Source organism: Podarcis muralis, chromosome 8, assembly GCF_964188315.1.
Source record: "Podarcis muralis chromosome 8, rPodMur119.hap1.1, whole genome shotgun sequence".
NCBI lineage: Eukaryota > Metazoa > Chordata > Lepidosauria > Squamata > Lacertidae > Podarcis > Podarcis muralis.
In genome coordinates this window covers 37,874,531-37,946,196 of record NC_135662.1, presented here as the reverse complement: position 1 = coordinate 37,946,196, position 71,666 = coordinate 37,874,531, and the positions used below count along the sequence as shown (strand labels likewise).

At 42.1% G+C, this 71,666-nt stretch overlaps 3 protein-coding genes across 3 annotated transcripts; all 3 read left to right on the top strand.

Annotated features, from left to right (window-relative positions):
- The first annotated feature begins 23,536 nt into the window (after positions 1–23,536).
- LOC114600600 (DGAT1/2-independent enzyme synthesizing storage lipids-like) lies at positions 23,537–29,704 on the top strand. The gene is made up of 6 exons (XM_077933641.1): positions 23,537–23,808; positions 24,844–25,008; positions 25,908–26,101; positions 26,635–26,695; positions 27,952–28,091; positions 29,581–29,704. The coding sequence occupies exons 1-6, from the start codon at positions 23,598–23,600 to the stop codon at positions 29,683–29,685; spliced, it is 876 nt and encodes a 291-aa protein (XP_077789767.1). The 5' UTR covers positions 23,537–23,597; the 3' UTR covers positions 29,686–29,704.
- Positions 29,705–42,331: 12,627 nt separating this feature from the next.
- LOC144328704 (DGAT1/2-independent enzyme synthesizing storage lipids-like) lies at positions 42,332–51,396 on the top strand. The gene is made up of 6 exons (XM_077933009.1): positions 42,332–42,817; positions 45,712–45,876; positions 46,776–46,969; positions 47,523–47,583; positions 48,904–49,043; positions 50,507–51,396. Exons 1-6 carry the CDS (start codon positions 42,607–42,609, stop codon positions 50,609–50,611), a joined length of 876 nt encoding a protein of 291 aa, XP_077789135.1. The 5' UTR covers positions 42,332–42,606; the 3' UTR covers positions 50,612–51,396.
- Positions 51,397–61,876: 10,480 nt separating this feature from the next.
- LOC114600598 (DGAT1/2-independent enzyme synthesizing storage lipids-like) lies at positions 61,877–70,759 on the top strand. Its single transcript, XM_028736939.2, has 7 exons — positions 61,877–62,395; positions 63,436–63,762; positions 64,798–64,962; positions 65,862–66,055; positions 66,609–66,669; positions 68,388–68,527; positions 69,989–70,759. Exons 1-7 carry the CDS (start codon positions 62,344–62,346, stop codon positions 70,091–70,093), a joined length of 1,044 nt encoding a protein of 347 aa, XP_028592772.2. The 5' UTR covers positions 61,877–62,343; the 3' UTR covers positions 70,094–70,759.
- Positions 70,760–71,666: the final 907 nt, after the last annotated feature.

The window sequence follows — 71,666 nt, the reverse complement described above, 5'->3', positions numbered from 1 at the left end:
GTGCCCAAATTATGCTGTGTTTGAGCAACTCTGTTATTGCATGTAGCAAATGCCAGCACAGTGTTTGAGTGCTAGAATTAAGGACAATGCATGTCAGAGAAACTGCTGGAACTATGATTTCTCTGACCAGAAGGCAGTTCAGGACTGTTATGAAAGAAAGTGAGAGTTTAGCAACTCATCTTCAAACGCTGAAATCTCTGTTTCTTCAACTACAGCAGAGAGGTAAGCGTTATGATGAGACTGACCAAACATACATTATCCTTTCAAGTTTGCCTGAAACTGATTGCCCGTTGTGATGGGATGATGAGCTGCTTGTGCGTAAAATCGTAGTCCCTCAGAGTTTGTTCAAGCCCACAAACTTCTGTCTGTGACAGAGCCCCTCAGACATGACTGCTCTAGTCACTTGCAGATTCCGACAGTGGTTGCTTTCGGAATCGTTTCCAGCATAAAAGCTCCTTAACGGAAACACGTCTTCTGGACTCACGGCGTGACAGTTTCCGGCGAGGAGTGGGTCTCCCTATGGGAGCTTCAGATACCTCCCCACTATTCTCGCTGGACGTGTCCCTGAGCCCTCCCTCCTGCTCGCTTTCCCTCAGAGATCCACCTCTCCCTCTGCTGGTTCCTGCTTCAGCTGCTGAGTCTCTCCCAGCCTGCATGAGCCCCTCCACCAGAGATCCACCTCTCCCTCTGCTGGTTCCTGCTTCAGCTGCTGAGTCTCTCCCAGCCTGCGTGAGCCCTTCCACCACCGGTTCCTCCGATGGCAGTTCCCTGACATCCACCTCCCCTCCAGGGCCCCCTTCACCCCCTCCCGTTCCCTCTCCTCTGGGTGGTGAGGAGGTAAAACCCTGAAAAGAATCCTCTTCATCTTCAGACGTCTCGAACATTTCCCTCCATCGGTCTCCGTTCCGGCTCGCTGACTCCTCCTCCTCCTCGGAATCTGTGAACCCCTCCAACTCCTCTTCTTCGTCGGTGGTGGCAAAGTATTCCCTCCGGAACCTCGCTACAGGCTGAGGTTCACGTGGGAACCTCTGATGAAAAGTTTCTATTAAAACCTCGTCATTGACATCCTCTGCCATGACCCAGGTGTTTTCCGACTCCGGTTCCCCTTCCCACATTACCAAATACTCTACTTGATCTCCCTTCCACCTGGAATCGAGGATCTCCGCTACATGGTAGCTTTGTTCCCTTTCCTCCATTGCTGGTCCCCGAGTGACCCTCCCTTCTCTGTCCCCTTTATACGGTGACAGCAACGACCTGTGGAAAACTGGGTGCACCTTCATGTGGTTCGGTAACCGGAGTCTGAAAGCCACTGGGTTGACCTGTTGCGTGACTTCAAATGGGCCCAGTCTTTTGGGTCTTAACTTCTTACAACCCCCTTTGAAAGGTAACCCTTTGGTTGACAGCCACACCTGGTCCCCCACCCTAATGGTTTCACCTTCTCTTCTGTTTTTGTCTGCCTGCCTCTTATATTCCTCCTTGGCCCTGTCTAAATGTAGTTGGAGCTGGCGATGGATCGCTTCCATTTCTTCTACTAACTGTTCGGCAGCTGGAACGCTCCATCTCTCCCCCTCCCCTCCTGGGAAAGCCCTGGGATGGCACCCGTAATTAGCCAAAAAGGGGCTCATCCCCGTGGACACGTTCTCCGCATTGTTGTAGGCAAATTCCGCCAACGCTAGCTTCTCCACCCAATCATTCTCTCTGTCATTGACATGTCTTTCTTCGGGTGCTCCCTCCCCCTCCAAATATTCAGGTTTGCGTGAGAGAGCGTCCGCCCTAACGTTCTCTGGGCCTGGCACGTAACAAATCTCAAAGTTAAATTTGGAGAACTCCTGGGCCCATCTCAACTGCCGTTGGTTGAGCACTCATGCCGTTCTCCAATACTCTAGGTTCTTGTGGTCAGTGCACACTTGCACCTTATGTTGTGCGCCAATTAGCAGGTGCCTCCATCTCCGGAAAGCCTCATGAATAGCAAGAAGTTCTCGGTCATACACCGTGTAATTCCTCTCGGATTTGTTCAGTTTTCGCGAAAAAAAGGCACACGGTCTCCACTCTGACTCCTCCTTCCCCGGCTGCAGAAGAAGCACCGCCCCTATGGCTCTGTCTGATGCGTCTGTTTCGACCCTCATCTTTTTTTGTAAGTCCACATGCAGAAGTTGTTCTTCCGAGGCGAAGGCCCTTTTCAGTTCCTCAAAAGCTCGCTCCGCCTCCTCAGTCCAAACGAATTTCTTCTTACTGCTGAGACAGTCCGTAATGGGCGCCGTCAGGTGGGCAAAGTTTCGGATGAACTTACGATAAAAGTTCCCAAACCCTAGGAACCTCTGCACATCCTTCTTTGTTTTGGGTGTTTTCCATTCCAGCACTGCCTGTACCTTGCCGGGATCCATGGCCAATCCCTTGTCTGACAGGCGGTACCCCAGGAACTCCACCTCCTTGGCATGAAACTGACACTTCTCCAGTTTCACCCACAGCCGGTTGGCCTGCAGCCTGCTCAACACTTCTCTGACGTCTCTCACATGCTGCTCCTCATTCTCAGAATACACCAACACGTCATCTAGGAAGGCCACACAATTCTTGTAAAGCAAAGGCCCCAGTACGTGGTTCATAAAAGCTTGGAAGCACGCCGACCCTGCTTGTAATCCAAATGGCATAACTAAATATTCAAATGCCCCCAAAGGGGTGAACATGGTGGTCTTCCATTCATCCCCCTTCCTTATGCGTATCAGGTTGTACGCCCCCCGCAGGTCCAGTTTTGTAAAAATCTTTCCCTTCCTCACCCTGGTCAAAATGTCATCAATTTGGGGCATAGGGAAAGCCAGGGGTTCCGACACTGCATTCAGGGCCCTAAAGTCCACTACAAGTCTCGGCTTGTCCGTGTTTTTTTTATCCACAAAAAACACTGGGCTACCTCCCACCGCTCTGGACTCTCTGATGAAACCTCTCTTCAGGTTCTTGTCAATGAACTCCCTTAGCTCCTGCATTTCTCTGTCTGACATGGCGTACAACTTGCCTACAGGAAGCTGTGCCCCAGGGAGTAAATTGATTTGACAGTCAAAGGGTCTATGCGGGGGTAGTTGGTCAGCTTCCTTCTCGCTGAACACGTCGCTGAGATCTGCGTATTGTCGTGGTACCTTCACTTTCTCCATTACTTCCGTCCCTGCTAGGGTGGCTTGGGCCCCTGCTGAACCCTTCCCCCCTTTGCAGTGTTCTAAGCAATGTGCTGAACTAAAGGAAACCACTCTCTGATGCCAGCCCACCAGCGGATCATGTAACGCTAGCCAGCTCATCCCCAAAATAATAGGGGCTCCTCCCAAGGTGGCCACATTAAAAGCTATCAGTTCGGTGTGCCTTGCCACCTTCATTATCATTGGGACTGTCTGCAAGCTGACTTCTCCTCCCAACAACTCCCTGCCATCGATCGTGGTCACCTGCAGGGGGTTGCTTAAAGGGATAGTCTGTATCTGGTGTTCAGCTGCAAACTCCTTGCTTATGAAATTGCAGGAGCTGCCTGAGTCCAACAGCGCCTTTATCTTTAGGGGGTATCCGTTTTGCAGCTCTAGCGACACTTCAATCACTAGGGCAGGTTTAGGAGGTTCCGGTGTGGGCACTTTTACTGCTCTTTGGCCTGGCTGCTGTGCCCCGACGGTGGCAACCAGGCGTTGGCTTTTACTTGCTCCGGTTTTTCCTCCTCTCTACCCTCAACAGCTCCCACCATCCCTTGCCATTCCTTCCTCTGGGGGCAGACTCTGGCAAAGTGACCTGGCTGTTGGCAGAGATAGCATTTCCGGGCGCCTTTTCCCTCCTTCTTTCCCCCTTCACTGAGCTTTGAAACTGCGCGCGCGCGCGCTGTTCCGATTTCCATCGGCTCTGCCGGCGGGAAAGTTGTCTCTGGAATGTCTGGAATGCGGAACTCCTTCCAATGTTCCCCCTTCCCTTCCCGCCTCTCCAAAGCTCTCGCCTCCTGGCGCGCTCCTATGGTCAGCGCAGATTTGCTCAGCTGATCCATAGAATCCGCCCTGGGACCCCTGGCCAGTTCATCTTTCACACCCGAAGCCAGACCTTCTTCAAATAGCATCTGAATGGGTTCCGCCGATAAGTCCCACCCCAATCTGTGAACCAGCATGGTGAACTCAGTCCAGTACTCACGGACAGATCGGCTCCCCTGTTTGCAAGCCATTAGCTGCCTGCGCACCACTCCCTGCTCAATATCGCTGGAAAACATCAGATCCATGGCACGAAAGAACTTCATTGTGTCCTTTAGGACGGCACTATTCGTTGCCATCATGGGTCTCACCCAATCCCACGCTCCCTTTTCAAGATGCCCAATCACGAAAGCCACTCGCGATTCCTCGTCAGGGAATTCATCAAACTGCACATTGAGGGCATATTGCATCTCTGTCCTAAAGGCATGGTAGTCCTTGGGGTCCCCCCCAAACCTCTGCACCAATCCTGGTACCTTTCTGGGGAACTGGGTGGCTTTTCCCCTTTTGTCTGCATCCTGAGCCCTTCTCTCCTCAAGCCTTGCCGTCTGCAGCGCCAGCTGGATCTCCAACGCCCTGTAGCTTTCCTCCAGGCTTGGCCCTGCTCCAACTCCTGCTTGCCCGGTTCCGGCTGGTTCGCTCATGATGCCTTCTCCTGCACAAACAGCTTACAAAGACTGTCGGAATGCTGTGATGGGATGATGAGCTGCTTGTGCGTAAAATCGTAGTCCCTCAGAGTTTGTTCAAGCCCACAAACTTCTGTCTGTGACAGAGCCCCTCAGACATGACTGCTCTAGTCACTTGCAGATTCCGACAGTGGTTGCTTTCGGAATCGTTTCCAGCATAAAAGCTCCTTAACGGAAACACGTCTTCTGGACTCACGGTGTGACAGTTTCCGGCGAGGAGTGGGTCTCCCTATGGGAGCTTCAGATACCTCCCCACTATTCTTGCTGGACGTGTCCCTGAGCCCTCCCTCCTGCTCGCTTTCCCTCAGAGATCCACCTCTCCCTCTGCTGGTTCCTGCTTCAGCTGCTGAGTCTCTCCCAGCCTGCGTGAGCCCCTCCACCAGAGATCCACCTCTCCCTCTGCTGGTTCCTGCTTCAGCTGCTGAGTCTCTCCCAGCCTGCGTGAGCCCTTCCACCACCGGTTCCTCCGATGGCAGTTCCCTGACATCCGTGATTAACAGCATGGAGAGTATGCGTCCCTGAGGTCTGACCCTTGAGTATGTTGTCGGAAGATTGACCGAAGAAGCTGAAAGAAGGTCAGATAGACAGGCTGAACTCCAAGGGTGGAGAAGTTGCAGCTGAGGGGGCCAACAGCAGAATCTGCCAATGGAGCAACGCCAAGGTTTGGACTTGGCCATGGCGGTGAGGAGATGCTATAGATGCAACCAACCCGGGCATCTCCAACGTCAATGCAGGGCTAGACTTCCAGGAGACGATGTGGAGCAGAGACAGCAATCGACGCAGAAACGTAAGCAGAAGGGGTTCTCTTCAGGGAAGAAGAACATGCATTCTGCTCAACTTGTGTCTGCATTTTCTTGAGAGGAGAGGAAGATACTGTTGAATGGTTTCTTTAAATGTAAAGGTTAATCATTGTTCCACTCGATGTGTATATCTTAAAGGGGCCAGAGCAAGGGCCAGAGCAAGATAACGAGACCCAACTTTAAAGCTGTGAAACATAGCAGGTGCTGCTGAGTTGTATTTGATTAAGGTGTGTCAGCATTTGGGTTTAGTATATAAGGAGCAGCACCTAGCTCTCCCATTACCCTGGGGTTTGGGTTGGTGGTTGGGTCTGGTTTGGTTGTTAATGTATTTAGTGTAAATGGAGTTTTTGTTTTTCTTATTAAAACCTTGTTTAAGTTATTTTTGAGTCCTTTTCATTTTTAATGCATGATCTCCCCAGCAAGCTATCTGCAGCGCTACCATACTGCAAATAGTCAACATCTTTGGTTCTGGGCCCAGCTGCTGAGTGGATGACTGCATATTTTTGGACTCTGAGAAAGGTTTGAAAACTCCTTCTCCTGTTAGTGTAATTTTTTGTGGGTCTGGAAGAGTTCCAGAATGGTTGACCGGGTTCCTGAAGCTGAGAAGGCTCTGGTCTTCCCACAGCTAACAGATGAGAACTATAGTTTATGGTCTTTTCGGGTGGAGGCGCTTTTGACCTCTAGAGAAGTATGGACCTATGTAACTGATGACCCTCCTAACCCTGTGACTAATGCTTGGTCGAAAGGAGATGCAAAATCCAGGGCGATAATTAATTTGGCAGTCAGCGACCAGCAAGTAGTCTATATAAGAAATAAGAAAACTGCCAAAGAAATGTGGGACAGTCTTGCAGCAGTGCATGTTAGAAAAGAGTCAGCATCTGCATTGACGTTTTTCAAGCAGTTGTACCAGACGAAGTTGCAGCCTGGTGGTGATTTGGCAGCACACTTGAGACGTCTGGAGGCAATACGCGGCGAATTAATTCGAAGGGACATGGTGATACCTGATATTCAGTATGTTTTTATCATCCTTTGTTCCCTTAATGAGGACTTTGATGGTATAGCTAGCCAGATATCTGCTGTTCCACCAGCACAATTAACTGTGGAAGGGGTAACGGCAAGATTAATGGGCGAGTTGGATAGAAGGGAGGCTTGTGCCATAAGCACTCCTATTTCCAGAAAGAATGAGGAACGCCATATGCAAACCTGTGGTGATACAACTGCATTTAAAGCTGCAAAGCGTTGTTGGTTCTGCAATAAGCAAGGACATTTTGCAAAGGACTGCAGAGCCAAAAGAAAGTAAAGTACTCCCAAGTCTGTTTCTGTTCGTCAGTCACGGTTGTCAGCCCAACAGCAGACATCGTATAGTAAAGACAGAAACGAGCCACGAGCTTTTCATGCTTGGACTACAAATCGTAAAAGAATTAAAGATGCCAAGTGGAAGTCTTTTATTATAGCCTCTGGAGCATCTCAGCACATCTGCAATGATCGAAGCTTGTTTATTTCTTTCGAAGAGGAAATTGGTAATGTACATTTAGCCAATTCACAAGTCTTGCAGTCGCTTGGCAGAGGTACTGTTAAACTTGACTCTTTAAACATTACAATAGCAAACTGCATTTACTGCCCGTCAGTGGACAATTTATTGTCAGTAAGGTGCTTTGCTCGTCAAGGCATAACTGTGCGTTTCTTAAAATCAATGTGTGAGTTTTTTGATGGGAACAAACGTTTATTGTATGCCCGGGACTCTGATGGTTTATATAGACTGTATTTTCGCACCTACTCCCAATCGCCTATAAATTGCAGAGCAGCACAGTCAAGCCAGGGGTTGAGGAATGTAAGGCCTCATTCCGGGTGTGTCCATGAGGCGCACAGAATTCTGGGACACCTGAATTTTGCTGATGTAATTAAGACAAAGAATATCGTTAATGGCCTCAACTTAAAACCATGTAAATTCTTTATGCAATGTCTATCCTGTTGCAAGAATAAGATTAAGGTTGCACGCAAGGGTAGGTGCTCAGATAGGAAAGTAACTGAACCATTTGAGCGTGTACATTGTGATTTAGTTGGGCCACTCCCACCATCATTAGGAGGTTCTAAGTACTGGCTTACTCTGATAGACCAGTATAGTAGATACTGTTGGACTTATGCAATAGCTGAGAAGTCCCAAGCATTTGAAAAGTATAAAGTTTTTTGCAACTGGGTAAAAACGCACTTTAACAAACCAATTAAGAACCTGTTTTCTGACCGGGGCGGGGAATTTGTTTCTGAGGATTTTGAGAAATTCCTGGAAGCGCAGGGGACTACTCATGAGTTATCTTGCCCCCGAAGTCCCTGGCAAAATGGGCTTGTTGAAGTTGTGCAGCGTGACCTACAGGCAGGGGTTAAAACGTATCTGCATGATGCTAATCTGCCCAAAGACTTTTGGGCTGAAGCACTTAATGCATTTTGTTACGTTAGAAATCGCAGTTATCATACTGGTTTAGATGTCACCCCCTATGAGAAACTGTTTAAAAAACGCCCTAATCTGAAATACCTCCGCATTTGGGGTTCAGATGTAATTATGCATTATCCTGCTAAGCAAAAATTGGGTGAACGTAGTGTCCAGGGAAAATTAATGGGCTACCAGCAGGGGGCGTACAGAATTTACATACCAGCAACTGGCAAATTTCATATTACCAGAAGCATGATACAAACTGTAAATTGGAATGGAGTTGCTGTCTTCCAAGATACTGATGGTATAGATAATACTGAGGAAGAAGAGGAAGAAACAGCAGAAGAAGCAGCAGGAAATAGTGCTTCTGAATTAATGGGAAAAGACAAAAAGCCTGTTGAGTCTGATAAATTGTTTGATGATTTAAAGTCACAGGCACCCGAGGGGAGGTCAGATTCTCTTGAGTTTTCTGACCGTGAGCTTAGCCTACAGGCACCTCTTCAATCTGACAATGATTTACAACCTGAAACTAGTGGTTTACTTAGTCCCATTAAGTCTGAGAAGTCTGACTCTCCTTCTGGACTGAGACGTTCAGATAGAAAGAGACAGAAGCCACAACGATTTGCAGATGAACATTTTAATACTGTGTATGCCAATAAGGTAGTTTTTGAGCCAAAAAGCTACAGTGATGTTCAGAAATTACCTAAGCAACAAGCTGCAAATTGGTATAAAGCTATGAACTCCGAGGTAGCTTCTTTAAAAGAGCATAACACTTGGTCTCTTGTACCACAAACCCCAGATATGAGACTTATTGATTCGAAATGGGTTTATAGAGTTAAAACGAATGACAAAAATGAAGTTGTAAGGTACAAAGCAAGATTAGTTGCTAGGGGTTTTCAACAAATTCCAGGCGAAGATTATGATTTGTGTTATTCACCAAGCGTAAAATATGAAACAGTTAAGCTTTTGTTAAAAGATGCATCACAGCGTGGACATTCCGTTTATCACCTAGATATAAAAACTGCATATTTGTTTGCAGATTTAAAAGAACAAATTTTTATGCGTGTTCCTGAAGGCATAGACGCCGCTGAAGGTTTGGTATGCAAATTAAACAAATCCCTTTATGGTCTGCACCAAAGTGGAAGGAATTGGCACCAAACTTTAGCAAAAGAATTGCTGGATATTGGTTTTTCACAAGGAAAGGCAGACAATTGTGTGTTCATAAAGGAAAGGGCAAACTCTGTAACAAAAATATGTGTGTATGTAGATGACGTATTAATTTCTACAAAAACTAAACAGGAATATGAACATGTGGTATCACAGTTACAGAAGAAATTTGATGTAGTGGAATTAGGCATAGCTAAAAATTACTTATCCATGCAAATTGAGAAAGGCAAAAATGGATCTTTTCTGGTTCATCAAACTGCAAAAATTGATGATCTTGTTGAAATGCTATGTTTAGAAAATGCAAATGGGAAGGAAACACCTATGGTGTGTGGTTTCACCTTTACAGGTGAAGACAAGCCATTTCCTAACAAAACTTTGTATCGTTCTGCTATAGGCAAGCTAAATTTCATTCAAAGAATCTCAGGACCAGATATAACTTATGCTTTTCACTTTCTGGCAAAATTTGTGGAAAAGCCTACTACACAATGTTTCTCTGCTCTTAAGAGAGTGGTAATGTACCTTAAACATACCAAACATTATAGGTTGCAGTTTACAACATGTATTGACAAAGGTTTTGAAATTTTCTGCGATGCATCTCATGCAATGGAACAAAATAATTGCAGGGGTGTGTCTGGTATGGTGTTTTGTTATAACGGTTGTCCATTTGAATGGAAGTCCCAAACACAAACCATTATTTGTCTCTCCACAACAGAAAGTGAATTGTGTGCATGCGTTCAGGCCACTCGTGATGTAGAATGGTATCTGCAAGTGTTTGCAGACCTACAGATGCAAGTAACACTACCAGTAAAAGTTTACCTTGATTCCCAGAGTGGACTTGCTATCCTGTGCTCAGAGACCAATACGCAGCGCACTAGAGTCTTAAGGTTACGTTTAGAATTTGTAAAGCAACTAATTGCTGATGAAATGGTTGTATTTGAATATGTTCCTGGTGACAGTCAAATTGCGGACATTTTTACAAAAGCACTTCCAAAGGTTACACATGAAAAACATGTACAAAGTATGCTTTCTGTTTTTGTTCCACAATGATGAACCGCAGGGGAAATGTTGAATGGTTTCTTTAAATGTAAAGGTTAATCATTGTTCCACTCGATGTGTATATCTTAAAGGGGCCAGAGCAAGGGCCAGAGCAAGATAACGAGACCCAACTTTAAAGCTGTGAAACATAGCAGGTGCTGCTGAGTTGTATTTGATTAAGATGTGTCAGCATTTGGGTTTAGTATATAAGGAGCAGCACCTAGCTCTCCCATTACCCTGGGGTTTGGGTTGGTGGTTGGGTCTGGTTTGGTTGTTAATGTATTTAGTGTAAATGGAGTTTTTGTTTTTCTTATTAAAACCTTGTTTAAGTTATTTTTGAGTCCTTTTCATTTTTAATGCATGATCTCCCCAGCAAGCTATCTGCAGCGCTACCATACTGCAAATAGCCAACAGATACCTCAAGGAACATGGTTGCTGGACTCTGGCAGCAGCAGGATTATCTGCAACAGTCGGGATGACTTTAAGACCCTGGGGAAGCCAGCCAACAGAAAAGATTCAATTTATCTTGCTGATGGTCGTAGAAGCAAGATTGATGGCCAGGGAATATGTTTCCTGCAGTGTTTGAACACTACTCTACCAGAGACTCTGTTTGTCAGCAGTTTGGACTATTGTTTACTGTCTGTAAGCTGTTTGATTAATGCAGGGTATAGTGTTAAGTTCATGTCTGATAAAGAATGGAACTCAGGTATGTGGCCATGCAAAGATGGAAATGGGCTGTATGTAATGCAGGACAAGTCTCTTAAAGCAGCTCAGATGGTTCAGGAGAATTTGTCAGTTCATAAGGGGTGTGTACATGAACTGCATAGAAAACTGGGTCATGCAAATTTTTGTGTGCTTTCTGAGATGCAAAAGGTGTGCAGGAATCTGAAGGCAAGAAACCCGACACAAACACATTGAGTTTCTTTTGCCATCTCTAGAGCTGAAGAGGATAGATGGGAATAGGCAAAACTTGAAAACAAAATAGGAATTTAGGTAACACTGAAATTTTAACCACGGGTATTCGCCCAAGCCAGCTAAGGCTGAGATGTATCCATTTCCTAAGTTCTTGTTGAATGCCTTTATTCAGTCCCCTATAGTTTCTACATCCCAATTGTCTTGTATCTGCAGTAAGGCTAATACCTAAGTACTTAAATTCTCCATGCATTATGACAAATGGAGAGTTAACTAGTAACCAGTCTCTCATAGTGTCGTCTAAATTGATAGGAAGGAGGGCGAATTTAGAATAGTCAGTTTGCAATCCTGCTACCCTGTGATACCTTTCTAACTGTTGCTTAAGTGGCTCAAGGGCTGTTATTGGATTTTGCAAAAATAAGAGGGTTTCATCTGCAAACATCCAACAGGATGACCCCCTCTATGGAAGTGTCTTTCTGTAGTTGGATGACTAGTACCTCTATGACCAATGCAAACAACAATGGTGACAGAGAGCAGCCGTGTCAGTGCCACTTGAGAGATCTATAGCCTGAGCATCAAAGCCATTGATTGAAATGATTGCCTTTGATTTGTAGTTTAGTTACTTAATGAGGTGCAAGAACTTAGATCCAAATTTCAATTTGTTTAGCAGGCATGACAAAAACATGAATCAATTCTATCCAAAGGCATCAAGAGAGAGTAATATCCCAGCGCTTCTCTTTCTATTCAACTCACGTATAACGTTTAATGATCTTTTGAGAACACCCGAGATGCTTCTCGCTGGCAGGAACTGTCAGTGTTTGTAAAAAAAAAGGTTCTGACCTCCCTTTGTTGCCTTATGCCTGCCCTTGTTGGCATAAAAGAGTCCATGCGAAAAGTATCCTTGCAGAGTACTTTCTGCTTTTATTCTTAAAAGTCTTTCTACAAAAGCGACTGACCAACTGTACACATCAACACTACCAGCTTTCACCAACCAACAAAACCAACCCAACACCAAACTAACATTTCTCACTCTATATATACAACGCGGTGCAGGCCGCTGACTCATGCTGACCCAGCTTTTTTAAGCATTAAAGAAACAGCGGCCATTTTAGCCGTGACACCCCTTCTGTTTCTTAAATGCGAAAAACCCCAACAGAAACAATACATACATACAATACATACATACACTATATACATAAACCCAGTTTTGTCATCAATTCATTGTGACATGTTGCTGGCAAAGGCTTGGTAAACAAATCAGCAATATTATCTTGTGACTGACAATACTCCAGTTTGATTACCCCATTCTGTACAAAATCTCTAACATTTGCATGACGGATAGCAATATGTTTTGATGCGGATTTCATTCTTTCCGAGCCCGCTAAGCAATGCACGATTGGCCATCTTCATACACTTGGATAGGCAAATCTACTTTACAATCTAGATCTTTTAGTATCTGTATAAACCACATGATTTCATTGCATGCTAGCGACAGGCTCCCATATTCTGCCTCACAGGATGAGGTCGCAACAAATCCTTGTTTCTTTGACCTCCATCCAATTATGGAATTGGCAAACATCATAACCATTCCACTTGTAGATTTTCTAGTCGCTACACAGCTTCCCCAGTCTGCATCAACAAATACTTCTAGTTTTTCGTCTTTTGTACTAGATATCTTCAAACCTACATTTAATGTCCCCTTTAGATATCTGATAAGCCTTTTCAAAGCACACCAATCGGCAGTACTGGGTTTAGATACACGTTGGCTCAGAACATTTGTAGCACATGCAATGTCTGGCCTTGACCACTGGCTTAAATACAACAGTGATCCTATTTTTGAGTGATACAATTCAGGCTGATCAAATTCATCATCACACACTGTCTTTGGGAAATCTGGTGTCAGCACTCAAACACTGTGCTGGCATTTGCTACATGCAATAACCGAGAGTTGCTTTAAAACAGCATAATTTGGGCACGAGCCCTTTCATCCAGCCGTTTTTTCTCAGTAGAGTCCCGTCTCAAAACCTCTGTTTCAACACAGTCCCACAGTCCATCTCTCCTTAACAACTGCTGCATTTTTATCAACCAACTCAGCCAGTTGCTCTCTGAGACAAGTTCAAAAGGGATGCCTCCCCAATATTTACAACTTGGGAAGACTGAAAATCTGCCACTCTGCTGGTGCTTGCTGAGCCCCTTCTGTGGGGCCTCCAGCAAGCTCTCCTGACTCTCTTTAGAGTCCAACTGGACACTCCTGGCTGGCACTCACCGGCTTCTAGCTGCTGCCTCTGTTGACCCTCCAGGTCCCAGCTGGCTCTGCAACTGGTGTAGCCGCTCTGTGAGTAACCGAGTGCTTTCCTGATCCTCAGATCCTAGCTGCTCCAGCGTCGCTGCAGACAGTTACAGCTTGCCACCAACTGCTCCAACGCACAGCCACTGGCTCCATACACCACCAGGACTCACGAGCTCCCTGCTGAGATGCTGTCAGTCATTTTGCACTCTGCACATGCTCAGAAACACTGGGCCCATAACCTGTCAGTGTTTGTAAAAAAAAAAAAGGTTCTGACCTCTCTTTGTTGCCTCAGCCTGGTCATCGGACCCTTGTCGGCATAAAGGAGTCCACGCAAAAAGTATCCTTGCAGAGTACTCTCTGCTTGACCATTATTGCTGTGAACAACTTCGCATCTGCATTGATGAGAGTGATTGGCCTACTGTATATGATTCTACTCTCATAGGGTCTTTCCCTGGTTTCAAAAGTTATATCAGTTTTTAAGAACGCCACATTTGTGGTATATCCCCCAGTTCTAGGATTGAATTGTGCACTTCAATTAGACATGGGGCAAGCTCATTGCAAAAGCTTAATAAAATTCTCCTGTAAAGCCATCCAATCCCAGAGACTTTCCAGATTTAAAATTCTTAATTGCTTATAGGACTTCTTCCTGAGAGAAAATCTACCTCAGAAAGGTAATCATCTATTAATTTTGGGGGTGGGTTGTCAGATCAGTACAGAGAAGCATAATATCCTCTGAATATATTGCTGATCTCCATTGTGTCATTTCATATCACCCCTTCAGGGTTGCAAATCCCAGTAAATAGATTTCTATTTCTACAGTTTTTGACAGTAGTTGAGATGCTTTGTTGCCAAATTTTTGTTTTTATTACTTTTCTTTCTATTTGTTTATAAAGACCTGCTTTATGGGGTTCAGATATTGGAGTACCCTATTATAAACATAAAAGAAATGTCATCCTTTTAATACAGCTGATTTTTAGGCATTACACTGTCAGATGTAACATTATTTCATGTTTCAATTAAACACTCGCCTTCCACTCTGTGATTCTGGCTCTACTAGTGTAAGTTCCCCAAAAGGGGCATTCTGGGAGTCCTGCAGGATAGGACAAGACAGCACTTGTACTTCTTCCAAACCTAGAACCTTCTGCATGCACAGCAGGTGTTGAGCTACTGAGCTAGCCACCCTTCAAAATATTTCAGATACAATCCAGCACAATTCACATACCAACAAATTCAGGTTGCACAATTAAACCTGATTTGACCCTGGAACATAATGAATCTTTCACTATTAGGCAGAGTTGACTATAAAAATAAATGCATTACCTAGAATGTTATTTTTGTTCTAATCAGTTCTGATCATCGGCAAGTCAGATTGTTTCAACACATGGCAAAAAGATATTTCTAAATATATTTGGCAAGGGGGAAAAATGAGAATAAAATATTGATAGATGCAAAAGAGAGAGGAGGGTTCTCCCTGCCAGATATGAGACTATATTATGAAGCATCTTTGTTGCTTGAAGGAATGGATGACATTGGAGAATTCACATATTTTAAACTTAGAAGGTCATGATAATATTTTCAGTTGGCACACTTATTTATGGTATGAAAAGGTGAAAGTACATAAAGGATTTACAAATATACAGTGGTACCTCGGGTTAAGTACTTAATTCATTCCGGAGGTCCATTCTTAACCTGAAACTGTTCTTAACCTGAAGCACCACTTTAGCTAATGGGGCCTCCTGCTGCCGTCGAAGCACAATTTCTGTTCTCATCCTGAAGCAAAGTTCTTAACCCGAGGTACTATTTCTGGGTTAGCAGGGTCTGTAACCTGAAGCGTCTGTAACCTGAAGCGTATGTAACCCGAGGTACCACTGTAATTAGGAAAAAAATGTACAGAGTATGGAATAAATACAAAAATCTATTAGAGGCAAAAACACCACTTTGGCTCTCACCATTGGAAGCCATAGTGGTAAATAAAAAGAATATGATAGAAGGTTGGACAACTTATAGAAATTCCTTAAAACAAGAGGGAGGGGAGTATCAATTAAAAGAATTTAAGGATTTATCAGGAAAATTGACAACATGGTGTCAGGGACTGGGCAGAGGAGGAATGGTGGAGACTGCCTCCCCAACCTGACCTTTCCAGGGAGGAGGAAGAGGAAGACAATTTAGATTTACAAGAGGGGTTTGAGGAAGGTCACAACTCAGAGGCAGATGAGGGAGAAAGTTGGGAAATAAAGGGAGAGGTGGTGGAGGAGGAAGCAGTAGGGGGGCGACAGCTGACGGACACACTGTCTTTAGAAAACATTCCAGACCCCCCTATCTCAGAACCCAGCAAGCCTTGAAAGTAGGAGAACAAGAGCTCAAAGACAGAGGGCACGAAAGAGCACACATAGAAATGATGAATGAGGAAGTGGTAGAGACGGAGGGGTGTGTGGAAATTTACTCAGGACAATGCCATTATCAAGAGGCTGGGTTCTATAGCCTCTCTCCGTAAATAATGAATAAAAAGAGGATGATAAGAAACATTCCCTTCTTTGGACATTACTGGGAAACAAGCCAGGAGTTGATGATTGCTTCCTGATAAATGGATACAATATCATCATTTCAATGAAGTATTTAAGAAAGATAGGATATGATGCAACTGGTCTGGGAAAATTACTGAGCAGACGCTTAGACTTGATTTCATCGGAAGTGAGTGAAGATGGTGGCTGCCAGCAGCGAAAAGACCTTTGGATTGATTTGGCAGAAACACCAGTGTGTGAGGAGATGCTGCGAAATTATAGAGGGGAATCATAGACATATAATCCACACAGAAACACATCATTGCTTGTTTTAACTCGCTTGTGGGAACAACTCAGAGGCTGTGAAAGAAGGAAGGTTAACAACAGAAAGAATTAGAGGAACCATTGGAAGTGACTATGAAAAGCAGTAGAAGTATGAGATAGAACCCTCCGAACTTGAAGCATGGGAAGTCCAATTAAAAATTTATAATTTGGCAGAATATTCAGATTATTTGATATGTATAATTTGGAATATTTAATGTGATTTGATTGGATGGTTAAAATGGGAAATTGAATAAAAATGATTTTTAAAAAAAAAAAAAAAAAAGCTTACTGGGAAATGATATATAATGAATTAAATAAGAGGTAACATTTGTAAGAAAACCAGAAGTTTTCCTTTTGGGAATTATAGCGACAAAACTACCCAAACTGTATAGAAATTTATTCATGCATGCGTCTACAGCAGCAAGAATATTACTTGCCTAAAAATGGAAAGAAGTCGTCCCAATGAAAGAAAAACGGGTACAAAAATTTATGGAATATTCAGAAATGGCGAAACTTAATGGAAAAATAAGAAATCAAAGTAAGAAACTTTTTATAAAGGAATGGAAATGATTTATTGAATATTTACAAATAAACGGTAAACAGATTAGAACATTGTCAGGATTATTGCGATAACCTGCAGTTTTATAAGAGTATATATTTAAAATAGATGTGGATATGAGTAAATTAAGTTAATTTGGAATATGCAGAGAATATACAAAATAAATTTAAGGAGCCACAGAAAGAGGGGGAAGGAAGTCGAGTTTCGAAATGTTAAAATTATTGTAAAATTATTGAAGTATATAAAATTGAAAATCATAAAAAACGGATTTGACCCTCTTAAACAACAAACCCTCTTCCTCCCCAAATCAGATTTTATTTTGGCATACAGAAAGTGACAGGGAAGTGCCCTGGACATGTGGGAATGCAATTGCTTGACATAACATAATATAACCTCCCTGCAAACAAATCAGGATGAAGGCCCAATGAACAGGTCATCTGTAAATGCCCTCATACTTACTTGAAAATCTGACTGTCACTTGCCTACGTCTCACTCGGAAAGCAGCACCAACTCCTTCTGAACTTCTCACCTAACTGCTGCCCACATAGTGAAACTTGCAAGGGTAGAAATAACCTTGGTGGGGTGTGTCACCCCATTTCAAAACCACACCAGCTTGTTTGCTGTTTGTCCCTCCCCCCAGTCACTGCTGAAGCAGCTGCTTCAATAGATTGCTTCCTAAAGTTGTTTCAACATCTCTCCTCACCATGATCCTTAATAGGTGTGTGTGTGTTACATTTTTATTTTCAATTTGCACAATTTTATTTTAGTGAAATAAAGCAGATGAGAGCTTTTTAAAAATGTAGACTCAGTGCAATTTTGCAATAACACCCCCACCCCAATGTAACAACTATGCTACTAACATTCCAAAGAATGGTCTGAAGGCACAAGGCCACTATTTGGTGGGACCAACATCCATCAAAGCATCACTGCGCACCTTAGGACACCACCACTTCAAAAGGGAAAGAAGTGGGCCAACCTCGGGGCCGCTAGGGGCGCCTTGGAAGATGGCCGACAATACCATCTCTCCGGCTCACATGAGGTAATTTAGGGGCTGATTATGGGAGTACATCAGCCTCCTGTATTCTTCCCAGGGGATGGGAAGATGCAGCCTCGTCCGCTGTTGCCCATATATCACCCCGAGTTTGAAAGAAGGAGGGGGGTGGGGGCACTGGATGGAAAGCCCTTGAGTGAGCTTTGGATCTCCCTGACGCTGCTTCTAAGAGTGATGCTAGTTGCATTACTTAAGATTAACAATTGGATTTTAAAAGTAAATGCACATGTTTCGAGCCAAGGAAAGGGTATTTTAGCTGCTAATTAAGCCAGCCACTGAGAAGTCAAGAGTGATGGGAATGGACTGAACAGAAGATTACCTCTAAGAATCACAGCTATGTCGGTATGTTGAAACAGAATGGAAAGGGGGGGGAAGCTTCTTTTATTTACGATACTGCCTAACAACCCCTCCCCTAGAAGAACCATCACACGACTGACAGCAAGTGAGAATGGAAAATAACTGTGTGGAATAAACTGTGTGGAAATAAAAATATTAATTAAAGGCTTTGCTTTTTGGAAGATATGGAAAGAAAATGAAAGGCTATCCGGTGACGCAGTCCTTAATCGGGATCCGCCATTATGAGACAGACTAAGTTGCGAGATTGATAGTCAGAGGGCGAGGTGAGCCACTGCTTTGTTATTATGTTTGGATCGTGTGTTTGATTGGCAAACCCTCCACTGGAAAGACTGATTTATGGTGCAACTGGTCTAGGAAAATTAATGAGCAGACACTTAGACTTTATTACATTGGAACAGACTAAAATGGTGCCTACCGCTCGAGCAGGACTGTTGGATCAGCGTGTTGTGATTTAAGGAGAGCCTTACAAAGTTCACACAGAAAAATAACAATGTTTGGTTTAGCTCGCCTGCGGAAACAACTCAGAGGTTATTAAGAAGAAAAATGATAACAACAAGAAGACTGGAAGATGGGATTTGTGAACATCAAAAGCAGCAGAAATATGAGATGACTGGACCCTTACTGAGCTCGAAACATGGGAACCCCCAACAAAATTTAAAATTTGGCAAAATATCCGGACTACATAATATGTATTAGTATAATTTGGAATAATTAATGTGATATGATTAGATTGTTAAATGGAAAACTTAATAAAAATTATTATTAAAAAAAAGAAGTGAGCCAACCTGACTGGAAGAATCAGCGACCAGAAAGAGGAGGAGTATCAAGAAGATTGGAAGAAATTCAAAGAATACTTAGCCAAATATTGTAACATAAGATAATTAGAAGATACTTTGAAGTATCAGATAGGTTTAGGATTAGAAGAAGAATGAATTGTAAAGCATTAAGGATTAGAATACCAAGAAAAGAGAAGAGGATAGTAAATTGAAGGAGTTAATTTTATTAGAAATATGATTTTGGAGAACTGTTACAAGGTGATACAATGAAATTTAGTTAGGGGGGATTTGAGGAAGTCAGTTAACAATGAAAGTTAATTAAGGTTTTAGAAGCAATAAGGGTTTTTATTTTTTCTCTCTCTTTAGTATTGTAATGTGTTCTCTTTTTTGTGTTTTGTATGTTATTTCTGTTATAAATGTGGAAAATTTAAAAAAATGGAAAAAAGAATCAAAAGGGAAAGAATTGTGCAGGACATCGAAATGTGCAAAGATTGAAGTATCCTGCTCTCTGCGATCATCATCTGAGGACTTTCTTTGTGTGCCTCCTCCATGAGAGGTCCAGAGGGTAGCAACAGGAGAACGGGCCTTTTTAGCAGCAGCTCCCTGTTTGTGGAATGCTCACTCCAGGGAGGTTTATCTGGCACGTTCATTATGCATCTTTAGGTGTCATGCAAAAATGTTCCTCTTCAACCAGTCCTTTGGCTGATTAATACTATATGGCCTTTTAAATGTGTTTGTGGGAAAGGTGGTAATTGTTTTGTTTTGACTATTTATTTTGTGCTTTAATTTTGTATCTTAACCTTGAGAACTATTGCCCCGAGTTCTTCGGATGAAGGGCTGTGTGACAGACAGCAGAGCCATACCAGAATCTGGTTGTGCAATGCCTCGGAATTCCACCAGTGGGGTGGAGCCTCTCTCTGACTGGCTACCAAGACAGCAAGCCAAAAGTGGAGCAGCACTATGGGAGAGAGAATAAAAGGAGCAGTTTCTAAGAGAGAGTTCACATAGAGATAGGTTTTAGTTTGAGAGGCAGAGCGGGTGATGGCTTAAGGGAAAGAGTTGGAAAGAGAGACAGTTGGTTCTGGGTAGAAACATCCACTTTGAGGAAAATATCTAAAGCTAGAGAAGGAGTCTCTGAGCTTAATGAGAAGGACATTGTGTAGCGTCCTGTGAGAGTATTAAGCGAAAAGTCCAGGAGGCTGAGGCAGTGCCAGGAGATCACAATCTACTTGAGTTTCATCTCAGTCAGGAGGGGAGAAGACTCCCAAACCAGTTCAGAGTGGTGTTGTGATCCCCTGGGTTTTAAGATGACAGGGGATCACAAACAGGCTAAAGTTTTCACACAACTGGTTTTCACACACACACACACACACCTGACCCCTGTTCACGGATGGACAAATAACACAACTGGTAGCACATTTACAATGCTTAGCAGGGTCTGGTATGGTTTCCAGTTTGATGGAGGTCTGTGTACTGAGATTCCTTGGGGTTCCTTCCAACTCTATAAGTCTATGAAACACAAACTTTTTACTTACATTCCTGATAAGCCTAAATTGCCTTTACATCCGTAGAACCAGCAGAAGTCCTGTCTGGTGCGCTTTTTCATCAGCTAATTTTCAGCCATCTTGTGATGCATCCCTTTATGTAATATTTAAAGAGATTCTGATGGGTGTGCCATCTCTATGAAGATTCTGGAAGAGATATAGAATCATAGAATCATAGAGTTGGAAGAGACCACAAGGGCCATCGAGTCCAACCCCCTGCCAAGCAGGAAACACCATCAGAGCACTCCTGACATATGGTTGTCAAGCCTCTGCTTAAAGACCTCCAAAGACAGAGACTCCACCACACTCCTTGGCAGCAAATTCCACTGTCGAACAGCTCTTACTGCCAGGAAGTTCTTCCTAATGTTTAGGTGGAATCTTCTTTCTTGTAGTTTGGATCCATTGCTCCGTGTCCGCTTCTCTGGAGCAGCAGAAAACAACCTTTCTCCCTCCTCTATGTGACATCCTTTTATATATTTGAACATGGCTATCATATCACCCCTTAACCTCCTCTTCTCCAGGCTAAACATGCCCAGCTCCCTTAGCCGTTCCTCATAAGGCATCGTTTCCAGGCCTTTGACCATTTTGGTTGCCCTCCTCTGGACACGTTCCAGTTTGTCAGTGTCCTTCTTGAACTGTGGTGCCCAGAACTGGACACAGTACTCCAGGTGAGGTCTGACCAGAGCAGAATACAGTGGCACTATTACTTCCCTTGATCTAGATGCTATACTCCTATTGATGCAGCCCAGAATTGCATTGGCTTTTTTAGCTGCCGCGTCACACTGTTGGCTCATGTCAAGTTTGTGGTCAACCAAGACTCCTAGATCCTTTTCACATGTACTGCTCTCAAGCCAGGTGTCCCCCATCCTGTATTTGTGCCTCTCATTTTTTTTTGCCCAAGTGCAGTACTTTACATTTCTCCCTGTTAAAGTTCATCTTGTTTGTTTTGGCCCAGTTCTCTAATCTGTCAAGGTCGTTTTGAAGTGTGATCCTATCCTCTGGGGTGTTAGCCACCCCTCCCAGTTTGTTGGTATGTGAATGAATCCCACTTGAAAATTGCAACAAGTGTGATTGATTTTCCCTTGACGGGATCTTGATCAGTGGATATTTCCTGTGGATATGTCTGCAGATTTCATTATTCTGTGTGGCTTTTGCACAGGACCCCTGGTCATTCCATAGACTATTGACCCTGCACCACTACAGTTTATCTCTTCCACTGTCACCAACCAGGTTTCAGACTCAGTCAGGTTGTAACTTATTAACAAAGATTCCAGTTTATTGTGAACGCAAACAAATTTTAAATACTTTGAAGAAGAAGAAGAAGAAGAGAAGAGTTTGGATTTGATAACCCGCTTTATCACTACCCGAAGGAGTCTCAAAGCGGCTAACATTCTCCTTTCCCTTCCTCCCCCACAACAAACTCTCTGTGAAGTGAGTGGGGCTGAGAGACTTCAGAGAAGTGTGAATGGCCCAAGGTCACCCAGCAGCTGCAGGTGGAGGAGCGGAGACGCGAACCCGGTTCCCCAGATTACAAGTCTACTGCTCTTAACCACTACACCACACTGTAATCCAATTCACTCTCTTTGTCTCCCCTCTGTCTCTAACTCACTCTGACTCCTATGCCTCCCACCCATAAGAACCAACCAAACTAACTGCCAAAGCCCCTGTGTTGAGCCTTAAACACAGTTAGGCTCCACCTCTGGGCTTTCTTATTGGTCAGCCTATTAACCCTTTCTCTCCCCCCCCCCAAGTACGACATCTCCATTTAAACTATTATAATCCACTGTGGGACCTGCTGCTTTAGGGTGGATAATTAATTTAATAATAGTAGTAGTAATAGTAATATAGAAGCATTATATATCATTTCCCAGTAAGATTTAACCTTACTACAAGAGCACAATGGACAGGGTGGTGCAGCCTTTTTTTGCTGCTTGAGGACAAAGTGGGAAATGCCACCCTGCTCTGCTGCACCACCTATCCTTCTGCCTCCACTGCCAGCATGGCCACTCCATTACCCATCTCCACTGTCCCCACTACCACCCGCATTGGTGCTGATTACTGGTGAGATCTCGCAAGGTATTTTACCATTAAAAGTATAAGCCAAACTGTGTCTTTATTTGCAAATAAGGCTCATGGAACAAAGTGAAACTTTTTTTTAAATCATTTTTATTGATTTTCCAATAAAAACAGCCAATCAACATATCCACATGATAATCCAATTAAAAACAAGAAACTGAAATTTAAAAAAGGACCAAATTGTAATCCAAATTGTAATTATTAATTTTTCCGGGCTCCCCATAGTCTGGACCTCTGAAGCATATCTCCAAATCTTTAGTCCTGCCTCTTCTCGTTGTTTTCATATTTTCCGCCTTCTGGTCTTAACGCTTTAAAGTTCTCCATTCCTGGCTATGCGATTCCCAATCATGTCAAAAAATCATATGTCCTTTCATCCACCGAATACAGCTTTATTTGTAAATATATATTTTTTCAACTGTCTATTTACCAGCGCAGCTTTTCCTGACTTCATTGCAATCTTCCAATCTGTTGCCCAAGTTTATCCTTTGAAGTTTAACGACGCAGCATCTCACAAGTTGTTAAATCACTCCAGAACAGAGTGAAACTTAATACCCCAGTATGTCTTCTTAGGATTGCAGCTTAAGCCAATTGGATTGTTGAATTTCCAAAAGAGCCATTTCTCGTTTGACTCTTTGTATTCTGGTACACCCCCAGCAAATACATTGCAGTTTTGACTGTCAAGATCAGCTATAATTGAGCAGGTTCTGGAGCAGCAGAAAGCATTTCAGGTACATTCTAGCCCACAATTAAAAGCAGCTAACTTATATTATTGTCTATAAACAACTTTGTATGGAATTGTTTTAGAAAGGTGTTTTGGTTTTGGTTTTCTGCGGAAGGGGAACAGGGTTAAATAGCATAGAATTCTGTGTAAAAATTAATGCAGCCTCTGGGATGACAGTTCAAAGTGATAAATTGTCTTCTGTTTTTTTCTTGTAGAAAAGTGAAAAAGCAACATCACTTTGGAGTAAAAATAATCATTTGTTTTTATTTCATTACAGTGGATGAAATTATTGCTATCACATCAGATGTTTCAGGGCAAGAAAACGTGGCTTGGTTTACTCACGTGCTGAAAAACTGGATTGGTTTCGGATACCTGGGAGAAAATGCAAGCTACATGGGTTACATTTTCGGACTGCTATTAATGCTTTTAATGCTGTCACAGGCAATATATCTCTCCATGTTTTGCATGATGTACATTTTTAGCTTTCTTCTCTATATTTACAAGAAAATGAATAACAGAGTTCAAGACACTTCTACTGACGCATGGGTCACACCAAGAAGGCGGCTTGCAAGTGCTTTGGATATAATTGGAAAAATATGGCATGGTAAGCAAGTATTTCCTTAAATAACAATAGTGGCAATGTTATCAGTGCAGGCTTGTCCTTTACACCAAATGAGGCTCTGTCCCAGCAGCCTTAGTATGCCATCAGCCAGCCCACATTTTCCTGCCTTCTTACTTATATCTAGTCCAGAGGGTGGCACAAGCTGCCATCTTCTTCTTTCTTAGCTCCAGCGTTACCATGGAGCATAGGGCCACTCTTGACCTCTCTGCCTTCTGCCTTAGCAGTTCAAACAGGCACCAGTAACCACTGAATGCTATAAACCACTTCACTTCAGAAAACTGAGCTTCAGGATTAAGCTCTGAAGCAAGAGCATGAATATTGCCACTGTGCAACCAGGAACTCTGGGGTCAATATCATCAGCAGAAAAAGAAATCTCAGCTTGAAATGGTTTTTATAGGCCTGACAAAATGAATAAGTCCATACCTGTGATTAAATTACAATAAACGGGGGGCCAGATGAACATTCCTGATAAGGGTATTCCACAAGTAAAGGTACTCTCTGAAGTTTCCATTTGCTTCAGCTTCTTCTGGTGGAAGGAGGCTTCCTTGACAAATATCTCAGCACACAGGCAGACTGCTGCAAGGCCGCTCAGCCCTCAACATTTTAGGGAATATCATGAAAGAAGGGAATCTGATTTTCAGTAAAGGTGTTGTAGGTAACAAACCTGGGGCCATCACATTGAAAGAGCTGCAGGACAACATAGCATATGAAAAGATGAGCCATATAATCTGATCCTAAAACTCAGTTCTTCTTAAAGCTGCACCAAAACCCCCACTTAACTCCATTTTGCAATATCATTCACATGTGGCAAAATTGGTGGACATTTTGGAGATGTGGCAGGGATTGTAGCAAAAGGCAGTGAAGAAGTGTGATGGCAGAAACATTTTTCTAGGTGGCTAGTGGCCTCTATTTTTCCTCCACAAATCCCCTGGGACAAGTTGCTAATTGTTTTCCTCCAATCATTATGTAACATGTATGACAGCAATAGTAATCTGTTGCATTTTGTGCTCTTTTCAGGTTATGAAGTTATTGGCATAGAGCATATACCAGAAGGACCAGCGGTAATTGTTTATTATCATGGAGCTTTTGTTGTGGATTATATCTTCTTTGTAGCTAGATTATATACACTGACTGGAAGACACATCTACAGTGTAGCTGATAATGGGTTGTATCTACTACCAGGTAAAATACTTTTACTTTATATTTAGAATTAGAATTTTGAAAATGACTCTAATACTGTGATACATCATAAAGAATATCTATCTGTTGACTCTGTAATATCATTTCCGCCCTAGAAAACTTCCAAATCCAAAGTATGAGCTTCCACTGAAAGGATACAATAAAGTGTTGTTAAGGCAGACAATGGTCAACTCTAATTCGCAAATACAGTGGTACCTCGGTTGTCGAATGTAATACATTCCGGAAGACCATTCAACTTCCGAAACGTTCGACAACCAAGGTGCAATGGGCGGTCGGCAGAGTCCATTGAGAAAATGGAGAAACTTACCTCGGAAGCCGTTCGACTTCCAAGGCACGTTCAAAAATGGAAGCAATCACTTCCGGGTTTTTGGCGTTCAGGTTCCAAATCATTGGGCTTCCAAGATGCTCAAGAACCAAGGTTCCACTGTAGTATGTTAGACCCAGTGGTGGCTGGTAGCATTTTGACTTGGTAGGGCAACAATTTATAACATTGCTGTTCTGTACACATACAACACTTTTTTAGATACATGTGCCATTACATGTGCTGAGTATAGTTGTATAGGATTACACTATAAGAATTTGGTGGATACATTTGCATTGTAGCATGTACCAGAGTGTTACTCTCTCATACTTATATTTCAGTTAAACAATATACGTCAGAAAGATTGCCTACCATAGGGCTATACCTTCCCTGTTTTGACTTTTCAGAAAACTTGAGAGAATGGAAGAAATGTCTACAAAGTCTACACATCCTAATTATCTTACTTTGAAAGACTGCCAAGCAGTCTTAATGGGGCCACATCACTGGAAACTGTATAATATCTATCTATACTATAAATAATACTGATAAAAATGTGATTTGTTCTGGGTGTATTTTTCAGGTGTCAGACCACTTCTTGAATTATTTTTTTGCCTAGAAGGCAATAAAGATGAATGTGTGAAAATTCTGAAGAAGGGCCATTTATTGGGGATTGCACCTGGTGGACTTAGAGAAGGAAATTTTAGTGATGAGAACTACAACCTGGTTTGGGGTATACGTACAGGTTTTGCACAAGTGGCTTTACAGGCCAAAGTGGTAAGTAGCCTATTTGTAGTAATTATACATTGCCCACAGTATTGTTGATTGTGTGCAGTCAGTTGGTATTAAAACACACTTGTACTGAAGAAATATGGCACAGATTTTACAGACATGGAGACTGAAATACATGGTTGGCTTCCAGTGAGCAGTGAGTTCACCATTCATTTCTAAATAGTAGCAAAAAGTGTTTTTACAGCTGGGCTTTATTATTGCCACTACAAAGATAAAGTGTTCAATTAAGTTGTACTGGGTTTTTTAAAAACTGAATATTTTGTTGACAGGTTTTTTTTTAAGATATACAATATGTGGTTCTTTTTGGCAACTGTTCAGTTTCTGAGCACTTATTTTCATGGATTTATCACTGCTTACTAAGCCAAAGCCTAAAACTGGGCTTCTTGCAGTCAAAAATATGTTGAGACGACTTTTTCTGGGCCAGCAGGGCTGGGGAGGGTCTTATAATTTTAAAATGTTAAAAGTCTAGGAGCCAGTTAAAATGTTTAGTTTTTATCTTTCCTTTCCTTTTTTGAAAGCCCATCATTCCTATGTTTACACAAAATCTTCGAGAAGGATACAGAACATACGGGAAAATATGTGAGCTACACTTTTTATGTTCCTTTCTATATATCATTGTCACCCTTAATATACTTCTGCAATGTACTTTATCGTCCTCATGAATTGGCAACATATCCCGTTCCTGAAATCTATGTATATGTGATGTATGCTGCTTCTGAGTTTCATTAGGAAGTAGAGTTTGAATAGGTTCACTCTAAAGACCACCTAGGACAATGCTTGCTGTCCATCATGAATCAGTGGTAAGCTGAGGTAGCTAGCAGCTGACACACAACAACCAATGAAAAGCATTCAGGATCGCTCTTGGTCAGTGGAGATTGCCAGGGCTGACCCAAGGCACTTTGCTAGCTGAAGCAAGAGGCAAGATTATGATTCCATCCCTTTGGTCTTGTTCAAAACCCTACTGGACTGTCAGTCAAATCTTACCTGGTGTGTCCTCCACTGCACCTGAGGACATCAGAGTAGCTTATTATTATTTATTTAATTTGTTGGTAGTTTTATCTTGCTCAGGGCAACCCAAAGTGACTTAGTTTAGAGGTTCCTGGGCTGGCTGCAGGTGTACACAGCTGCATCCTCCACCCCTTGTCAACGCTCATCTGCAGCTCTGCATGGTGCCTGAATTCTGCCCACTCACAGTGCTACACTGCGACATCTGCAGGTGTTTCATGAGCAAGGCAATACATGCACAGCATTTGCTGGAGTGTATGGCCTGTGCTGGCTGCATGTGTGCTTGCTTGCTTAGTCAGGAGCCGTTTCCAATAGCACTGCCAGTGGCACATTGGAAGGAAGCAACTAGGCAAGATAGCCAGCCAGCCAGCTCAGCCCAACCACTAGCATTGCCATTGTTAGGGCACTGGTTCAGGAGGATGAGAATGGTGGAAGTGCAACTGCATTACTTGGCCTAATGGTAGAGCTGAGCTTAGAGGTTGTATTTGCTTAGTTCTGTGTGATGTGGCCCCTAAGATACTGTGTGGCTTAGGGTGCCAGCTGAACCTAGGACTGTGGTTAAGCGATCTCCTTCTTAATCACAATCTGTAGCCAATAACAAATATTGGTTAAGGAGAAGGCATATCCTCAACCCCAGACTCAGACCGCTCGCTAAGCCAAACCTCGGTTTAGCTGATGCCACACACTGAGTTAAAAGATCAAAGCTGCAGTGAGAAGTCTGCATGTTTGGGCTAAGGCGTGGTTTGGCAAAGTGGCTTATATACATAAAGATCTCCACATCTGTGGGGACTCACTTTCTCTCTCAAAATATTTTTCTCTTTCAAATGCAGCACTACTGAAGTGGCTGTATGAAAAGACTCGGATATTTATCCTTCCCATTTATGGAGGGTTTCCAGTCAAATTCCGCACATATATTGGAGAACCCATCCCATATGATCCGGATATCACTGCTAAGGAGCTGGCTGAAAAAGTAAGTTACCTCTACACTCAAAAAACTGTCCACATATATTGGTTTCTTGTGCAGACCACAATTCAGTTTTGAATCATTTTCTGCATATGAAGTTACTGCTTATATAAGACCAAAACTGGTATTCATTCTACGTATTTTATGCATGTTTGTCATTCAGCCTCTCTTTTTTATTTAAGTTATTGACACTAAGCAAAAGCTAGCTAACCCAAAGAGTTCTATAACTGACTAAATGGACCCACAATCTGTAATTACAGAACTTTTAGCTACATTTCTGCTTAGACAGAGATTGTGCTCCTCAGAACTGCTTTACAAATAACAATTTCATATGCAAATCCATTTGCTACTTCTGGGGAACCAGATCATTATCTTTCCCCACCCATTGGGACAACTTTCACAGGTGGGTAGGGTTACATGATGATGACAGCAGGTGACTGATAGGTGAAGAGTCTTGCCCACCTGCCAAAGTTGACCTGCAGGGTGAAGAGGAGGGGCCTGCTTCATCAGCTCATTCCCTGCAGAAAGCATGTTGGTGAGATGGCATCCAGCAGGATTGAACCCTTGCCAGTCAGCTGACATCACCCATGGGCAAACCGGACCCCCTCATGGCCAAGATTGGCCTGCAGGCTAGAGGATCCCCACTCCTGTAGAAGAAAAATGACATTGCACTGTAAAGTATGGCAAATGCCCACATATATACAGTGGTACCTTGGGTTACAGATGCTTCAGGTTACAGACGCTTCAGGTTACAGACTCTGCTAACCCAGAAATAGTACCTCGGATTAAGAACTTTGCTTCAGGATGAGAACAGAAATCGTGCGGCGGCGGCACAGCAGCAGTAGGAGGCCCCATTAGCTAAAGTGGTACCTCAGGTTAAGAACAGTTTCAGGTTAAGAACGGACCTCCAGACTGAATTAAGTTCTTAACCCGAGGTACCACTGTATTGGGTTGCATATACACTTGTGTGTTTGCACAGCATAGTGCCCACTGAACAAACATACTTCATTACTACAGAAGTCAATTGCATTTAAGTAATACTCAGAGTCCATCAATTTTTATTGGGTCTGCTCCAACTTCACTGGATACCACTGATGCTTCTGCAGCCTAAGGTGATTTTATTTTTTGTTCTTATGCAGAAAAATTCTTACTTTTCCATTACAATCGTTCCTTGGTTGTCGAACGGAATTCGTTCCGGAAGTCCGTTCGACTTCTAAAAACGTTTGACAACCAAGGTACAGCTTCCGATTGGCTGCAGGAGCTTCCTGCACTCAAGCGGAAGCCGTGGAAGCCCCATCGGACGTTAGGGTTCCAAAGAATATTTGCAAACCAGAACACTCATTTCCAGGTTTGCGGCATTTAGGAGCCAAAACGTTTGAGTCGCAAGGCATTCGGGATCCAAAGTACGACTATAATGATATTGCTACTTATGAATACCGTTCTTCCAAATATTGAATATAATTTCATGTCTTTTCTTTTTCTTTTCTTTTAACAGACAAAAATTGCCCTTGAAAATATTCGAAACAGATACCAAAAGAGACCAGGAAATATATTAAGAGCCCTCTTAGAACGATTTGATAAATATCACAAAGAGAACTAGTCTGTCCGCTTTGGATGTTCTGGTGGATGACTTATGCCAGGAATGAGACATGGTGTGTTTGCCCCTGTTGGTTCTGCTGGACCTCTTGGTGGGTTTCCTTGGTGGTATGCTTCTGGGCAGACTTGCTGATATGGGACTTGGAGGCACTGTTTTACAGTCCCTTCCTGGAGGGACGAACACAGAAGGTGGTGCTGGAGAACTCCTGTTTGATGCCTTAGATGTTGACCTGTGGGGTCCCTCAAAGTTCTATTCTGTCCCCCATCCTATTTAACATGTACATGAAACCTCTGGAGGAGGTTGTCCAGAGTTTCAGGCTTAAGTTGATGACACCCACCCTCTGTCATGGATGCTGTAGTTGCGATTCTTGCATTGCAGGGACTTGGACTATATGACCCTTGGGAGTTCCTTCCAACTCTACAATACTCTATTTCTCCTTTCCACCTAAGGAAGCTGTCTCAGTTCTAAACCAGTATCTGTCATCAATAATTGAGACGTCTGATTTGGCCACAGTGACAACACGCCTTAGTTACATCCCTTTTGAATTACTGCAACATGCTCTACCAAGGGGCTGCCTTTGAATAGTGTTCAGAAACTTCAGCTAGCTAAAGAAAACTGCAGCCAGATTGTTGACCAGGGCTGGTTATGGGGAACAGACATTCCTTTGCTAGAACAGATCCACTGGCTGCTGCTATGTTTCCAGGTGCAACTCAAAGTGCTGGATATGAACTTTAAAGCCCTATACAGTGGACGCTCGGGTTGCGAACATGATCCGTGCGGGATATACGTTCGCAACCCGCAGCGGCGCGTCTGCGCACGTGCTGGTTGCAATTTGATGCTTCTGCGCATGTGCAAAGCACGATTTAGCGCTTCTGCGCACGCATAGCCACCGAAACCCAGAAGTAACCCGTTCCGGTACTTCCGGGTTTTGGCGGTCCGTAACCCAAAAAAACACAACCTGAAGCGTCTGTAACCTGAGGTATGACTGTACAGCTTTAGCTCCAAGCTATCTGAAAGACTGTATTCCCTCATATGAACCTGCCTGGATTTTGAGATTTTTCAGGAGATGCCCTTATCTTGGTCCCTGCACCGTTAGGGGGACAGTTGGCAGAGGTGGTGGAGAGCGCCTTCTCAGTGGCAGCTGCCACACTTTGAACTTCCTTCCTAGAGAAGCCAGACTAATTCCCTCCATGTTGTCCTTCTGTCAGCAGGTGAAGTCTTTCTCATTCCAATAGGCTTTGGGGAACTGACAGCTTTTAATGAAAGGGCTGGCACCATGTTGTTTTTATTGCAATTATTGTTATGGATTTAATAGTTTTTTTATAATCAATGTTTAATTGTTGTTGTTGTTGTTTTCATTATGGGCCTTTTGTGTGTTTTAGTGGTTCTTATTTTAATTTCTAAGCCACCTTGAGTCCTATCAGGGAAAAAGGTGGGGTACAGATAAAATATCATCATCATCATCATAGAATTGTATAGTTGGAAGGAACCCCAAGTGTCATCTAGTCCAACCCCTGCAATGCAGGAATCTCAGCGAAATCAGACATGTCAAATGGTCATCCAATTTCTGCTCTAAAATCTCCAAGGAGAGTCCACCATCTCTCATGTGAGTAAATGCATTGGGTTGTATCCCACTGAAATTAATAGAACGTTGATATCCATTAATTTCTACTCTTAGTAGGACTAGCATTAGATGCAACAACCTGCTTTATCTTATAAATTAAGATTGCATTCTTTTAAAACCTATCATTATGCAACCACTGTATGTTTTGAAACTATTAAAATGTGTACTTCTCCCCAGCTTAAGGCTATTATAAATTATGCAACAGAGCGCTCATGCCATGTGATTCCCTGAACTCTATCTAGTTTAGATATGAGGTGTAAAATTTTCTTGGGTAGGCAGTCATTATAATCTGTTATCAGTATCAGGCTTTACTTTGCAAATAAGCAAACAAAGCAGCTATCCATACAATTACATCACCAATTTATATGATGCAGTTGGAATTAAGGTGTGCTTGGAAGTAACATCCACCAATTTTTAAAGGAGTGGTTGTGCAGTTGAGCCAATGTCTTAATGGGTGTGTGTAGGATTGCAGCCTTGGATTTGAGCTGCAATATAATCATACATGAACCTTATAGTCCAGCCCCCCACAAGGTCTGAGGGACAGTGGACCAGCCCCCTGCTGAAAAAGTTTGCTGACCCATGGTTTACAGGGATTAAAACAAGCAAGATTGCAATAAAATAACACAAAAAACAATCAATACACCATTATAAAATCACAAATTATTATAAAACAAGAAACTCCATTTAAAAGGTGGGGAACTTAGTAGCAATAATTCATTATAAAACTGAGGACAGAGGAATAAAATCTACAGGGTAGTAGAACCAGTATAAAACCAGTGTAAAACATAGTTTAAAAGGTCTAAGAAAATAAAAAGCTATTTATCTTGCTCAAGAAAGATATTACAGCAATTGCATGGTGTGCCTCTCTGACAATGGCATTCCACAGCCAAGGGACCAGTTCTGAACAGGCTTTCTTACTAGAAGGCTGAAAATCGAGTCATTGAGAGACACAGGAGCATAGGCACAGCCAGGATTTTTGTTGGGGGGGCAAGCTTTTGTTAGGGGGGCGGAACCTTACATTTGTATTGACTTGTATTGATTTGAATGGATTTGGGGGGACAGCTACCCCCCTGCCCCCTCCGGATACACCCATGTACAGGGCAGCCTACACCATCATGACCAAAATCCAGGTGAAGCAAATACTTAATAAAATTAATAGACTCTTATTTGGGGGGGGGGACTTGCCTTTATGTGCTTCCTTGTACTGTTTCATTTCCTTAATAAAGAAACTAACTGCAAGTTAGCCTCGCGTCTACCTCTCTGACCTGCTCTCCCTGTCAGCCCCATGATACACCTGAAAATAATGACAATCTAGTCGTGATCATATAGTGGTTAGTACTCTGCATTGTGGAAATAATGACAATCAGGAAGTGCCCTGATTTTAAACCACAGAGCCTAGGGCTTGCCAATCAGAAGGTCGGCGGTTTGAATCCCCGCGAGAGGTGAGCTCCCATTGTTCGGTCCCTTCTCCTGCCAACCTAGCAGTTCACTGGTTGAAGAGGAACATTTTTGCATGACACCTAAAGATGCATAATGAACGTGCCAGATAAACCTCCCTGGAGTGAGCATTCCACAAACAGGGAGCTGCTGCTAAAAAGGCCCGTTCTCCTGTTGCTACCCTCTGGACCTCTCATGGAGGAGGCACACAAAGAAAGTCCTCAGATGATGATCGCAGAGAGCAGGATATTTCAATCTTTGCACATTTCAATGTCCTGCACAATTCTTTCCCTTTTGATTCTTTTTTCCATTTTTTTTAATTTTCCACATTTATAACAGAATAACATACAAAACACACAAAAGAGAACACATTACAATACTAAAGAGAGAGAGAAAATAAAAACCCTTATTGCTTCTAAAACCTTAATTAACTTTCATTGTTAACTGACTTCCTCAAATCCCCCCTAACTAAATTTCATTGTATCACCTTGTTAACAGTTCTCCAAAATCATATTTCTAATAATATAACTCCTTCAATTTACAATCCTCTTCTCTTTTCTTGGTATTCTAATCCTTAATGCTTTGCAATTCATTCTTCTTCTAATCCTAAACCTATCTGATACTTCAAAGTATCTTCTAATTATCTTATGTTACAATATTTGGCTAAGTATTCTTTGAATTTCTTCCAATCTTCTTGATACTCCTCCTCTTTCTGGTCGCTGATTCTTCCAGTCAGGTTGGCTCACTTCTTTTTTTTAATAATAATTTTTATTAAGTTTTCCATTTAACAATCTAATTATATCACATTAATTATTCCAAATTATACTAATACATATTATGTAGTCCGGATATTTTGCCAAATTTTAAATTTTGTTGGGGGTTCCCATGTTTCGAGCTCAGTAAGGGTCCAGTCATCTCATATTTCTGCTGCTTTTGATGTTCACAAATCCCATCTTCCAGTCTTCTTGTTGTTATCATTTTTCTTCTTAATAACCTCTGAGTTGTTTCCGCAGGCGAGCTAAACCAAACATTGTTATTTTTCTGTGTGAACTTTGTAAGGCTCTCCTTACATCACAACACGCTGATCCAACAGTCCTGCTCGGCGGCAGGCACCATTTTAGTCTGTTCCAATGTAATAAAGTCTAAGCGTCTGCTCATTAATTTTCCCAGACCAGTTGCACCATAAATCAGTCTTTCCAGTGGAGGGTTTGCCAATTCAAACACACGATCCAAACATAATAACAAAGCAGTGGCTCACCTCCCCCTCTGACTATCAATCTCGCAACTTAGTCTGTCTCATAACGGTGGATCCTGATTAAGGACTGCGTCACCGGATAGCCTTTCATTTTCTTTCTATATCTTCCAAAAAGCAAAGCCTTTAATTAATATTTTTATTTCCACACAGTTTATTCCACACAGCTATTTTCCATTCTCACTTGCTGTCAGTCGTGTGATGGTTCTTCTAGGGGAGGGGTTGTTAGGCAGTATCGTAAATAAAAGAAGAAGCTCCCCCCCCCCTTTCCGTTCCGTTTCAACATACCGACATAGCTGTGATTCTTAGAGGTAATCTTCTGTTCAGTCCATTCCCGTCACTCTTGACTTCTCAGTGGCTGGCTTAATTAGCAGCTAAAATACCCTTTCCTTGGCTCGAAACATGTGCATTTACTTTTTAAATACAATTGTTAATCTTAAGTAATGCAACTAGCGTCGCTCTTAGAAGCAGCGTCAGTGAGATCCAAAGCTCAATCAAGGGCTTTCTGTCCAGTGCCCCCACCCCCTCCTTCTTTCAAACTCGAGGGTGATATATGGACAACCGCGGACGAGGCTGCATCTTCCCATCCCCTGGGAAGAATACAGTAGGCTGATGTACTCCCATAATCAGCCCCTAAATTACCTCGTGTGAGCCGGAGAGATGGTATTGTCGGCCATCTTCCAAGGCGCCCCTAGCGGCCCCGAGATTGGCCCACTTCTTTCCCTTTTGAAGTGGTGGTGTCCTAAGGTGCGCAGTGATGCTTTGATGGATGTTGGTCCCACCAAATAGTGGCCTTGTGCCTTCAGACCATTCTTTGGAATGTTAGTAGCATAGTTGTTACATTGGGGTGGGGGTGTTATTGCAAAATTGCACTGAGTCTACATTTTTAAAAAGCTCTCATCTGCTTTATTTCACTAAAATAAAATTGTGCAAATTGAAAATAAAAATGTAACACACACACACCTATTAAGGATCATGGTGAGGAGAGATGTTGAAACAACTTTAGGAAGCAATCTATTGAAGCAGCTGCTTCAGCAGTGACTGGGGGGAGGGACAAACAACAATCTGTGGGTGGGGTGGGGAACCATTCAGACCCGGACCCAGAAAGCACAGACCTATGCTTGTAAAGCGCAGTGCAAAAGGAAGACTGGATATGAGCCGTGTTTCAGGGATGCATGAGAAATTCATTTCAGTTTATATTTAAAGGTGACCCTACCTAATACTCAGTTTCTGACTGTAAGACCAGTCTCTACTTGTGTAAAAGCTTCAGGGCTCCTTTGTTTTCCTTTCCCTCTCTGTTTCAGAGTCCTGGATGCAGTCCACTTGACCCAAACTGAAGGGAAACATCCAATGCTTCTTGCTTTTCACATTCAGAAGGAGCTATCCCAGGAAAAAGATAAATGTTTTAGAAAGGTTGCTGCTATATATCTATATAATCTCCCTATCCCCCTTGCTGGGTATTTGTAGCCATAATGCTTTTTGGTGTGGATATTTTGAAAGGGAGGAGGAGATAAGATGAGTATGACCCAATAAATTCTTTCTTCATCTGCCTCAGATTCTATTACTAAATTCTTAGAACAAGGCTTCCTTAATTTAAGATTCCATAATTTCAGTTGTCCCAACACCTAGTGAAATTGCTAAACCTGTCTTGTGTAAATAACTAACCCAGATTCAATGTTAACTTTTCTGCACTAATGCACCTAGTTTTTTAAATCATTAAGATAGGAAAACAACAGATTCTAACAAATAAGGTAAATAAATACAAGTCTACAAATACTGATAGCATTACAACAAATTGAAAGTGGCATAATGTTGAACATAATCATTACTTCTTGTTTCAATGCATTCTAAAGATTATCCATTTTTCCATGAATTTATTAGGTTGATTTATGTGCATTCTTTTATAGCAGCCCTCCAGATCAGATCAGAAGGCATTTTGGGTGCTGCTTGCCCTTTAGAAGACATCTGAAGGCAGCCCTGTTTAGCGAAGCTTTTAATGTTTGATGCATTACTGTATTTTAATATTTTGTTGGAAGCCCCCCAGAGTGGCTGAAATGAATGGAGCTATTTAAAATCTACTTAATGTCTTCTCCTGTTCACTCATGGCAGTTTAGAAGGGTGCACTTAGTGGATAAATGTTAAGACTTATTAATAAAGCAAAGATACAAATCAAGGGGCAGGGGGGTCTTACTTTCTGTAACCCAGTAACTGAGAGTTTTGTGGGGAGCACCTCTCACCTGACCTCTGGTACATCACATCACTGCTACTTATCTGTAGAGCAGGGAAGATTTTGGCAAGGTGGGTATGTTTCAAAGACATTGATGGAGCCAATCCAGTGCTCCTGCTTTGTATGTTTATACCATGCTGACCTCACTCCCAACTTGCCCTTCCCCCTGTACCTCCGGTTAAACAGCAGGAATGTGACCAGTCAAAGGTCAGGTGAGCAGCAGTGCCCCACCACACTGTCTTCTACTGCTGTAACCCATCATTTCACAATGCAGTGACATGTAAGAAAATGTGTCCTGAGGTTGCTGTGCTAGCTTAAAGAATAGGTACATTCACACCTCCAATTCAGCTGGTGTGGTTCTGAAATGGGGTGACACACCCCACCAGGGTTATTTCCACCCTTGCATGCAGGAAGTCTCACTATGTGGGCAGCAGTTAGGTGAGAAAACCAATGTGACAAGTTCAGAAGGAATTGGTGCTGCTTTCCAAGTGAGACGTAGGCAAGTGACAGTCAGATTTTCAAGTAAGTATGAGGGCATTTACAGATGACCTGTTCATTGGGCCTTCATCCTGATTTGTTTGCAGGGAGGTTATATTATGTTATGTCAAGCAATTGCATTCCCACATGTCCAGGGCACTTCCCTGTCACTTTCTGTATCCCAAAATAAAATCTGATTTGGGGAGGAAGAGGGTTTGTTGTTTAAGAGGGTCAAATCCGTTTTTTATGATTTTCAATTTTATATATTTCAATAATTTTACAATCATTTTAACATTTTGAAACTCGACTTCCTTCCCCCTCTTTCTGTGGCTCCTTAAATTTATTTTGTATATTCTCTGCATATTCCAAATATATTCATCTATTTTAAATATATACTCTTATAAAACTGTAAGTTATCGCAATAATCCTGCCAATGTTCTAATCTGTTTACCGTTTGTAAATATTCAATAAACCATTTCCATTCTTTTATAAAAAGTTTGTTACCTTGATTTCTTATTTTTCTATTAAGTTTTGCCATTTCTGCTTATTCCATAAATTTTTGTACCCGTTTTTCTTTCATTGGAACTTCTTCTTTCCATTTTTAGGCAAGTAACATTCTTGCTGCTGTAGTCGCATGCATGAATAAATTTCTATACAGTTTGGGTAGTTTTGTCCCTATAATTCCCAAAAGGAAAACTTCTGGTTTTCTTACAAATGTTATTTTAAACATCTTATTTAATTCATTATATATCATTTCCCAGTAAGCTTTTTTTTTAAAAAAAAAATCATTTTTATTCAATTTCCCACTTTAAGCATCCAATCAAATCACATTAAATATTCCAAATTATACATATCAAATAATCTGAATATTCTGCCAAATTATAAATTTTTAATAGGACTTCCCTTGCTTCAAGTTCGGAGGGTTCTATCTCATACTTCTACTGCTTTTCATAGTCACTTCCAATGGTTCCTCTAATTCTTTCTGTTGTTAACCTTCCTTCTTTCACAGCCTCTGAGTTTTTCCCACAAGTGAGTTAAAACAAGCAATGATGTGTTTCTGTGTGGATTATATGTCTAGGATTCCCCTCTAAAAGTTTGCGGCATCTCCTCACGCTCTGGTGTTTCTGCCAAATCAATCCAAAGGTCTTTTCGCTGCTGGCAGCCGCCATCTTCACTAACTTCCGATGAAATCAAGTCTAAGTGTCTGTGATGATATTGTATCCGTGTATCAGGAAGTGATCAGCAACTCCTGGCTTGTTGCCCAGGAACATCCAAAGACAAGGGAATGTTTCTTATCATCCTCTTTTTATTCATTACTTACAGATAGAGGCTATAGAACCCAACCTCTTGATAATGGCATTGTCCTGAGTGAATTTCCAAACACCCCTCCGTCTCTCCCACTTCCTCATTCATCATTTCTATGTGTGCTGCTTCGTGCCCTCTGTCTTTGAGCTCTTTGCTCTCCTACTTTCAAGGCTCGCTGGGTTCTTAGATAGGGGGGTCTGGAATGTTTTCTAAAGACAGTGTGTCCATCAGCTGTTGCCCCCCTACTGTTTCCTCCTCCTCCACCTCTCCCTTTATTTCCCAACTTTCTCCCTCATCTGCCTCTGAGTTGTGATCTTCCTCAAACCCCTCTTGTAAATCTAAATTGTCTTCCTCTTCCTCCTCCCTGGAAAGGTCAGGCTGGGGAGGCAGTCTCCACCATTCCTCCTCTGCCCAGTCCCTGACACAATGTTGTTAATTTTCCTGATAAATCCTTAAATCCGTTTAATTGATATTTCCCTCCCTCTTATTTTAAGAAATTTCTATAAGTTGTCCAACCTTCTATCATATTCTTTTTATTTACCACTATGGCTTCTAATGGTGAGAGCCAATGTGGTGTTTTTGCCTCTAATAGATTTTTGTATTTATTCCATACTCTGTACAAATTTTTCCTAATTACAGTGATACCTCGGTTTACATATGCTTCAGGTTACAGACGCTTCAAGTTACAGACTCCACTAACCCAGAAAGAGTACCTCGGGTTAAGAACTTTGCTTCAGGATGAGAACAGAAATTGTGCTTCGGCAGCAGCAGGAGGTCCCATTAGCTAAAGTGGTGCTTCAGGTTAAGAACAGTTTCAGGTTAAGAATGAACCTCTGGAACGAATTAAGTACTTAACCTGAGGTACTACTGTATATTTGTAAATCCTTAACATACTTTCACCTTTTCATACCATAAATAAGGGTGCCAACTGAAAATATTATCATGACCTTCTAAGTTTAAAATATGTGAATTCTCCAATGTCATCCATTCCTTCAACCAACAAAGATGCTTCATAATATAGTCTCATATCTGGCAGGGAGAAAACCTCCTTTCTCTTTTGCATCTATCAATATTTTATTCTCATTTTTTTTCCTTGCCAAATATATTTAGAAATATATTTTTGCCATGTGTTGAAACAATCTGCCTTGCCGATGACCAGAACTGATTGAAACAAAAATAACATTCTAGGTAATGCAATTATTTTTATAGTCGACTCTGCCTAATAGTGAAAGATTCATTATGTTCCAGGGTCAAATCAGGTTTAATTGTGCAACCTGAATTTGTTGGTATGTGAATGAATCCCACTTGAAAATTGCAACAAGTGTGATTGATTTTCCCTTGATGGGATCTTGATCAGTGGGTATTTCCTGTGGATATGTCTGCAGATTTCATTATTCTGTGTGGCTTTTGCACAGGGCCCGGTTGTTCCATGGACAATTGACCCTGCACCACTGCGGCTTATCTCTTCCACTGCCACCAACCAGGTTTCAGACTCAGTCAGGTTGTAACTTATTAACAAAGATTCCAGTTTATTGTGAACGCAAACAAATTTTAAATACTTTGAAACACTGTAATCCAATTCACTCTCTTTGTCTCCCCTCTGTCTCTAACTCACTCTGACTCCTATGCCTCCCACCCATAAGAACCAACCGAACTAACTGCCAAAACCCCTGTGTTGAGCCTTAAACACAGTTAGGCTCCACCCCTGGGCTTTCTTATTGGTCAGCCTATTAACCCTTTCTCTCTCCCCCACCCCAAGTACAACATCTCCATAATGAGTGGGCAAACGCCACATTCTGGCATTATTCCAGTAAAAGCTATCCACTTTGAGGACTTTTGTCAAAAAGCAGACTAAAATGCATAATATGACTAAACTTGAGCTGGACTGATATTATTTCCATGGCACAATCTATGTCCCTGGCACTTTATATGATCACGTAAGCTGGAAGATATAACTGTTGGAAATAGTTCTGGAAATAAGAAAGGGTAGAGGGAGGGAAAGAGAACTGAAGTGGACAAATGAAGTTAAACACATTAAGCTTCATTTCTCTTCATGCTGAGGTTTATGGGACTAAGATAAAGGATTCATGGAAGTGGTAGGCTATTCGGTATCCATTAAGAGGGATACTCTGAGTTGCATCAAAATGTCATGGGTCTGAACTGGAAGTCTGAACTGGCTTCCAATAACCTAGGCACAATTAAATCTATGCCTAATTCTCCTAAGCTACTTCAGGCCTACATAAGATGAACCCATAATTACAGATGGAAGGACCTGCCCATTTTAGTTCTATCAGGTTCTCATTTTTCCAATCCTATATTCAGTTCTTCACATTTCTGCAGCAGTACATTTTTGTATGTAGTTTTGACTAATGTTCACATTTTTGCAAGCAATTTTTGTGTTATTTTCACTAACATATTCATTTTTATCCACATTTCCCCCTGATATATTCGTTTTTGAATACATTGGTTGGAGAACTGTATGACACAATCAGACACAATGAGAGTGCAAGCCTCTTCAAGTTTTCTTGGAGGTGAGCTCCCAGGAAAGAGTGCATAATGCCAGCATTGCAAGGTAGTCTGCTGTTAAAATTGCAGCTCGCCTATGCAAAACACCTTGCGGGTTCCAACAGCAAAAAGTAAATGCTCTCACTTGGCTCAAATCCAAGAGGCATTTAAACTATTATAATCTGCTGTGGGACCTGCTGCTTTAGGGTGGATAATTAATTTAATAATAATAATAGTAATATAGAAGCATTATATATCATTTCCCAGTATGCATTAACATTACTACAAGACCATGTGATGTTACCATATATGAAAGAGTGCTGGAGGGGAAATAGTTAAATAGATTGCACAGACAGGACCCAGGGGGGTGGAGTCAGTGGGTCTATAAAACTAGTTCTGGGAGGAGTCTGGGTTAGTTTGTTGGGAGTTGTGGGTGGGTAGTTGGTTGGTTTGAGTGGGTTGGCTGGTTGGGAAAGGTAGTTGGTAATAGAGAGACAGTTAGGGCAGTTTGTCCTTGAGTGTGGGGTGGTAGCAGAAATAGAGAGAGAAACATAAGGCTAAGAAAGTAAAGAGGAACACTGTTTGGAATGCTGTAATAGTTTTGTTTTAAGTCTGAAATAAAATATACTCTCCTTTATGAATTGAAAAGCTGACTGAGACTGAAGTGATTTTACCAGGGAGGACCTGGTTGGTGGCAGTGGATTAGTGGTGTACGGGTCAATAGTTCGTGAGACGACCGGGGGCTCTGTACTAACGCCACAGAACACAATGGGCAGGGTGGTGCAGCCTTTTCTTTGCTGCTTGAGGACAAAGTGGGAAACGCCACCCTGCTCTGCTGCACCACCTATCCTTCTGCCTCCACTGCCAGCATGGCCACTCCATTACCCATCTCCACTGTTGCCACTACCACCCGCATTGGTGCCAATTACTGGTGAGATCTCACAAGGTATTTTACCGTTAAAAGTATAAGCCAAACTGTGTCTTTATTTGCAAATAAGGCTCATGGGACAGAGTGAAACTTTTTTTAAAAATCATTTTTATTGATTTTCCTATAAAAACAGCCAATCAACATATCCACATCATAATCCAATTAAAAACAAGAAACTGAAATTTAAAAAGGACCAAATTGTAATCCAAATTGTAATTATTAATTTTGCCGGGCTCCCCATAGTCTGGACCTCTGAAGCATGTCTCCAAATCTTTAGTCCTGCCTCTTCTCGTTGTTTTCATATTTTCCGCCTTCTGGTCTTAACGCTTTAAAGTTCTCCATTCCTGGCTATGCGATTCCCAATCATGTCAAAAAATCATATGTCCTTTCATCCACCGAATACAGCTTTATTTGTAAATATATGTTTTTTCAACTGTCTATTTACCAGCGCAGCTTTTCCTGACTTCATTGCAATCTTCCAATCCGGGCTGTTGCCCAAGTTTATCCTTTGAAGTTTAACGATGTAGCAACTCGCAAGTTGTTAAATCACTCCAGAACAGAGTGAAACTTAATACCCCAGTATGTCTGCTTAGGATTGCAGCTTAAGCCATTGGATTGTTAAATTTCAGAAAGAGCCATTTCTCGTTTGACTCTTTGTATTCTGGTACAATCATGGGGGGGGGGCTCCCCCCCACCGCCCCCAGCAAATACATTGCAGTTTTGACTGTCAAGATCAGCTATAATTGAGCAGGTTCTGGAGCAGCAGAAAGCATTTCAGGTACATTCTAGCCCACAATTAAAAGCAGCTAACTTATATTATTGTCTATAAACAACTTTGTATGAAATTATTTTAGAAAGGTGTTTTGGTTTTGGTTTTTTGCGGAAGGGGAACAGGGTTAAATAGCATAGAATTCTGTGTAAAAATTAATGCAGCCTGTGGGATGACAGTTCAAAGTGATAAACTGTCTTCCTGTTTTTTTCTACGAGAAAAGTGAAGAAGCAACATCACTTTGGAGTAAAAATAATCATTTGTTTTTATTTATTTCATTACAGTGGATGAAATTATTGCTATCACACCAGATGTTTCAGGGCAAGAAAATGTGGCTTGGTTTACTCACGTGCTGAAAAACTGGATTGGTTTCGGATACCTGGGAGAAAATGCAAGCTACATGGGTTACATTTTCGGACTGCTATTAATGCTTTTAATGCTGTCACAGGCAATATATCTCTCCATGTTTTGCATGATGTACATTTTAAGCTTTCTTCTCTATATTTACAAGAAAATGAATAACATAGTTCAAGACACTTCTACTGAAGCATGGGTCACACCAAGAAGGCGGCTTACAAGTGCTTTGGATATAATTGGAAAGATATGGCATGGTAAGCAAGTATTTCCTTAAATAACAATAGTGACAATGTTATCAGTGCAGGTTTGTCCTTTACACCAAATGAGGCTCTGTCCCAGCAGCCTCAGTATAATAATAATAATAATAATAATAATAATAATAATAATAATAATAATAATAATAATAAATTTTATTTATATCCCGCCCTCCCCAGCCGAAGCCGGGCTCAGGGCAGCTAACAACAGTCAAATAGTCAAACAGTCAAATTCTAAAAACATTCTAAAAACATTTCATTATAAAATTAATTAAAATCAAATTGTTGGCAACCGATTAGGCAAAATTCTGTGCAGGTTGCCAGAGGAGGGAGTCAGGCTGCGCCCTGACCAAAGGCCTGGTGGAACAACTCTGTCTTGCAGGCCCTGCGGAAAGATGTCAGGTCCCGCAGGGCCCTAGTCTCTTGTGACAGAGCATTCCACCAGATTGGAGCCGCAGCCGAGAAGGCCCTGGCTCTAGTTGAGGCCAGCCTAACCTCTCTGAGGCCTGGGACCTTGAGGATGTTGTTATTTGCAGACCGTAGGTTTCTCTGTGGGGCATACCAGGAGAGGCGGTCCCGTAGGTACGAGGGTCCTAGGCCGTATAGGGCTTTAAAGGTTAAAACCAGCACCTTAAACCTGATCCTGTACTCCACCGGGAGCCAGTGCAGCTGGTATAGTACCGGATGAATGTGATCTCGCAGCGAAGACCCCATAAGGAGTCTCGCCGCGGGATTCTGCACCCGCTGGAGTTTCTGGGTCAGTTTCAAGGGCAGCCCCACGTAGAGCGAGTTACAATAATCCAGTCTGGAGGTGACCGTCGCATGGATCACAGTGGCTAGATCAGGGCGAGAGAGATAAGGGGCCAACTGCTTAGCTTGGCGGAGATGAAAAAATGCCGCCTTTGTTATAGCTGTAATCTGCGCCTCCATAGAGAGGGAGGTATCGAAGATTACACCCAAACTCTTAACGGACGGTGCTGGCACTAATTGCACCCCCGCAAGAGATGGGAGTTGCCACCTCAATCCCATATCGTCCCGCCCCAGCCAGAGGACCTCTGTCTTCGAAGGATTTAACTTCAACCGGCTCCCACGTAACCATCCAGCCACAGCTTCCAGACATCTGGTCAGTGTGTCTGGGGCCGAGTCAGGATGGCCATCCATCAACAGATAGAGTTGGGTGTCATCAGCATACTGATGGCAACCCAGCCCAAAACTCCGGACAAGCTGGGCGAGGGGGCGCATAAAGATGTTAAAAAGCATTGGGGAGAGAATCGCACCCTGAGGCACTCCACACACCAAGGAGTGACGCGATGACAATTCCCCCCCAAACGCCACCCTCTGTCCCCGACCAGAGAGAAACGAGTGCAGCCATTGAAGGACTGTGCCCTGGATCCCCATGTCGGCAAGGCGGTGGTCCAGGAGTTCGTGATCGACCATGTCAAAGGCTGCTGACAGATCAAGAAGAATCAGCAGCCCCGACCCGCCTTGATCCAGCTGCCTGCGGAGATCATCTGTTAGGGCGACCAGAGCCGTCTCGGTCCCATGCCCAGCGCGGAAGCCGGACTGGAATGGATCCAGAGCAGATGTTTCATCCAGAAACCTACCGAGCTGTTCAGCAACCGCTCTCTCAATCACCTTACCCAGGAATGGAAGATTTGAGACCGGGCGGTAATTGGATAGATCTAAGGGATCTAATGATGTTTTCTTTAAGAGCGGACGCACCACCGCCTCCTTTAGTTCCCCTGGGAATATCCCGGTGCCAAGGGACAAATTGATGATATCCCCCAGGGGGGCCCGCACCTCGTCTGGACACGCTCTAATTAGCCATGACGGGCACGGGTCAAGAGGACAGGTGGTGGGCTTTCCAGCTTGGAGGAATCTGTCCACATCAGCTGGAGATATCCGGTCAAAGTGGTCCAATACTGGACCCGAGGACAGTCGAGGGGCCTCCAGTATGCCATCAGCCAGCCCACATTTTCCTACCTTCTTACTTATATCTAGTCCAGAGGGTGGCACAAGCTGCCAGCTTCTTCTTTCTTAGCCCCAGCGTTACCATGGAGCATAGGGGCACTCTTGAACTCTCTGCCTTCTGCCTTAGCAGTTCAAACAGGCACAAGTAACCACTGAATGCTATAAACCACTTCACTTCAGAAAACTGAACTTCAGGATTAAGCTCTGAAGCAAGAGCATGAATATTGCCACTGTGCAACCAGGAACTCTGGGGTCAATATCATCAGCAGAAAAAGAAACCTCAGCTTGAAATGGTTTTTATAAGCCTGACAAAATGAATAAGTCCATACCTGTGATTAAATTACAATAAACGGGGGGCCAGATGAACCTTCCTGATAAGGGTATTCCACAAGTAAAGGTACTCTCTGAAGTTTCCATTTGCTTCAGCTTCTTCTGGTGGAAGGGGGCTTCCTTGACAAATATCTCAGCACACAGGCAGACTGCTGCAAGGCCGCTCAGCCCTCAACATTTTAGGGAATATCATGAAAGAAGGGAATCTGATTTTCAGTAAAGGTGTTATAGGTAACAAACCTGGGGCCATCACATTGAAAGAGCTGCAGGACAACATAGCATATGAAAAGATGAGCCATATAATCTGATCCTAAAACTCAGTTCTTCTTAAAGCTGCACCAAAACCCCCACTTAACTCCATTTTGCAATATCATTCACATGTGGCAAAATTGGTGGACATTTTGGAGATGTGGCAGGATTCGAAACAAAAGGCAGTGAAGAAGTGTGATGGCAGAAACATTTTTCTAGGTGGCTAGTGGCCTCTATTTTTCCTCCACAAATCCCCTGGGACAAGTTGCTAATTGTTTTCCTCCAATCATTATGTAACATGTATGACAGCAATAGTAATCTGTTGCATTTTGTGCTCTTTTCAGGTTATGAAGTTATTGGCACAGAGCATATACCAGAAGGACCAGCGGTAATTGTTTATTATCATGGAGCTTTTGTTTTGGATTATATGCTCTTTGTAGCTAGATTATATACACTGACTGGAAGACACATCTACAGTGTAGCTGATAATGGGTTGTATCTACTACCAGGTAAAATACTTTTACTTTATATTTAGAATTAGAATATTGAAAATGACTCTAATACTGTGATGCGTCATAAAGAATATGTATCTGTTGACTCTGTAATATCATTTCCGCCCTAGAAAACTTCCAAATCCAAAGTATGAGGTTCCACTGAAAGGATACAATAAAGTGTTGTTAGGGCAGACAATAGTCAACTCTAATTCGCAAATACAGTGGTACCTTGGTTGTAGAATGTAATACATTCCGGAAGACCATTCAACTTCCGAAATGTTCGACAACCAAGGTGCAATGGGCGGTTGGCAAATTCCATTGAGAAAATGGAGAAACTTACCTTGGAAGCCGTTCGACTTCCAAGGCACGTTCAAAAATGGAAGCAATCACTTCCGGGTTTTTGGCGTTCAGGTTCCAAATCATTTGGCTTCCAAGATGCTCAAGAACCAAGGTTCCACTGTAGTATGTTAGACCCGGTGGTGGCTGGTAGCATTTTGACTTGGTAAGGCAACAATTTATAACTTTGCTGTTCTGGACACATACAACATTTATTTAGATACATGTCCCATTACATGTGCTGAGTATAGTTGTATAGGATTACACTGTAAGAAACGGGTGGATACATTTGCATTGTAGCATGTACCAGAGTATTACTCTCTCATACTTATATTTCAGTTAAACAATATACGTCAGAAAGATTGTCAACCATAGGGCTATACCTTCCCTGTTTTGACTTTTCAGAAAACTTGAGAGAATGGAATAAATGTCTACAAAGTCTACACATCCTAATTATCTTACTTTGAAAGACTGCCAAGCAGTCTTAATGGGGCCACATCACTGGAAACTGTATAATATCTATCTATACTATAAATAATACTGATAAAAATGTGATTTGTTCTGGGTGTATTTTTCAGGTGTCAGACCACTTCTTGAATTATTTTTTTGCCTAAAAGGCAATAAAGATGAATGTGTGAAATTTCTGAAGAAGGGCCATTTATTGGGGATTGCACCTGGTGGACTTAGAGAAGGAAACTTTAGTGATGAGAACTACAACCTGGTGTGGGGTAAACGTACAGGTTTTGCACAAGTGGCTTTACAGGCCAAAGTGGTAAGTAGACTATTTGTAGTACTAATTATACATTGCCTACAGTATTGTTGATTGCGTGCAGTCAGTTGGTATTAAAACACACTTGTACTGAAGAAATATGGCACAAATTTTACAGACATGGAGACTGAAATACAAGGTTGGCTTCCAGTGAGCAGTGAGTTCACCATTCATTTCTAAATAGTAGCAAAAAGTGTTTTTACAGCTGGGCTTTAACACATTATTGCCACTACAAAGATAAAGTGTTCAATTAAGTTGTACTGGGTTTTTTAAAAACTTAATATTTTGTTGACAGGTTTTTTTTAAGATACACAATATGTGGTTCTTATTGCCAAAAAGTTTTGCCAACCGTTCAGTTTCTGAGCACTTATTTTCATGGATTTATCACTGCTTACTAAGCCAAAGCCTAAAACTGGGCTTCTTGCAGTCAAAAATATGTTGAGACTACTTTTTCTGGGCCAGCAGGGCTGGGGAGGGTCTTATAATTTTAAAATTTTAAAAGTCTAGAAGCCAGTTAAAATGTTTAGTTTTTATCTTTCCTTTCCTTTTTTGAAAGCCCATCATTCCTATGTTTACACAAAATCTTCGAGAAGGATACAGAACATATGGGAAAATATGTGAGCTTCACTTTTTATGTTCCTTTCTATATATCATTGTCACCCTTAATGTAACTTCTGCAATGTACTTTATCGTCCTCATGAATTGGCAACATATCCCATTCCTGAAATCTATGTATATCTGATGTATGCTGCTTCTGAGTTTCATTAGGAAGTAGAGTTTGAATAGGTTCACTCTAAAGACCACCTAGGACAATGCTTGCTGTCCATCATGAATCAGTGGTAAGCTGAGGTAGCTAGCAGCTGACACACAACAACCAATGAAAAGCATTCAGGATCGCTCTTGGTCAGTGGAGATTGCCAGGGCTGACCCAAGGCACTTTGCTAGCTGAAGCGAGAGGCAAGATTATGATTCCATCCCTTTGGTCTTGTTCAAAACCCTACTGGACTGTCAGTCAAATCTTACCTGGTGTGTCCTCCACTGCACCTGAGGACATCAGAGTAGCTTATTATTATTTATTTAATTTGTTGGTAGTTTTATCTTGCTCAGGGCAACCCAAAGTGACTTAGTTTAGAGGTTCCTGGGCTGGCTGCAGGTGTACACAGCTGCATCCTCCACCCCTTGTCAACGCTCATCTGCAGCTCTGCATGGTGCCTGAATTCTGCCCACTCACAGTGCTGCACTGCGACATCTGCAGGTGTTTCATGAGCAAGGCGATACATGCACAGCGTTTGCTGGAGTGTATGCTTAGTCAGGAGCCGTTTCCAATAGCACTGCCAGTGGCACATTGGAAGGAAGCAACTAGGCAAGATAGCCAGCCAGCCAGCTCAGCCCAACCACTAGCATTGCTTGCTTAGTCAGGAGCCGTTTCCAATAGCACTGCCAGTGGCACATTGGAAGGAAGCAACCAGCCAGCCAGCTCAGCCCAACCACTAGCATTGCCATTGTTAGGGCACTGGTTCAGGAGGATGAGAATGGTGGAAGTGCAACTGCATTACTTGGCCTAATGGTAGAGCTGAGCTTAGAGGTTGTATTTGCTTAGTTCTGTGTGATGTGGCCCCTAAGATACTGTGTGGCTTAGGGTGCCAGCTGAACCTAGGACTGTGGTTAAGCGATCTCCTTCTTAATCACAATCTGTAGCCAATAACAAATATTGGTTAAGGAGAAGGCATATCCTCAACCCCAGACTCAGACCGCTCGCTAAGCCAAACCTCGGTTTAGCTGATGCCACACACTGAGTTAAAAGATCAAAGCTGCAGTGAGAAGTCTGCATGTTTGGGCTAAGGCGTGGTTTGGCAAAGTGGCTTATATACATAAAGATCTCCACATCTGTGGGGACTCACTTTCTCTCTCAAAATATTTTTCTCTTTCAAATGCAGCACTACTGAAGTGGCTGTATGAAAAGACTCGGATATTTATCCTTCCCATTTATGGAGGGTTTCCAGTCAAATTCCGCACATATATTGGAGAACCCATCCCATATGATCCGGATATCACTGCTAAGGAGCTGGCTGAAAAAGTAAGTTACCTCTACACTCAAAAAACTGTCCACATATATTGGTTTCTTGTGCAGACCACAATTCAGTTTTGAATCATTTTCTGCATATGAAGTTACTGCTTATATAAGACCAAAACTGGTATTCATTCTACGTATTTTATGCATGTTTGTCATTCAGCCTCTCTTTTTTATTTAAGTTATTGACACTAAGCAAAAGCTAGCTAACCCAAAGAGTTCTATAACTGACTAAATGGACCCACAATCTGTAATTACAGAACTTTTAGCTACATTTCTGCTTAGACAGAGATTGTGCTCCTCAGGACTGCTTTACAAATAACAATTTCATATGCAAATCCATTATCTTTCCCCACCCATTGGGACAACTTGCACAGGTGGGTAGGGTTACATGATGATGACAGCAGGTGACTGATAGGGGAAGAGTTTTGCCCACCTGCCAAAGTTGACCTGCAGGGTGAAGAGGAGGGGCCTGCTTCATCAGCTCATTCCCTGCAGAAAGCATGTTGGTGAGATGGCATCCAGCAGGATTGAACCCTTGCCAGTCAGCTGACATCACCCATGGGCAAACCGGACCCCCTCATGGCCAAGATTGGCCTGCAGGCTAGAGGATCCCCACTCCTGTAGAAGAAAAATGACATTGCACTGTAAAGTATGGCAAATGCACACATATATACAGTGGTACCTTGGGTTACAGATGCTTCAGGTTACAGACGCTTCAGGTTACAGACTCCGCTAACCCAGAAATAGTACCTCGGGTTAAGAACTTAGCTTCAGGATGAGAACAGAAATCGTGCGGCGGCGGCACAGCAGCAGTAGGAGGCCCCATTAGCTAAAGTGGTACCTCAGGTTAAGAACAGTTTCAGGTTAAGAACGGACCTCCAGACTGAATTAAGTTCTTAACCCGAGGTACCACTGTATTGGGTTGCATATACACTTGTGTGTTTGCACAGCATAGTGCCCACTGAACAAACGTACTTCATTACTACAGAAGTCAATTGCATTTAAGTAATACTCAGAGTCCATCAATTTTTATTGGGTCTGCTCCAACTTCACTGGATACCACTGATGCTTCTGCAGCCTAAGGTGATTTTATTTTTTGTTCTTATGCAGAAAAATTCTTACTTTTCCATTACAGTCATACCTTGGCTGTCGAACGGAATTCGTTCCGGAAGTCCGTTCGACTTCTGAAAACGTTTGACAACCAAGGTACAGCTTCCGATTGGCTGCAGGAGCTTTCTGCACTCAAGCGGAAGCCGTGGGAGCCCCATTGGATGTTTGGGTTCCAAAGAATATTTGCAAACCAGAACACTCATTTCCAGGTTTGCGGCATTTAGGACCCAAAACGTTTGAGTCGCAAGGCATTCGGGATCCAAAGTACGACTATAATGATATTGCTACTTATGAATACCGTTCTTCCAAATATTGAATATAATTTCATGTCTTTTCTTTTTCTTTTCCTTTAACAGACAAAGATTGCCCTTGAAAATATTCGAAACAGATACCAAAAGAGACCAGGAAATATATTAAGAGCCCTCTTAGAACGATTTGATAAATATCACAAAGAGAACTAGTCTGTCCGCTTTGGATGTTCTGGTGGATGACTTATGCCAGGAATGAGACATGGTGTGTTTGTCCCTGTTGGTTCTGCTGGACCTCTTGGTGGGTTTCCTTGGTGGTATGCTTCTGGGCAGACTTGCTGATATGGGACTTGGAGGCACTGTTTTACAGTCCCTTCCTGGAGGGACGAACACAGAAGGTGGTGCTGGAGAACTCCTGTTTGATGCCTTAGATGTTGACCTGTAGGGTCCCTCAAAGTTCTATTCTGTCCCCCATCCTATTTAACATGTACATGAAACCTCTGGAGGAGGTTGTCCAGAGTTTCAGGGTTAAGTTGATGACACCCACCCTCTGTCATGGATGCTGTAGTTGCGATTCTTGGATTGCAGGGACTTGGACTATATGACCCTTGGGAGTTCCTTCCAACTCTACAATACTCTATTTCTCCTTTCCACCTAAGGAAGCTGTCTCAGTTCTAAACCAGTATCTGTCATCAATAATTGAGACGTCTGATTTGGCCACAGTGACAACACGCCTTAGTTACATCCCTTTTGAATTACTGCAACATGCTCTACCTGGGGCTGCCTTTGAATAGTGTTCAGAAACTTCAGCTAGCTAAAGAAAACTGCAGCCAGATTGTTGACCAGGGCTGGTTATGGGGAACAGACAATTCCCTTGCTAGAACAGATCCACTGGCTGCCGCTATGTTTCCAAGTGCAACTCAAAGTGCTGGATATGAACTTTAAAGCCCTATACAGTGGACGCTCGGGTTGCGAACATGATCCGTGCGGGATGCACGTTTGCAACCCACAGCGTTCGCAACCCGCACCGGCGCGTCTGCGCATGCGCTGGTTGCAATTTGACGCTTCTGCGCATGCGCAAAGCGCGATTTAGCGCTTCTGCGCACGCGTAGCCACCGAAACCCAGAAGTAACCCGTTCCGGTACTTCCGGGTTTTGGCGGTCCGTAACCCAAAAAAACACAACCTGAAGCGTCTGTAACCCGAGGTATGACTGTACAGCTTTAGCTCCAAGCTATCTGAAAGACTGTATTCCCTCATATGAACCTGCCTGGATTTTGAGATTTTTCAGGAGATGCCCTTATCTTGGTCCCTGCACCGTTAGGGGGACAGTTGGCAGAGGTGGTGGAGAGTGCCTTCTCAGTGGCAGCTGCCACACTTTGAACTTCCTTCCTAGAGAAGCCAGACTAATTCCCTCCATGTTGTCCTTCTGTCAGCAGGTGAAGTCTTTCTCATTCCAATAGGCTTTGGGGAACTGACAGCTTTTAATGAAAGGGCTGGCACCATGTTGTTTTTATTGCAATTATTGTTATGGATTTAATAGTTTTTTTATAATCAATGTTTAATTGTTGTTGTTGTTGTTTTCATTATGGGCCTTTTGTGTGTTTTAGTGGTTCTTATTTTAATTTCTAAGCCACCTTGAGTCCTATCAGGGAAAAAGGTGGGGTACAGATAAAATATCATCATCATCATCATAGAATTGTATAGTTGGAAGGAACCCCAAGTGTCATCTAGTCCAACCCCTGCAATGCAGGAATCTCAGCGAAATCAGACATGTCAAATGGTCATCCAATTTCTGCTCTAAAATCTCCAAGGAGAGTCCACCATCTCTCATGTGAGTAAATGCATTGGGTTGTATCCCACTGAAATTAATAGAACGTTGATATCCATTAATTTCTACTCTTAGTAGGACTAGCATTAGATGCAACAACCTGCTTTATCTTATAAATTAAGATTGCATTCTTTTAAAACCTATCATTATGCAACCACTGTATGTTTTGAAACTATTAAAATGTGTACTTCTCCCCAGCTTAAGGCTATTATAAATTATGTAACAGAGCGCTCATGCCATGTGATTCCCTGAACTCTATCTAGTTTAGATATGAGGTGTAAAATTTTCTTGGGTAGGCAGTCATTATAATCTGTTATCAGTATCAGGCTTTACTTTGCAAATAAGCAAACAAAGCAGCTATCCATACAATTACATCACCAAATTATATGATGCAGTTGGAATTAAGGTGTGCTTGGAAGTAACATCCACCAATTTTTAAAGGAGTGGTTGTGCAATAGAGCCAATGTCTTAATGGGTGTGTGTAGGATTGCAGCCTTGGATTTGAGCTGCAATATAATCATACATGAACCTTATAGTCCAGCCCCCACAAGGTCTGAGGGACAGTGGACCAGCCCCCTGCTGAAAAAGTTTGCTGACCCCTGGTTTACAGGGATTAAAACAAGCAAGATTGCAATAAAATAACACAAAAAACAATCAATACACCATTATAAAATCACAAATTATTATAAAACAAGAAACTCCATTTAAAAGGTGGGGAACTTAGTAGCAATAATTCATTATAAAACTGAGGACAGAGGAATAAAATCTACAGGGTAGTAGAACCAGTATAAAACCAGTGTAAAACATAGTTTAAAAGGTCTAAGAAAATAAAAAGCTATTTATCTTGCTCAAGAAAGTTATTACAGCAATTGCATGGTGTGCCTCTCTGACAATGCCATTCCACAGCCAAGGGACCAGTTCTGAACAGGCTTTCTTACTAGAAGGCTGAAAATCGAGTCATTGAGAGACACAGGAGCATAGGCACAGCCAGGATTTTTGTTGGGGGGGCAAGCTTTTGTTAGGGGGGCGGAACCTTACATTTGTATTGACTTGTATTGATTTGAATGGATTTGGGGGGACAGCTACCCCCCTGCCCCCTCCGGATACACCCATGTACAGGGCAGCCTACACCATCATGACCAAAATCCAGGTGAAGCAAATACTTAATAAAATTAATAGACTCTTATTTGGGGGGGGGGGGACTTGCCTTTATGTGCTTCCTTGTGCTGTTTCATTTCCTTAATAAAGAAACTAACTGCAAGTTAGCCTCGCGTCTACCTCTCTGACCTGCTCTCCCTGTCAGCCCCATGATACACCTGAAAATAATGACAATCTAGTCGTGATCATATAGTGGTTAGTACTCTGCATTGTGGAAATAATGACAATCAGGAAGTGCCCTGATTTTAAACCACAGAGCCTAGGGCTTGCCAATCAGAAGGTCGGCGGTTTGAATCCCCGCGAGAGGTGAGCTCCCATTGTTCGGTCCCTTCTCCTGCCAACCTAGCAGTTCACTGGTTGAAGAGGAACATTTTTGCATGACACCTAAAGATGCATAATGAACGTGCCAGATAAACCTCCCTGGAGTGAGCATTCCACAAACAGGGAGCTGCTGCTAAAAAGGCCCGTTCTCCTGTTGCTACCCTCTGGACCTCTCATGGAGGAGGCACACAAAGAAAGTCCTCAGATGATGATCGCAGAGAGCAGGATACTTCAATCTTTGCACATTTCGATGTCCTGCACAATTCTTTCACTTTTGATTCTTTTTTCCATTTTTTTTAATTTTCCACATTTATAACAGAAATAACATACAAAACACAAAAAAGAGAACACATTACAATACTAAAGAGAGAGAAAAAATAAAAACCCTTATTGCTTCTAAAACCTTAATTAACTTTCATTGTTAACTGACTTCCTCAAATCCCCCCTAACTAAATTTCATTGTATCACCTTGTTAACAGTTCTCCAAAATCATATTTCTAATAATATAACTCCTTCAATTTACAATCCTCTTCTCTTTTCTTGGTATTCTAATCCTTAATGCTTTGCAATTCATTCTTCTTCTAATCCTAAACCTATCTGATACTTCAAAGTATCTTCTAATTATCTTATGTTACAATATTTGGCTAAGTATTCTTTGAATTTCTTCCAATCTTCTTGATACTCCTCCTCTTTCTGGTCGCTGATTCTTCCAGTCAGGTTGGCTCACTTCTTTTTTTTAATAATAATTTTTATTAAGTTTTCCATTTAACAATCTAATCATATCACATTAATTATTCCAAATTATACTAATACATATTATGTAGTCCGGATATTTTGCCAAATTTTAAATTTTGTTGGGGGTTCCCATGTTTCGAGCTCAGTAAGGGTCCAGTCATCTCATATTTCTGCTGCTTTTGATGTTCACAAATCCCATCTTCCAGTCTTCTTGTTGTTATCATTTTTCTTCTTAATAACCTCTGAGTTGTTTCCGCAGGCGAGCTAAACCAAACATTGTTATTTTTCTGTGTGAACTTTGTAAGGCTCTCCTTACATCACAACACGCTGATCCAACAGTCCTGCTCGGCGGCAGGCACCATTTTAGTCTGTTCCAATGTAATAAAGTCTAAGCGTCTGCTCATTAATTTTCCCAGACCAGTTGCACCATAAATCAGTCTTTCCAGTGGAGGGTTTGCCAATTCAAACACACGATCCAAACATAATAACAAAGCAGTGGCTCACCTCCCCCTCTGACTATCAATCTCGCAACTTAGTCTGTCTCATAACGGTGGATCCTGATTAAGGACTGCGTCACCGGATAGCCTTTCATTTTCTTTCCATATCTTCCAAAAAGCAAAGCCTTTAATTAATATTTTTATTTCCACACAGTTTATTCCACACAGCTATTTTCCATTCTCACTTGCTGTCAGTCGTGTGATGGTTCTTCTAGGGGAGGGGTTGTTAGGCAGTATCGTAAATAAAAGAAGAAGCTTCCCCCCCCCTTTCCGTTCCGTTTCAACATACCGACATAGCTGTGACTCTTAGAGGTAATCTTCTGTTCAGTCCATTCCCGTCACTCTTGACTTCTCAGTGGCTGGCTTAATTAGCAGCTAAAATACCCTTTCCTTGGCTTGAAACATGTGCATTTACTTTTTAAATACAATTGTTAATCTTAAGTAATGCAACTAGCGTCGCTCTTAGAAGCAGCGTCAGTGAGATCCAAAGCTCAATCAAGGGCTTTCTGTCCAGTGCCCCCACCCCCTCCTTCTTTCAAACTCGGGGGTGATATATGGGCAACCGCGGCCGAGGCTGCATCTTCCCATCCCCTGGGAAGAATACAGGAGGCTGATGTACTCCCATAATCAGCCCCTAAATTACCTCGTGTGAGCCGGAGAGATGGTATTGTCGGCCATCTTCCAAGGCGCCCCTAGCGGCCCCGAGATTGGCCCACCTCTTTCCCTTTTGAAGTGGTGGTGTCCTAAGGTGCGCAGTGATGCTTTGATGGATGTTGGTCCCACCAAATAGTGGCCTTGTGCCTTCAGACCATTCTTTGGAATTTTAGTAGCATAGTTGTTACATTGGGGTGGGGGTGTTATTGCAAAATTGCACTGAGTCTACATTTTTAAAAAGCTCTCATCTGCTTTATTTCACTAAAATAAAATTGTGCAAATTGAAAATAAAAATGTAACACACACACACCAATTAAGGATCATGGTGAGGAGAGATGTTGAAACAACTTTAGGAAGCAATCTATTGAAGCAGCTGCTTCAGCAATGACTGGGGGGAGGGACAAACAACAATCTGTGGGTGGGGTGGGGAACCACTCAGACCCGGACCCAGAAAGCACAGACCTATGCTTGTAAAGCGCGGTGCAAAAGGAAGTCTGGATATGAGCCGTGTTTCAGGGATGCATGAGAAATTCATTTCAGTTTATATTTAAAGGTGACCCTACCTAATACTCAGTTTCTGACTGTAAGACCAGACTCTACTTGTGTAAAAGCTTCAGGGCTCCTTTGTTTTCCTTTCCCTCTCTGTTTCAGAGTCCTGGATGCAGTCCACTTGACCCAAACTGAAGGGAAACATCCAATGCTTCTTGCTTTTCACATTCAGAAGGAGCTATCCCAGGAAAAAGATAAATGTTTTAGAAAGGTTGCTGCTATATATCTATATAATCTCCCTATCCCCCTTGCTGGGTATTTATAGCCATAATGCTTTTTGGTGTGGATATTTTGAAAGGGAGGAGGAGATAAGATGAGTATGACCCAATAAATTCTTTCTTCATCTGCCTCAGATTCTATTACTAAATTCTTAGAACAAGGCTTCCTTAATTTAAGATTCCATAATTTCAGTTGTCCCAACACCTAGTGAAATTGCTAAACCTGTCTTGTGTAAATAACTAACCCAGATTCAATGTTAACTTTTCTGCACTAATGCACCTAGTTTTTTAAATCATTAAGATAGGAAAACAACAGATTCTAACAAATAAGGTAAATAAATACAAGTCTACAAATACTGATAGCATTACAACAAATTGAAAGTGGCATAATGTTGAACATAATCATTACTTCTTGTTTCAATGCATTCTAAAGATTATCCATTTTTCCATGAATTTATTAGGTTGATTTATGTGCATTCTTTTATAGCAGCCCTCCAGATCAGATCAGAAGGCATTTTGGGTGCTGCTTGCCCTTTAGAAGACATCTGAAGGCAGCCCTGTTTAGGGAAGCTTTTAATGTTTGATGCATTACTGTATTTTAATATTTTGTTGGAAGCCCCCCAGAGTGGCTGAAATGAATGGAGCTATTTAAAATCTACTTAATGTCTTCTCCTGTTCACTCATGGCAGTTTAGAAGGGTGCACTTAGTGGATAAATGTTAAGACTTATTAATAAAGCAAAGATACAAATCAAGGGGCAGGGGGGTCTTACTTTCTGTAACCCAGTAACTGAGAGTTTTGTGGGGAGCACCACTCACCTGACCTTGGGTACATCACATCATTGCTACTTATTTGTAGAGTAGGGAAGATGTTGGCAAGGTGGGTATGTTTCAAAGACATTGATGGAGCCAATCCAGTGCTCCTGCTTTGTATGTTTATACCATGCTGACCTCACTCCCAACTTGCCCTTCCCCCTGTACCTCCGGTTAAACAGCAGGAATGTGACCAGTCAAAGGTCAGGTGAGCAGCAGTGCCCCACCACACTGTCTTCTACTGCTGTAACCCATCATTTCACAATGCAGTGACATGTAAGAAAATGTGTCCTGAGGTTGCTGTGCTAGCTTAAAGAATAGGTACATTCACACCTCCAATTCAGCTGGTGTGGTTCTGAAATGGGGTGACACACCCCACCAGGGTTATTTCCACCCTTGCATGCAGGAAGTCTCACTATGTGGGCAGCAGTTAGGTGAGAAAACCAATGTGACAAGTTCAGAAGGAATTGGTGCTGCTTTCCAAGTGAGACGTAGGCAAGTGACAGTCAGATTTTCAAGTAAGTATGAGGGCATTTACAGATGACCTGTTCATTGGGCCTTCATCCTGATTTGTTTGCAGGGAGGTTATATTATGTTATGTCAAGCAATTGCTTTCCCACATGTCCAGGGCACTTCCCTGTCACTTTCTGTATCCCAAAATAAAATCTGATTTGGGGAGGAAGAGGGTTTGTTGTTTAAGAGGGTCAAATCCGTTTTTTATGATTTTCAATTTTATATATTTCAATAATTTTACAATCATTTTAACATTTTGAAACTCGACTTCCTTCCCCCTCTTTCTGTGGCTCCTTAAATTTATTTTGTATATTCTCTGCATATTCCAAATATATTCATCTATTTTAAATATATACTCTTATAAAACTGCAAGTTATCGCAATAATCCTGCCAATGTTCTAATCTGTTTACCGTTTGTAAATATTCAATAAACCATTTCCATTCTTTTATAAAAAGTTTGTTACCTTGATTTCTTATTTTTCTATTAAGTTTTGCCATTTCTGATTATTCCATAAATTTTTGTACCCGTTTTTCTTTCATTGGAACTTCTTCTTTCCATTTTTAGGCAAGTAATATTCTTGCTGCTGTAGTCGCATGCATGAATAAATTTCTATACAGTTTGGGTAGTTTTGTCCCTATAATTCCCAAAAGGAAAACTTCTGGTTTTCTTACAAATGTTATTTTAAACATCTTATTTAATTCATTATATATCATTTCCCAGTAAGCTTTTTTTTTAAAAAAATCATTTTTATTCAATTTCCCACTTTAACCATCCAATCAAATCACATTAAATATTCCAAATTATACATATCAAATAATCTGAATATTCTGCCAAATTATAAATTTTTAATAGGACTTCCCTTGCTTCAAGTTCGGAGGGTTGTATCTCATACTTCTACTGCTTTTCATAGTCACTTCCAATGGTTCCTCTAATTCTTTCTGTTGTTAACCTTCCTTCTTTCACAGCCTCTGAGTTTTTCCCACAAGTGAGTTAAAACAAGCAATGATGTGTTTCTGTGTGGATTATATGTCTAGGATTCCCCTCTAAAAGTTTGCGGCATCTCCTCACACTCTGGTGTTTCTGCCAAATCAATCCAAAGGTCTTTTCGCTGCTGGCAGCCGCCATCTTCACTAACTTCCGATGAAATCAAGTCTAAGCGTCTGTGATGATATTGTATCCGTGTATCAGGAAGTGATCAGCAACTCCTGGCTTGTTGCCCAGGAACATCCAAAGACAAGGGAATGTTTCTTATCATCCTCTTTTTATTCATTACTTACAGATAGAGGCTATAGAACCCAGCCTCTTGATAATGGCATTGTCCTGAGTAAATTTCCAAACACCCCTCCGTCTCTCCCACTTCCTCATTCATCATTTCTATGTGTGCTGCTTCGTGCCCTCTGTCTTTGAGCTCTTTGCTCTCCTACTTTCAAGGCTCGCTGGGTTCTTAGATAGGGGGGTCTGGAATGTTTTCTAAAGACAGTGTGTCCGTCAGCTGTTGCCCCCCTACTGTTTCCTCCTCCTCCACCTCTCCCTTTATTTCCCAACTTTCTCCCTCATCTGCCTCTGAGTTGTGATCTTCCTGAAACCCCTCTTGTAAATCTAAATTGTCTTCCTCTTCCTCCTCCCTGGAAAGGTCAGGCTGGGGAGGCAGTCTCCACCATTCCTCCTCTGCCCAGTCTCTGACACAATGTTGTTAATTTTCCTGATAAATCCTTAAATCCGTTTAATTGATATTTCCCTCCCTCTTATTTTAAGAAATTTCTATAAGTTGTCCAACCTTCTATCATATTCTTTTTATTTACCACTATGGCTTCTAATGGTGAGAGCCAATGTGGTGTTTTTGCCTCTAATAGATTTTTGTATTTATTCCATACTCTGTACAAATTTTTCCTAATTACAGTGATACCTCGGTTTACATATGCTTCAGGTTACAGACGCTTCAAGTTACAGACTCCACTAACCCAGAAAGAGTACCTCGGGTTAAGAACTTTGCTTCAGGATGAGAACAGAAATTGTGCTTCGGCAGCAGCAGGAGGTCCCATTAGCTAAAGTGGTGCTTCAGGTTAAGAACAGTTTCAGGTTAAGAATGAACCTCTGGAACGAATTAAGTACTTAACCTGAGGTACTACTGTATATTTGTAAATCCTTAACATACTTTCACCTTTTCATACCATAAATAAGGGTGCCAACTGAAAATATTATCATGACCTTCTAAGTTTAAAATATGTGAATTCTCCAATGTCATCCATTCCTTCAACCAACAAAGATGCTTCATAATATAGTCTCATATCTGGCAGGGAGAAAACCTCCTTTCTCTTTTGCATCTATCAATATTTTATTCTCATTTTTTTTCCTTGCCAAATATATTTAGAAATATATTTTTGCCATGTGTTGAAACAATCTGCCTTGCCGATGACCAGAACTGATTGAAACAAAAATAACATTCTAGGTAATGCAATTATTTTTATAGTCGACTCTGCCTAATAGTGAAAGATTCATTATGTTCCAGGGTCAAATCAGGTTTAATTGTGCAACCTGAATTTGTTGGTATGTGAATGAATCCCACTTGAAAATTGCAACAAGTGTGATTGATTTTCCCTTGATGGGATCTTGATCAGTGGGTATTTCCTGTGGATATGTCTGCAGATTTCATTATTCTGTGTGGCTTTTGCACAGGGCCCGGTTGTTCCATGGACAATTGACCCTGCACCACTGCGGCTTATCTCTTCCACTGCCACCAACCAGGTTTCAGACTCAGTCAGGTTGTAACTTATTAACAAAGATTCCAGTTTATTGTGAACGCAAACAAATTTTAAATACTTTGAAACACTGTAATCCAATTCACTCTCTTTGTCTCCCCTCTGTCTCTAACTCACTCTGACTCCTATGCCTCCCACCCATAAGAACCAACCGAACTAACTGCCAAAACCCCTGTGTTGAGCCTTAAACACAGTTAGGCTCCACCCCTGGGCTTTCTTATTGGTCAGCCTATTAACCCTTTCTCTCTCCCCCACCCCAAGTACAACATCTCCATAATGAGTGGGCAAACGCCACATTCTGGCATTATTCCAGTAAAAGCTATCCACTTTGAGGACTTTTGTCAAAAAGCAGACTAAAATGCATAATATGACTAAACTTGAGCTGGATTGATATTATTTCCATGGCACAATCTATGTCCCTGGCACTTTATATGATCACGTAAGCTGGAAGATATAACTGTTGGAAATAGTTCTGGAAATAAGAAAGGGTAGAGGGAGGGAAAGAGAACTGAAGTGGACAAATGAAGTTAAACACATTAAGCTTCATTTCTCTTCATGCTGAGGTTTATGGGACTAAGATAAAGGATTCATGGAAGTGGTAGGCTATTCGGTATCCATTAAGAGGGATACTCTGAGTTGCATCAAAATGTCATGGGTCTGAACTGGAAGTCTGAACTGGCTTCCAATAACCTAGGCACAATTAAATCTATGCCTAATTCTCCTAAGCTACTTCAGGCCTACATAAGATGAACCCATAATTACAGATGGAAGGACCTGCCCATTTTAGTTCTATCAGGTTCTCATTTTTCCAATCCTATATTCAGTTCTTCACATTTCTGCAGCAGTACATTTTTGTATGTAGTTTTGACTAATGTTCACATTTTTGCAAGCAATTTTTGTGTTATTTTCACTAACATATTCATTTTTATCCACATTTCCCCCTGATATATTCGTTTTTGAATACATTGGTTGGAGAACTGTATGACACAATCAGACACAATGAGAGTGCAAGCCTCTTCAAGTTTTCTTGGAGGTGAGCTCCCAGGAAAGAGTGCATAATGCCAGCATTGCAAGGTAGTCTGCTGTTAAAATTGCAGCTCGCCTATGCAAAACACCTTGCGGGTTCCAACAGCAAAAAGTAAATGCTCTCACTTGGCTCAAATCCAAGAGGCATTTAAACTATTATAATCTGCTGTGGGACCTGCTGCTTTAGGGTGGATAATTAATTTAATAATAATAATAGTAATATAGAAGCATTATATATCATTTCCCAGTATGCATTAACATTACTACAAGACCATGTGATGTTACCATATATGAAAGAGTGCTGGAGGGGAAATAGTTAAATAGATTGCACAGACAGGACCCAGGGGGGTGGAGTCAGTGGGTCTATAAAACTAGTTCTGGGAGGAGTCTGGGTTAGTTTGTTGGGAGTTGTGGGTGGGTAGTTGGTTGGTTTGAGTGGGTTGGCTGGTTGGGAAAGGTAGTTGGTAATAGAGAGACAGTTAGGGCAGTTTGTCCTTGAGTGTGGGGTGGTAGCAGAAATAGAGAGAGAAACATAAGGCTAAGAAAGTAAAGAGGAACACTGTTTGGAATGCTGTAATAGTTTTGTTTTAAGTCTGAAATAAAATATACTCTCCTTTATGAATGGAAAAGCTGACTGAGACTGAAGTGATTTTACCAGGGAGGACCTGGTTGGTGGCAGCGGATTAGTGGTGTACGGGTCAATAGTTCGTGAGACAACCGGGGGCTCTGTACTAACGCCACAGACCACAATGGGCAGGGTGGTGCAGCCTTTTTTTGCTGCTTGAGGACAAAGTGGGAAACGCCACCCTGCTCTGCTGCACCACCTATCCTTCTGCCTCCACTGCCAGCATGGCCACTCCATTACCCATCTCCAATGTTCCCACTACCACCCGCATTGGTGCCAATTACTGGTGAGATCTCACAAGGTATTTTACCGTTAAAAGTATAAGCCAAACTGTGTCTTTATTTGCAAATAAGGCTCATGGGACAGAGTGAAACTTTTTTAAAAAATCATTTTTATTGATTTTCCTATAAAAACAGCCAATCAACATATCCACATCATAATCCAATTAAAAACAAGAAACTGAAATTTAAAAAGGACCAAATTGTAATCCAAATTGTAATTATTAATTTTTCCGGGCTCCCCATAGTCTGGACCTCTGAAGCATATCTCCAAATCTTTAGTCCTGCCTCTTCTCGTTGTTTTCATATTTTCCGCCTTCTGGTCTTAACGCTTTAAAGTTCTCCATTCCTGGCTATGCGATTCCCAATCATGTCAAAAAATCATATGTCCTTTCATCCACTGAATACAGCTTTATTTGTAAATATATATTTTTTCAACTGTCTATTTACCAGCGCAGCTTTTCCTGACTTCATTGCAATCTTCCAATCCGGGCTGCTGCCCAAGTTTATCCTTTGAAGTTTAACGATGTAGCAACTCGCAAGTTGTTAAATCACTCCAGAACAGAGTGAAACTTAATACCCCAGTATGTCTACTTAGGATTGCAGCTTAAGCCAATTGGATTGTTAAATTTCAGAAAGAGCCATTTCTCGTTTGACTCTTTGTATTCTGGTACAATCATGGGGGGGGGGGCTCCCCCCACCCGCCGCCCCCAGCAAATACATTACAGTTTTGACTGTCAAGATCAGCTATAATTGAGCAGGTTCTGGAGCAGCAGAAAGCATTTCAGGTACATTCTAGCCCACAATTAAAAGCAGCTAACTTATATTATTGTCTATAAACAACTTTGTATGAAATTATTTTAGAAAGGTGTTTTGGTTTTGGTTTTTTGCGGAAGGGGAACAGGGTTAAATAGCATAGAATTCTGTGTAAAAATTAATGCAGCCTGTGGGATGACAGTTCAAAGTGATAAACTGTCTTCGTGTTTTTTTCTACGAGAAAAGTGAAGAAGCAACATCACTTTGGAGTAAAAATAATCATTTGTTTTTATTTATTTCATTACAGTGGATGAAATTATTGCTATCACACCAGATGTTTCAGGGCAAGAAAATGTGGCTTGGTTTACTCACGTGCTGAAAAACTGGATTGGTTTCGGATACCTGGGAGAAAATGCAAGCTACATGGGTTACATTTTCGGACTGCTATTAATGCTTTTAATGCTGTCACAGGCAATATATCTCTCCATGTTTTGCATGATGTACATTTTAAGCTTTCTTCTCTATATTTACAAGAAAATGAATAACATAGTTCAAGACACTTCTACTGAAGCATGGGTCACACCAAGAAGGCGGCTTACAAGTGCTTTGGATATAATTGGAAAGATATGGCATGGTAAGCAAGTATTTCCTTAAATAACAATAGTGACAATGTTATCAGTGCAGGTTTGTCCTTTACACCAAATGAGGCTCTGTCCCAGCAGCCTCAGTATGCCATCAGCCAGCCCACATTTTCCTACCTTCTTACTTATATCTAGTCCAGAGGGTGGCACAAGCTGCCAGCTTCTTCTTTCTTAGCCCCAGCGTTACCATGGAGCATAGAGGCACTCTTGAACTCTCTGCCTTCTGCCTTAGCAGTTCAAACAGGCACAAGTAACCACTGAATGCTATAAACCACTTCACTTCAGAAAACTGAGCTTCAGGATTAAGCTCTGAAGCAAGAGCATGAATATTGTCACTGTGCAACCAGGAACTCTGGGGTCAATATCATCAGCAGAAAAAGAAACCTCAGCTTGAAATGGTTTTTATAAGCCTGACAAAATGAATAAGTCCATACCTGTGATTAAATTACAATAAACGGGGGGCCAGATGAACCTTCCTGATAAGGGTATTCCACAAGTAAAGGTACTCTCTGAAGTTTCCATTTGCTTCGGCTTCTTCTGGTGGAAGGAGGCTTCCTTGATAAATATCTCAGCACACAGGCAGACTGCTGCAAGGCCGCTCAGCCCTCAACATTTTAGGGAATATCATGAAAGAAGGGAATCTGATTTTCAGTAAAGGTGTTATAGGTAACAAACCTGGGGCCATCACATTGAAAGAGCTGCAGGACAACATAGCATATGAAAAGATGAGCCATATAATCTGATCCTAAAACTCAGTTCTTCTTAAAGCTGCACCAAAACCCCCACTTAACTTCATTTTGCAATATCATTCACATGTGGCAAAATTGGTGGACATTTTGGAGATGTGGCAGGGATTGTAGCAAAAGGCAGTGAAGAAGTGTGATGGCAGAAACATTTTTCTAGGTGGCTAGTGGCCTCTATTTTTCCTCCACAAATCCCCTGGGACAAGTTGCTAATTGTTTTCCTCCAATCATTATGTAACATGTATGACAGCAATAGTAATCTGTTGCATTTTGTGCTCTTTTCAGGTTATGAAGTTATTGGCACAGAGCATATACCAGAAGGACCAGCGGTAATTGTTTATTATCATGGAGCTTTTGTTTTGGATTATATGCTCTTTGTAGCTAGATTATATACACTGACTGGAAGACACATCTACAGTGTAGCTGATAATGGGTTGTATCTACTACCAGGTAAAATACTTTTACTTTATATTTAGAATTAGAATATTGAAAATGACTCTAATACTGTGATGCGTCATAAAGAATATCTATCTGTTGACTCTGTAATATCATTTCCGCCCTAGAAAACTTCCAAATCCAAAGTATGAGCTTCCACTGAAATGATACAATAAAGTGTTGTTAGGGCAGACAATAGTCAACTCTAATTCGCAAATACAGTGGTACCTTGGTTGTAGAATGTAATACATTCCGGAAGACCATTCAACTTCCGAAATGTTCGACAACCAAGGTGCAATGGGCGGTTGGCAAATTCCATTGAGAAAATGGAGAAACTTACCTCGGAAGCTGTTCGACTTCCAAGGCACGTTCAAAAATGGAAGCAATCACTTCCGGGTTTTTGGCGTTCAGGTTCCAAATCATTGGGCTTCCAAGATGCTCAAGAACCAAGGTTCCACTGTAGTATGTTAGACCCGGTGGTGGCTGGTAGCATTTTGACTTGGTAAGGCAACAATTTATAACTTTGCTGTTCTGGACACATACAACATTTATTTAGATACATGTGCCATTACATGTGCTGAGTATAGTTGTATAGGATTACACTATAAGAAACGGGTGGATACATTTGCATTGTAGCATGTACCAGAGTATTACTCTCTCATACTTATATTTCAGTTAAACAATATACGTCAGAAAGATTGTCTACCATAGGGCTATACCTTCCCTGTTTTGACTTTTCAGAAAACTTGAGAGAATGGAATAAATGTCTACAAAGTCTACACATCCTAATTATCTTACTTTGAAAGACTGCCAAGCAGTCTTAATGGGGCCACATCACTGGAAACTGTATAATATCTATCTATACTATAAATAATACTGATAAAAATGTGATTTGTTCTGGGTGTATTTTTCAGGTGTCAGACCACTTCTTGAATTATTTTTTTGCCTAAAAGGCAATAAAGATGAATGTGTGAAATTTCTGAAGAAGGGCCATTTATTGGGGATTGCACCCGGTGGACTTAGAGAAGGAAACTTTAGTGATGAGAACTACAACCTGGTGTGGGGTAAACGTACAGGTTTTGCACAAGTGGCTTTACAGGCCAAAGTGGTAAGTAGCCTATTTGTAGTAATTATACATTGCCCACAGTATTGTTGATTGCGTGCAGTCAGTTGGTATTAAAACACACTTGTACTGAAGAAATATGGCACAAATTTTACAGACATGGAGACTGAAATACAAGGTTGGCTTCCAGTGAGCAGTGAGTTCACCATTCATTTCTAAATAGTAGCAAAAAGTGTTTTTACAGCTGGGCTTTAACACATTATTGCCACTACAAAGATAAAGTGTTCAATTAAGTGGTACTGGGGTTTTTAAAAACTTAATATTTTGTTGACAGGTTTTTTTTAAGATACACAATAGGTGGTTCTTATTGCCAAAAAGTTTTTGCCAACTTTTTGCCAACCGTTCAGTTTCTGAGCACTTATTTTCATGGATTTATCACTGCCAAAGCCTAAAACTGGGCTTCTTGCAGTCAAAAATATGTTGAGACGACTTTTTCTGGGCCAGCAGGGCTGGGGAGGGTCTTATAATTTTAAAATTTTAAAAGTCTAGGAGCCAGTTAAAATGTTTAGTTTTTATCTTTCCTTTCCTTTTTTGAAAGCCCATCATTCCTATGTTTACACAAAATCTTCGAGAAGGATACAGAACATATGGGAAAATATGTGAGCTTCACTTTTTATGTTCCTTTCTATATATCATTGTCACCCTTAATGTAACTTCTGCAATGTACTTTATCGTCCTCATGAATTGGCAACATATCCCATTCATGAAATCTATGTATATCTGATGTATGCTGCTTCTGAGTTTCATTAGGAAGTAGAGTTTGAATAGGTTCACTCTAAAGACCACCTAGGACAATGCTTACTGTCCATCATGAATCAGTGGTAAGCTGAAGTAGCTAGCAGCTGACACACAGCAACCAATGAAAAGCGTTCAGGATCGCTTTTGGTCAGTGGAGATTGCCAGGGCTGACCCAAGGCACTTTGCTAGCTGAAGCAAGAGGCAAGATTATGATTCCATCCCTTTGGTCTTGTTCAGAATCCTACTGGACTGTCAGTCAAATCTTACCTGGTGTGTCCTCCACTGCACCTGAGGACATCAGAGTAGCTTATTATTATTTATTTAATTTGTTGGTAGTTTTATCTTGCTCAGGACAACCCAAAGTGACTTAGTTTAGAGGTTCCTGGGCTGGCTGCAGGTGTACACAGCTGCATCCTCCACCCCTTGTCAACGCTCATCTGCAGCTCTGCATGGTGCCTGAATTCTGCCCACTCACAGTGCTGCACTGCGACATCTGCAGGTGTTTCATGAGCAAGGCGATACATGCACAGTGTTTACTGGAGTGTATGGCCTGAGCTGGCTGCATGTGTGCTTGCTTGCTTGCTTGCTTGCTTAGTCAGGAGCCGTTTTCAATGAGCACTGCCAGTGGCACATTGGAAGGAAGCAACTAGGCAAGATAGCCAGCCAGCCAGCTCAGCCCAACCACTAGCATTGCCATTGTTAGGGCACTGGTTCAGGAGGATGAGAATGGTGGAAGTGCAACTGCATTACTCGGCCTAATGATAGAGCTGAGCTTAGAGGTTGTATTTGCTTAGTTCTGTGTGATGTGGCCCCTAAGATACTGTGTGGCTTAGGGTGCCAGCTGAACCTAGGACCGTGGTTAAGCGATCTCCTTCTTAATCACAATCTGTAGCCAATAACAAATATTGGCTACAGGTCATGGTTGAGGAGAAGGCATATCCTCAACCCCAGACTCAGACTGCTCGCTAAGCCAAGCCTTGGTTTAGCTGATGCCACACACTGAGTTAAAAGATCAAAGCTGCAGTGAGAAGCCTGCATGTTTGGGCTAAGGCGTGGTTTGGCAAAGTGGCTTATATACCATATTTTTCGCCCTATAGGACGCACCGCCCCATAGGACGCACCTAGATTGGGGGGGGGGTATTATTTTTTCCCCCACAGGCGCGGGGCTGGGGCGGGGGAAGCCCGAGCTTCCCCCGACCCCAGCCCCAGAACGGGAGCCAAAGCGATGCCGGAGCTGCACCGGGCTCCAGAGGGTTGTGCGGAGCTGCGTGGAGCCTGGGAGTGCAGGCAGCTCTGCGCAACCCTCAGGAGCCCGGCGTGGCTTCGCGCCAGGCTCCCGAGGGTTGCGCAGAGCTTCCTGAAGCCTGGAGAGCGAGAGGGGTCGGTGCTCACCGACCCCTCTCGCTCTCCAGGCTTTAGCAAAAGCCTGTATTCGCCCCATAGGACGCACACACATTTCCCCTTCATTTTTGGAGGGAGAAAAGTGCGTCCTATAGGGCGAGAAATACGGTACATAAAGATTTCCCCATCTGTGGGAACTCATTTTCTCTCTCAAAATATTTTTCTCTTTCAAATGCAGCACTACTGAAGTGGCTGTATGAAAAGACTCGGATATTTATCCTTCCCATTTATGGAGGGTTTCCAGTCAAATTCCGCACATATATTGGAGAACCCATCCCATATGATCCGGATATCACTGCTAAGGAGCTGGCTGAAAAAGTAAGTTACCTCTACACTCAAAAAACTGTCCACATATATTGGTTTCTTGTGCAAACCACAATTCAGTTTTGAATCATTTTCTGCATATGAAGTTACTGCTTATATAAGACCAAAACATGATATTCATTTTACGTATTTTATGCATGTTTGTCATTCAGCCTCTCTTTTTTATTTAAGTTATTGACACTAAGCAAAAGCTAGCTAACCCAAAGAGTTCTATAACTGACTAAATGGACCCCCAATCTGAAATTACAGAACTTTTAGCTACATTTCTGCTTAGACAGAGATTGTGCTCCTCAGGACTGCTTTACAAATAACAATTTCATATGCAAATCCATTTGCCGCTTCTGGGGAACCAGATCATTATCTTTCCCCACCCATTGGGACAACTTGCACAGGTGGGTAGGGTTACATGATGATGACAGCAGGTGACTGATAGGTGAAGAGTCTTGCCCACCTGCCAAAGTTGACCTGCAGGGTGAAGAGGAGGGGCCTGCTTCATCAGCTCATTCCCTGCAGAAAGCATGTTGGTGAGATGGCATCCAGCAGGATTGAACCCTTGCCAGTCAGCTGACATCACCCATGGGCAAACCGGACCCCCTCATGGCCAAGATTGGCCTGCAGGCTAGAGGATCCCCACTCCTGTAGAAGAAAAATGACATTGCACTGTAAAGTATGGCAAATGCACACATATATACAGTGGTACCTTGGGTTACAGATGCTTCAGGTTACAGACTCCGCTAACCCAGAAATAGTACCTCGGGTTAAAAACTTAGCTTCAGGATGAGAACAGAAATCGTGCTCAGGCGACATGCCAGCAGCAGGAGGCCCCATTAGCTAAAAGTGATGCTTCAGGTTAAGAACAGTTTCAGGTTAAGAACGGATCTCCTGAATGAATTAAGTTCTTAACCCGAGGTACCACTGTATTGGGTTGCATATACACTTGTGTGTTTGCACAGCATAGTGCCCACTGAACAAACATACTTCATTACTACAGAAGTCAATTGCATTTAAGTAATACTCAGAGTCCATCAATTTTTATTGGGTCTGCTCCAAGTTAAGTGGATACTGCCGATGCTTCTGCAGATGGTGATTTTATTTTTTGTTCTTATGCAGAAAAAGTCTTACTTTTCCATTACAGTCGTACCTTGGTTGTCGAATGGAATCCATTCCAGAAGTCTGTTCAACTTCTGAAAACGTTCGACAACCAAGGTACAGCTTCCGATTGGCTGCAGGAGCTTCCTGCACTCAAGCGGAAGCCGTGGGAGCCCCATTGGATGTTTGGGTTTCAAAGAATATTCGCAAACCAGAACAGTCATTTCCAGGTTTGCGGCTTTTGGGAGCCAAAACATTCGAGTCGCAAGGCATCCGGGATCCAAAGTACAACTGTAATGATATTGCTACCTGTGAATACCATTCTTCCAAATACTGAATATAATTTAATGTCTTTTCTTTTAACAGACAAAGATTGCCCTTGAAAATATTCGAAACAGATACCAAAAGAGACCAGGAAGTATATTAAGAGCCCTCTTAGAACGATTTGATAAATATCACAAAGAGAACTAGTCTGTCCGCTTTGGATGTTCTGGTGGATGACTTATGCCAGGAATGAGACATGCTGTGTTTGTCCCTGTTGGTTCTGCTGGACCTCTTGGTGGGTTTCCTTGGTGGTATGCTTCTGGGCAGACTTGCTGATATGGGACTTGGAGGCACTGTTTTATAGTGACTGTTTCTTCCTGGAGAGACGAACCCAGAAGGTGGTGCTGGAGAACTCCTGATTGATGCCTTAGATGTTGACCTGTGGGGTCCCTCAAAGTTCTATTCTGTCCCCCATCCTATTTAACATGTACATGAAACCTCTGGAGGAGGTTGTCCCTTCCAACTCTACAATACTCTATTTCTCCTTTCCACCTAAGGAAGCTGTCTCAGTTCTAAACCAGTATCTGTCATCAATAATTGAGACGTCTGATTTGGCCACAGTGACAACACGCCTTAGTTACATCCCTTTTGAATTACTGCAACATGCTCTACCTGGGGCTGCCTTTGAATAGTGTTCAGAAACTTCAGCTAGCTAAAGAAAACTGCAGCCAGATTGTTGACCAGGGCTGGTTATGGGGAACAGACAATTCCCTTGCTAGAACAGATCCACTGGTTGCCGCTATGTTGTCAAGTGCAACTCAAAGTGCTGGATATGAACTTTAAAGCCCTATACAGTGGACGCTCGGGTTGCGAACATGATCCGTGCGGGATGCACGTTTGCAACCCACAGCGTTCGCAACCCGCACCGGCGCGTCTGCGCATGCGCTGGTTGCAATTTGACGCTTCTGCGCATGCGCAAAGCGCGATTTAGCGCTTCTGCGCACGCGTAGCCACCGAAACCCAGAAGTAACCCGTTCCGGTACTTTCGGGTTTCGGCGGTGCATAACCCAAAAAAACACAACCTGAAGCGTCTGTAACCCGAGGTATGACTGTACAGCTTTAGCTCCAAGCTATCTGAAAGACTGTATTCCCTCATATGAAACTGCCTGGATTTTGAGATTTTTTCAGGAGATGCCGTTATGGGCCTTTTGTGTGTTTTAGTGGTTATTTTAATTTCTAAGCCACCTTGAGTCCTATCAGGGGGAAAAGTGGGGTATAGATAAAATATCATCATCATCATAGAATTGTATAGTTGGAAGGAACCCCAAGTGTCATCTAGTCCAACCCCTGCAATGCAGGAATCTCTCTTTTTTTTAATAAATTTTTTATTCATTTTCCAACATAGATTAAAGACAAAACAATACACAATACAAAAACAAACAATACATATAAACACGTATAATTTCAAAACCTCTTTTTCATAAACCCTACCTCCCTGACTTCCCCATGCCTCCCCTTTCTGCATCCCTGTTTTAAAATTTCTTCAGCAACCCCTCACATCAATTAACTGATTACTCATTTTCTTTTTGCAATGCAGGAATCTCAGCTAAATCAGACATGTCAAATGGTCATCCAATTTCTGCTCTAAAATCTCCAAGGAGAGTCCACCATCTCTCATGGGAGTCAATGCATTGGGTTGTATCCCACTGAAATTAATAGAACGTTGTCATATCTATTAATTTCTACTCTTAGTAGGACTTAGCATTAGATGCAACAACCT

Excerpts from the sequence above, each read along its gene's own strand:
- LOC114600600 (XM_077933641.1), top strand. The coding sequence starts at position 23,598 with ATGGGTTACATTTTCGGACTGCTATTAATGCTTTTAATGCTGTCACAG. Across the intron at positions 25,009-25,907 it reads TGGGTTGTATCTACTACCAG|GTGTCAGACCACTTCTTGAA; the intron begins GTAAAATACTTT and ends TGTATTTTTCAG. Across the intron at positions 28,092-29,580 it reads CTAAGGAGCTGGCTGAAAAA|ACAAAAATTGCCCTTGAAAA; the intron begins GTAAGTTACCTC and ends TTCTTTTAACAG.
- LOC144328704 (XM_077933009.1), top strand. The coding sequence starts at position 42,607 with ATGGGTTACATTTTCGGACTGCTATTAATGCTTTTAATGCTGTCACAG. Across the intron at positions 42,818-45,711 it reads AATTGGAAAGATATGGCATG|GTTATGAAGTTATTGGCACA; the intron begins GTAAGCAAGTAT and ends TGCTCTTTTCAG. Across the intron at positions 49,044-50,506 it reads CTAAGGAGCTGGCTGAAAAA|ACAAAGATTGCCCTTGAAAA; the intron begins GTAAGTTACCTC and ends TTCCTTTAACAG.
- LOC114600598 (XM_028736939.2), top strand. The coding sequence starts at position 62,344 with ATGTTCCCACTACCACCCGCATTGGTGCCAATTACTGGTGAGATCTCA. Across the intron at positions 63,763-64,797 it reads AATTGGAAAGATATGGCATG|GTTATGAAGTTATTGGCACA; the intron begins GTAAGCAAGTAT and ends TGCTCTTTTCAG. Across the intron at positions 64,963-65,861 it reads TGGGTTGTATCTACTACCAG|GTGTCAGACCACTTCTTGAA; the intron begins GTAAAATACTTT and ends TGTATTTTTCAG.